General features: G+C 38.0%; 5 protein-coding genes, 1 long non-coding RNA gene and 1 pseudogene across 10 annotated transcripts; 1 reads left to right on the top strand and 6 right to left on the bottom strand.

Annotated features, from left to right (window-relative positions):
• Nucleotides 1-762: 762 nt before the first annotated feature.
• On the bottom strand, nt 763-4,027 carry LOC137963418 (cellulose synthase-like protein G3; annotated as a pseudogene).
• A 10,023-nt stretch (nt 4,028-14,050) lies between these two features.
• Nucleotides 14,051-18,828, top strand: LOC137963733 (auxin response factor 11-like). 3 transcript variants are annotated; one of them, XR_011115238.1, is made up of 15 exons: nt 14,051-14,503; nt 14,607-14,722; nt 15,003-15,098; nt 15,193-15,249; nt 15,355-15,507; nt 15,608-15,692; nt 15,906-15,996; nt 16,082-16,246; nt 16,357-16,470; nt 16,559-16,631; nt 16,744-16,897; nt 17,094-17,725; nt 17,814-18,001; nt 18,092-18,278; nt 18,355-18,828. XR_011115238.1 is itself a non-coding variant. In XM_068810908.1 (14 exons), the coding sequence occupies exons 1-14, from the start codon at nt 14,443-14,445 to the stop codon at nt 18,216-18,218; spliced, it is 2,112 nt and encodes a 703-aa protein (XP_068667009.1). In that variant the 5' UTR covers nt 14,051-14,442; the 3' UTR covers nt 18,219-18,826. The 3 variants fall into 3 exon arrangements, 2 of the variants coding, with proteins under 2 accessions (XP_068667009.1, XP_068667010.1); XM_068810908.1 differs by having other exon boundaries at nt 18,092-18,826; XM_068810909.1 differs by lacking the exons at nt 18,092-18,278; nt 18,355-18,828 and having other exon boundaries at nt 17,833-17,950.
• An 833-nt stretch (nt 18,829-19,661) lies between these two features.
• LOC137963732 (exportin-2-like) lies at nt 19,662-24,622 on the bottom strand. 3 transcript variants are annotated; one of them, XM_068810905.1, is made up of 2 exons: nt 21,452-24,622; nt 19,662-20,067 (listed from the first exon to the last, which is right to left on the bottom strand). In XM_068810905.1, exon 1 carries the CDS (start codon nt 24,348-24,350, stop codon nt 21,453-21,455), a length of 2,898 nt encoding a protein of 965 aa, XP_068667006.1. In that variant the 5' UTR covers nt 24,351-24,622; the 3' UTR covers nt 19,662-20,067; nt 21,452. The 3 variants fall into 3 exon arrangements, with proteins under 3 accessions (XP_068667006.1, XP_068667007.1, XP_068667008.1); XM_068810906.1 differs by having other exon boundaries at nt 19,662-19,928; XM_068810907.1 differs by lacking the exon at nt 19,662-20,067 and adding an exon at nt 20,085-20,107.
• A 370-nt stretch (nt 24,623-24,992) lies between these two features.
• On the bottom strand, nt 24,993-28,146 carry LOC137963630 (3-oxoacyl-[acyl-carrier-protein] synthase I, chloroplastic-like). Its single transcript, XM_068810775.1, has 8 exons — nt 27,886-28,146; nt 27,103-27,461; nt 26,485-26,916; nt 25,985-26,158; nt 25,767-25,880; nt 25,560-25,661; nt 25,394-25,460; nt 24,993-25,307 (listed from the first exon to the last, which is right to left on the bottom strand). The coding sequence occupies exons 1-8, from the start codon at nt 28,025-28,027 to the stop codon at nt 25,240-25,242; spliced, it is 1,458 nt and encodes a 485-aa protein (XP_068666876.1). The 5' UTR covers nt 28,028-28,146; the 3' UTR covers nt 24,993-25,239.
• Nucleotides 28,147-30,922: 2,776 nt separating this feature from the next.
• Nucleotides 30,923-32,600, bottom strand: LOC137962879 (phytolongin Phyl2.2-like). Its single transcript, XM_068809996.1, has one exon. The coding sequence runs from the start codon at nt 32,098-32,100 to the stop codon at nt 31,294-31,296; it is 807 nt and encodes a 268-aa protein (XP_068666097.1). The 5' UTR covers nt 32,101-32,600; the 3' UTR covers nt 30,923-31,293.
• Nucleotides 32,601-58,074: 25,474 nt separating this feature from the next.
• Nucleotides 58,075-58,732, bottom strand: LOC137963532 (uncharacterized). The gene is made up of 2 exons (XR_011115209.1): nt 58,589-58,732; nt 58,075-58,444 (listed from the first exon to the last, which is right to left on the bottom strand). It is a non-coding gene; the product is annotated as an uncharacterized lncRNA (long non-coding RNA).
• A 4-nt stretch (nt 58,733-58,736) lies between these two features.
• On the bottom strand, nt 58,737-59,393 carry LOC137963416 (ethylene-responsive transcription factor ERF023-like). The gene has a single exon (XM_068810540.1). The coding sequence runs from the start codon at nt 59,391-59,393 to the stop codon at nt 58,737-58,739; it is 657 nt and encodes a 218-aa protein (XP_068666641.1).
• Between the last annotated feature and the right edge of the window lie 1,121 nt (nt 59,394-60,514).

Below are 60,514 nucleotides of genomic sequence, written 5' to 3'. Positions count from 1 at the left end.
TACACAGATTTTGATTGGGCAAGTGATCAGACAACCAAAAGATCCACGTCGGGTTACTTTACTTTTGTGGAAGGGAATCTTGTCACTTAGAAAAGAAAAAACAGAAAGTAGTATCAAGATCAAGTGCTGAAGCTGAATTTCGAGGTATGACTCATGGTGTATACGAGTTGTTATAGATACAGAATATATTGAGGGACTTAAGGATTGAATACAACAAACCTATGAATCTTCACTGTGATAACAAGGCAGCCATCGCAATTGCACAAAATCCGGTTCAACATGATCACACTAAACATGTTGAAATTGATCCTCATTTCATCAAAGAGAACCTCGATGCAAATATTATACAATTCCCCTTTATTCAATCTGAGAGTCAGATGGCTGATATGCTCACGAAGGCAGTATCAGGGAAAACATTTCATGGTATAATTGACAAGTTGGGTTTGACTGATATCTATGCACCAATTTGAGGGGGAGTGTTGAACTGTATAGCTGTATAGCATGATCGGAGGAAACTGTATAGCGTGATTGTTTCCTCCGATCCCGTGATTGTATTCTTAATTTTATCCCTTGATTTTAGGATCTAAATTAATCCTAAAATCGACTTGTAATGTATTATAAATAGACTCCTAGACAGAGAAGAATATATCAACGAAAACTATTCTTTGAAGGTTCTATTTAACAGAAACTTAATCATTCACTTGGAACGCTAAGACACATATATTAACAGATTTTATTTTTATGTATTGAAGGAAAAAATGGCTAACTGGCTACAACAAAGTAAAGAATAGACGTTGTGAGGAGAGAAAACACCGTTATTTGAGGAGGCATCCTCCCTTTATCGCTTCTCAGTGTCATGGCCTCACAAACAGGCCAATATTTCAACGCCACAAAACCTGTTATCAACAATTATGCAAACACTTGGTCTACGTTTGTCATCAGCAAAGCTCGATCAAGCACCACCCAGAAGGAGACCATATTAACAATGGCAATCGTCCCAATGGGCACGAAGAGTGGCGATGCAGCTCCAAACTCGAACAACCCTTGTTCGTATCTCTTGTGTTTCTCCTCATCCATCACTTTTGTAGGCAAACTGAACCCAAGCCCCGAGATGCCAAGTAATTTGAAGGAGAATTAGACGAGTCCAGAGAGAAGGGACGAGACTCCTCTGATCATCCACATTTGCTGATCGCTCAACCAACGCTGAATCGTTCCTTCTTCTCTAAGGAAATCGATTAGATTTTGACCGTAAGCTCCCAAGAATAAATATGCGTGTAAGTAGAACCAAGGATCCGAGGCTTGCAAACACCTCTTCCCGATCTTTACACACTGGACATGATATAACAAGTAAAACATCAATAGAGAAGAAATAGTTGGATTAAGTACCTCGTGGAAGATGGGTGGAAGCTGAGTAAGGAGGAAGAGTTGCGAGAGGAGGCTATAGATAGTAATTGGAATAGCATAAAAGGGCAAGTGAGAGTGATACAAGAAAGTGACAATTTCTTGAAGCCATAGATGAGGGGGCTGTACTTGGAGACGACGACATCAAATAATCCCATAAACCACCTCTTATTCTGACTCAATGCATCCTTCAAATTGATGGGCACATCTCCCAAAAACGCGGCTCTCTGGGTTACAAAACAAAGATCTCCACCCCTCACAGACGAGCCTATACCCTGTAAAGAAATCCTCTACCAGACACCCATATCTGAAACCCACCTTTTGCATTGAAATTTTGATTAATTTCCAGAGTCGAATGTCAATTTGTATACAGAAAGAAACTTAATCCTCCGTAGGAGGTGACTGGAGATGCAATTGACTGAACAACAGGGAAGAGGGAACTTGAGATGAGATGAGATGAGGCTCACCACCTGATTGCCCCAAGTCGTCCCATCCTCGTAGGAGCAACTAACCAAGTAGTGGGAGTCCTCTTCGAAGCTTCTTTTGCTAGCAGTAAAATCGTGTTCTAGGGACAACTAAGGGGGTCCGTGGAGCGCTCGTCGCCTGAAGAAGCATCCGGTGCCGACGAAGTTAGGGCCTTGAAGGCCGTCGAACCCCATCAGATTAATGTGTAACAAGCGCTTGTACTCACTTGCATAGATGTCGTTTCTGTTCAATCCTCGATACCTCTGAGGGAATTGGACGTAGGCAACATCTTGCATTTCCTCATCAACAAGATAGCAGAAGAGCTGCCTGAGGGTCATCGCAGGACATGTCGCAGTCAAATGTGAGGATCAATGGTGCATCGGTCATCTTGCCCGATACTCATAGCTACAAAGCGAATAAAACACTTTCAGCACGTGTCGTCTATTATACCAGAGAATGCATGGTTCAAGTAAATCATCAACTGTGACCAAAGCATTGAGAGCTCCGGCTTTGAAGTGGCGGTGACGGCTTCTGCTTTCCTCTCTAGAACATACACCAGGTTGGTTACCCCCTGCCCTTCCACATCCGTATCTCGATCATTCTGCAACAAAGGCCGAATCACAGCGGGGTGATCTTATCGCGTAAACCCTTTGACCCTCCAGAGCTTGAATGCCTCTTCCTCACCTACGTTGATGTCGTCCTCCAATCCACCCTTGTCCATCGCACGTCCTACCTTGATCTTCATCCTCTCGTACATCACCTTCGAAACCAGAGGCTCTGTTATATCTTGATTAAGTAGGGTTGAGCATATTTGATTTGATTTTATTTAGATCACCATTGACCATCTCTTACACTTAGTAATTAAGCTGTTTATCTCGTACTGGTTATTTTAAAAAACTAAAAATGCGGTTTCAGAAATTTGTGAAAAGATGTTGTCACTCTTCAATATTTCATCTTGGTTTCCGCATAGAATTATAATGCTAAAAAATCTTTGTCTACTTCCATTTTTATTATTATGTGATGATAATGTCAATGCTAGTTACTAGCTATTATTTTTTAATTAAGCTAAATATTTTTAAAAAAAATTATATCTTAAAAATATTTTTAGAAGAAGTCCAACTATATTGGACCAAGAAAGGTGGTTGGGTTTAGTTCAATGGATTCAATTGCAAAAACCGGTTGGGTGTTATGGTTAAGGTTAAACTAAAACTACCAAACTTGGTGGTTTGACAGTTGAACCAAGTGAATCCGCAGCCCCCACTAGGCTCTTGGGTCGGTCTCTTGCCCTCCTCTCAAGTCTCAATTATCAAAAAAATTGTAAAAACGTAAAGACAAGTGACAGCTCACTGCTATCAAATCTTTCAGGTGCTTCTCCCCCCAAAATAGCTTCCAACAAGATTTGTCTGAGCAGAGATCAGCCTCAAACTTGCCAAAAGAATGGTGATCTCAAAAGTCACTATTCATCGGTATATATCCAGTTCTATTTAGCTGCTGATGAGAGAGCCGTCGCTACGTAGTTTCTTTTCTTTGTTTCATACTTAAAAAATCTGGACCTAGTCCTTTATCATGCTGAACTTTTTTACTTCCAGTGCTCAATTCTCGAATATAAGAGCTCAAAACAATGGGTGGATGTTACTGTTAATCAGCATTCAAATAGCGCGTACATTGGTTGGTGTATAAGGTAAGATTTCTGAATTTTTACGGTCGTGAATGTGTGAGCTTTATGGGTTAATTTGATTTAATAGAGAGTTGTTACCTTGAGCCCAGATGGGGGAACGTGAACGTGGGAACCTAAATATGCCTCAGGGCATCTATGTTCAATCTCTTTCTTTTTGCAGAAGGACAATCAGTATCTTGCAAACTTTTGCAGCTTCCATGAACGCAAACAGAGTCAGTTCCGATCCCCCATCGTCGAAAACGTAGACTGACAACTTCTCGACTGGATAATCTAAAGCCGGGACGGACAGAGCGGTGTTCACAACACTGATGGGCGGCTCTTGTAAGGGTCTGCAGTGCAGATGAACACGTCCAGCTTTGGAAATTCTGATTCGCTGATGACGCTGGAAAGGTTCTCAGGGAACACTTGACGCCGAACCGGACGCCATCGAAAAGCCTGTGCCAAGACTCACATGACGCCCAAGATAAGGTCTGATACTGGCATGCCGAGGAAGATGAAAAATATGAGGCGGGTTGGAGAGTTGAGGAGACGAACAAAGCAGAACTATTATGGAACAACTGTAAACTATGCCATGAATACAGTTGAGGATGATAAGAAGCAATGCCAATGAATCCCGAAAATGTTCAATAATAATAAGTCATCTAAAATCATGTGGGTAACTCCTCAACCCATGACGAACTTTTAGGTAAAACCTTCTACTTCTCTCAAAATAAGCAAGTCACATGGATCCTTGACTGTGAAGCAAATAATCATATTGTTTGCTTTCCTAAATTGCTTACATCTTGGAGAATTGTTACAAACAAAACAATGGATTTGTTAGATGGTTCTCATGCCAATGTTACACATGTTGGTAAAATAGTTTTCTCTTCTGTTTTGGTTCTTCATAATGTTTTATGTGTCCCAAATTTTCAATTAAACCTCATTTTCATAAGCAAACTTATTTATCATTCTCTCTGCATAATTATGTTCCTTACTCATTTATATGTCATACAAGACCTACGCTTCGAGAAGATGATTGGGACAAGAACTGAACGAAAGGTCTCTAATACTTTGATCACCCACAAAAATCATCTTGTATTTGGTATCAACGTCTCAGATATCCTTCAAATAAAGTATCTGTTTCATTTCTTTTTTTTAATAAAAACTTTGTAGTTCAAACAATTGTATGGTTTGCCCCTTAGCTAAATAGACTAGATTGTCATTTTCTTTGAGCATCATCTCTAGCAAATCATCTTTTAAAATGTAACATGTTGATATCTGGGGGGTTACTAAATTGCATCTATTTTTGGGGCTCAATATTTCCTCACCATAGTGGATGATTTTACTAGATGCACATTGATTTATTTGATGCGCCACAATCTAAAGTTCAGACTCACCTAACTAATTTCATTAGTATGGTAGAAACCTAATTTTCTTCCAAGGTGAAAGTTGTGCATACTGATAATGACTTTGAATTTACTCTTGCCACCTACTACTTATCCAAAGGCATTGTCCACCAAACAAGTTTTGTTTACACTCCGCAACAAAATGGGGTTGCAGAACACAAACATCGACACCTGTTAAACATGGTCCGAACCTTGTTTTTTCAAGTTCATCTTCCTAAACGATTTTGGGGGGATGTCGTTTTAACTGCTGCTTATCTCATAAATCGGATACCTACCTCAGTTGTGCAAGGTAACATACTTTATGAGCAGTTATTTAATACTGTACCCACTTACTTACATTTACGAGTATTTGAATGTTTATATTTTGTCTCCACTCATGCTCACAAACCATCCAATTTTGATACTCGTACAATCCGTTACATTTTTCTTGGGCACCCTTATGGACAAAAAAGATATATAGTATATGATCTTGAACTACATAGAGTGTTTTTCTCCCGAGATGTTACTTTCTTTGAAAATGAATTCCCTCTTAAACACATTTTCGTTACAAATAAGAGTCTCATGATTCTTCCTCCCATACCATCTACTTTCTATGATGACCCTCTACTAGACACACCTACTAAGTCAAAAAGTCAAGAAATTACAGATGTTGGCCCCACATACCTTCTCCCACTCCCATGCCAGCCCCTGCTTGTCGCCTATCTACCAGAACAATTAAGCGACCCAACTTCCTTCAAAAATTTCATGTGGAAGTGACCATACCGTCATGGCCTGAACAATCATCTGCCTCCATGGTGGTCACCACATCAAGTACACCAACTCTCTCAAGTTCTTTCTTATGCCCGATTATCCACCTCTCATAAAGCTTTTGCCAATTCATTAACCATTGCCAAAGAACCAACTAGTTTCTTACATGTCATGAGGGATCCCAAATGGCGTCAAACCATGCATGATGAAATTCAAGCACTACAAGCTAACCACTCATGGACAACCAGGCAAGAGACCCATTGAATGTAAATGGGTATACAAAATAAAAATAAAATCTGATGGCACTATCAAGCGTCACAAAACTCGCTTAGTCGCCAAAGGATGCAACCAAGTTGGAGGACTCGATTATCAAGATACGTTCACCCCAGTTGCCAAGCGAGTTACTATACGTGTTCTACTGAGTGTTTTCACTATTTAAGGATAACATCTTCACCAACTCGATGTTAACAACGTGTTCTTACATGTGATCTTGATGAAGATATATGCATGTCCCTACCTTCAGGTTTTGGACGAAAGGGGGAAGCTCGAGTGTGAAAACTCAATAAGTCATTATACGGCTTTAAACAAGTTTTTAGACAGTGGTTTTGAAGTTTTCCATAGCCTTAAAGATTATTGGGTTTTATCAGTCAAATACAAATTATTCATTATTCATCCAATCTCACAAGGAAAATTTTACGACAATACTCGTGTATGTTAATGATGTGGTTTTAGAAAGTAATAATTTGAAACAAATTGAAGACGTAAATCATTTATTATACAAGTATCTTCAAAGGGGAATTCTCTCTCCCAAAAGAAATATGCCTTGGAGATATTAGATGTTGGATTTCTAGGTGCAAAACCTACAAGGTTCCCAATGGGGCGGAATTTGGGGCTCTTACACAATCGATGGAGAACTCCTAAACAATCCTTAAGCATATAGGAAAACCACATACACCATACTTTAACGACATAGAGTCCTTAGATAATTGAAACAAACTCCGGGACATGGCATTCTATTATCCTCCACAAGTACACTATAATTAAATGTATTTTTTTATATAGATTAGGCTCGATGTAGGAACACAAAAAGGTCAGTAACAGGGTATTATACATTTCTTGGACAATCACCCATTTCTTGGAAAACAAAGAAGCAAACAATGGTGGCTCGATCAACTGACAAGGCAGAGTGTCGTTCTATGACTAATATATGTTGCGAAATTACATAGTTGGAGAATGTTTAGAAGGACATGGAAATCATACATACATAGCCGGTCATGTTGTATTGTGACAACCAAGTTGCTCTACACATCGCCTCAAACCCGATCTTTCATGAGTGAACCAAGCACATCGAAATTGATTGTCACTTAAGAAAATATTCAAGCAGGCATGATTAAGACAACATACTTACGAACCAACAACCAAACTACAAATTTATTCACTAAGGCGTTGAGTTTGTCCCAATTTGAAGCATTACTCAACAAGTTGGGTATCATTAACATAAAATCCAACTTGAGGGGGAGTGTTGAAGATAAGATACAAGGATAAAGAGATAAGATTGAAGATAAGATTTTTGTAATTTGAACCGGATAAACTCCCTTATTAATATGTAATTTGATTTGTACCCTTTCATCAAATATCATTAACGTCTTTCAAGACGTAATTTTTCTCGCATTATATAGGTATATATTTATTCACAAGTAAGTTTCTTTCTTGGTGATTAAGCATCATAGTTGGAATAGGGCCACTTTCACCTACAAATGGAAATAATTGTCTTTCATTGTAAAGGAAAAATTGGTAATAGCCATCGTGTAGCTACTGTCATCGACAACTTTCTGAAAGATGTTAAAATTTTGTTGGGTCTCTCTACACACAGGTAGATACCGTGATTTGGAACCGTGGGGAATGAGATCATTGACACAAAGTTAAGCAAATTGGTTCAGATATTGTATTTACGGATTCGGTCATTTATAAATATCCGATGAATTATTTAAGGTTGGGAGATTTGAATTTGATTCGTCGAATAATCCGTAGTGGATAATATCCGAATCAAAGAAATCAATAACAAAAATAATATTAAAATTTTGGAAAATTGAACAATAAAATACCAAATAAGATTTCCTGAAGGATTGCCTGCTTGAACTTGGTTTAATAGAAAAATAGTAAAAAGGAAAAAAATTCAAGTAAGCTTTCTTGGAGAATCACATACATGATAAAGTTTTCCCTCTTATATATTTGGTGGTGGCTTTTGATAACCAAAATTGTACATATACAACCCTTCTAATCCAAATGCTCTCAACAAACTAGGCATATTAAAAATTCAAATTGCAAAGGAAATTGTAAAAACCTGGAAAATTGAAGAAATGATAATATATCTATATATATTAAAGTAATGGGGTTGAGTTTTTCAACAAAACTTTCATCAATTGATTTCAATTGAAAATAATAGTGAAATATTGAAGGAAACAAAAAGAAATGTATGATTTCAATGACAAATAGTGAAATATCGAAGGAAATTTGAAAAAAGGGCCTATTGCTTATTCCCTATTGATATTCTGATATTTGCGTATAGATAAACGCTTTCACTAAGGAAGCCTGAAGCCTTAGTTAATCTAGTTATAGCAAGGAATTGGAATTCTATTTTTAGGGGACAAACTGTGCCTAAAAACAAAGGCCTTTCCATTTAGTAGCCCTGAATCCAGTTGGCACGTCTTCTCGTCGGCTTCAAAGTGTGTGGTCAGAGTTGTAAGCTATGAATTTGAATGTTTTCCGGCCAAACTCATTACAGAATGTGACATGAGCACTACGGAGCGCACCAAGAATAGCGTCACTGATCGCCCATGCAGATGATTACTGATCAAACCAGGTGAAGAGGTTTTAATCCTTACTTGTGCCGTTGACTGGAATCTGCAGATAGATTGATGAGGAACTTATTCCAAATCCACTACTTCAATTGTCTATGTTGTTACTGGATATTTCCTTGTTATTCCCTGATTCAGTGGAGAGACCACAATGTTTCCATCCAGCCACAGTTGAACTTAGAGGAAGGACGAAGCTTCCTGTAAGGTTCTGTCTATGAAACTTCTCAAACTTTTAGTTCCTGTAGAAACCCAGAAAACATGATTAAACCTGAACCTTATCATAATGCGGCCGGATGTTGCTTGTGTTTCATAATGATGCCTATGAAAGTTGTGTCTATTATGATGGCGATGAATGCCAAAGTGAGAAGAAACAAACCCAGAAACGCTTCAACCGGTGGTTCCCATTCCCACTTTTTTCCATTCTTCATTAATAACCGGCCATATTAAAATCCCATGTTGTCTTATATTATGCCGGTAACTGCTTAGTAGCCTCCTAACCTACTTATTTTAATATACGTTTTTGGGTTTCTTTTGCCCGCTTTCTGCTTCTCCCTCCTCTGGACGTCATGCGTATGAAGTTCTCACGTCGGGCCAAGGGATTCCCTGAAACCAGATTTCTGCCCACTACTGGAACTCATTCCTGAAACCAATCTTAGGACTCGTGTGAATCCAAGGATCAGGATCAGGATCAATCCGGTTAATAGTTCCAGTGACAGCTGAGAGTCTGGCTTGCGCATATCCATATCACCTAACTACTTCATGAAAAAAGTAGTTTGTGTGTGCAGGAGTTTGATATAGATACTGAAAACAGCAAAAGCCGATGCCTAATTTCAGTCGAATAAGCTAAAGGGAGGAAAGGAAACGAACCCACCATGTGTTGCATGTGTCTCAGCTGATATACTGGGCAATGAACAGCTAAACTCCACGGAATTGCGGTTTCTGAAATTGAACACACAAATGCAGGAATCTACCTCTAACCACGAACCAGATTTCCAGGATCCAGAGTCATTTATAGTCGAGGGAAGAAGCTGTTCATCCGTTCCCACTTGCAGATTTTCTTCAAAATGATGCAGAGACAGATTGGGCACTGGTAATAGTCTTTACCAATTGCAACAGAAAGCATGGAAAAGTAGGGGAGGAGTTGGTTCCCTGTTGTTGGGTTCGATAATTCCAATTGTCCTGACCTCATTAATATGACATTGGACCGGTGTTTCTTACCATAAATATAGTAAACTCCATTGTTTCATTCTTCTTTTAATCGGCTTTGTTTCTTTCCTGTTGAGAACCACTCGCTCTGAATCGTGTTTCTGGCATGTGGAGGCAGAACAATGAACAATGGGCGACGAATGCATAATTGCTGGTTAGAACATTCTTTTGGTTTTTCTTTGGTAGAGTTTCCATGGCTGTGAATTCGAATCATAATCGCAGAGATGAAGATGACATGAACCGATGCAGAAACCAGGTTGTTGCAACTGTTTGTTTGCTTCCTATTTATCAGATGTAACGAACGGACCAGTTTCCTTTTTTTATCTCTCTCTCTTCAGAGACTCAAATGAATTCACCTCACAGTAGTCAGAAACCAAATAGCAAAGGAAACAGAAAATTGATGGAACTCTTCGGACAAACACGGTTTTCTGGGGACGAAGTGAAGAACAGTGTATCACAGCAGAAAAAAAAAAAAAAGAGTTAAATTTTTTTCCAATCATCTCCTCCCCACATGGCTTACAGTCCGAGAAATACAGGAAGTTAGGATGATGACAACGATAATGATGGTGCTAAGTGGTAATCCATGAGGAATGTGGCCGAGTAAAACAAGCAAATGCATTCAAGTATGTGGGATTCCTCGTTCCAATTCTGATTGATTAACTGTTCAGTGTCTAATGGAGGAGATCAGTTCACTTCTCCCACAAGCATGACTGACTCGGACCTCAAAAGAAAAAGCTTTCGGCAGGATTAGTGCATCATTTCCGAGCTAATTAAAGACTAATAAAACACCCTTGACAAAAAAAAAAAACATTCCGTCCTATGTGTTACTTTGGATTATATTAAGCACAATGACATGATAATGAGGTGGATAGGGCCAAAGAGGTGTGGCAATGGTAAATTCCACATAGGCAGCAGGTGTCTTTTTCTTCCAATTTTCTTATAGAGGATGACATGGGTAATGTTTTGTCAACATGTCCTTTGGTCCAAAGCAAGAGAAAGGACGAACAGGGGAGGGCAGTGAGGGGGCCCTCCCCCTGTACAGAATCTCAATTCTCTTTCATCACATCTAATGCTTGATCCGAGGGATGATAGAAGATTTAAAGTAGATCAAAAATAAAGTCAGGAACGTTACTATCTATGGGGACCAAAATCCCACTTACCCACCTTAGTTTATGCCTTAAAAATACACAAACAAGGGCAGGAAGCATTAGAAAGGATCCCACATTCCCACTGAGTGTCCCAAGCTTCCAATTAACCCATGATTGTCTTCACATGTGTGTAGCCTAACATAGATTACAACCCAAGAAGCATCTCTTGAATAAATGATCCTGACAAGGGTCCACAAGAAATATACTAAAGAGTGATCCAGTACAAAGGGCATGAAAAAGGCAAGAAGAAGAGTGGCTAGAGCTTAGTGAGTGAGCATGCCTGTGATAAGATAAGGCCAGAGTGACCAAGGAGCACCAGCCAAATTGGTCTCCACATGGGGGTGTGCATTCAAAAACATTACTTGAGCCAATCATGAATTTAACCAATATAAGATAGCTAAAGAGTATGAGACATTATTTAAGATGGAGGTCAATTCTCATTTGCTTCAACCTTTATATGAGGACAAGGGAGAGAAATCATTATAATATGATCTGAAGTGATTAGAAGAAGTCAGAAGAATCTCTAAATACCAAAGCATTGAACATAAATTACTTAGGAAAAAAGAAAAAGTAGCTTGACAAAATAGTTAGGAGAGCAAAAACTCACAGCCCCAAATGCCAGGTTGAATGCATAGTGTTTTTGTTCTATGAGAAGATGCAAAGTTAATAAAAAAAAACTATTTTTTTTCTATTAACTTAAACAATGCCTAAACCAGTCAAAAGAAATGACTAATTAATCTTGATTTAACTAGGATCAAAGATGCCTCAAGTTATTCTCTGTCTTTCCAAGTGTCTAAATTCTGATCAGGTAAAATCTTACCACTTCCATCAATTTGAGAACTGAGAGAACTCGAGCAATCAAGAAGATGGGTTAAAAATAATGAAGTAAACCTCACAAAAACGCTATCTAAAAGGAATCTTTGAAATACTCCCTCCTTCCTAATGTGCAAAAAGGAGCAAAAGAAGAAGCAAAACCTTCTTGTCTCGAGTAAAGTTGCACTCTCTGCTCGTATTATTCCTAGCTTTAGGGACTAAACAAACCTTTTTCCTTCCGCTAAAAGTGAACCAACCAGAAAGCAAGAAAAATGAGAAAAAACACAAAAAGTGCCGTTGATTCCATATAAGATTCACTTGGCATTATTCCGTCTCCTCCTCCTCTCTGAACAGTCCTCCTCCTCCTCCTCTCTGAACAGTCAAGATTCATTACTGACCTCATTCGAGTGGGGGAGGGGGGGGTGCCCTAAATAGTGGGTCTACTGGATTTCGGGAGATTCTCACTGGAATCCCACTCGGGTAATATTTAACTCGCTAAAATATTCGTCCTCTTACGAGAAAAAGAAGGAAAAACGTTAATTTAATTGAGTGATTTATATTCCGTAATGCGACCGTCCCCTGGCTTTCGAGAGCGCCAAGGAACGAGTATCGAAAAGAGGAAGGCGAAATCCCGTAACTGCCCCTCGGCTCCTGTCCTGTCTCCCTGTCTGGCTTGACTACAGCAACGACTACAACGGGCGGCGTCTTTGGTGTCGAATGTTATGTTCCGTTATGACTTGAGACCATTACTTCTTTATTATTATTATTCTGATCTCGTTCGCTTCCAATTATTTCAGTACCGAGGGTCACAAATCCCGACTTTCCCCTGGACCACCAATTCCGCTCGCCTGCCCTATTACCACCGATGTTGTCTTCTATTGCGGTAGGGGGACCGGACCGGCTTGCAGGCTCTGCAGCAACAAGCAGCGCCACAAGTATAAAATATTTTTAAAAATTTTAAATAATTATAAATATTTCTTCCACAAATTGTAATTCCAAAACTGTGACAGGATAACTGCGGATGCAAGAGAAGACAAAAAAACGTGCGTGGCAATAGAAGGGAGGTGGCCCACCAGGTGGACATTGACCTGCTAATGCCGGTGAGTCGGTGACATCATCCACATATTTGTTTCCCTATTGGACAAACAATAAATATGACTTTAATACGGGGTTATTCTCGTACTTTGACGTCAGTCTGCTATCTTAAATCTTGTCTACGGACCTGATTTTTAATAAATAAAAATAAAAGCTGTCGGTCCCTTCCTGTGGGCCTGCTGCCATCACACATCCAGTGCTTTTCTTTTCTTCCAACATCGATTTCATGACCAGAAATTGCAGTGGTGGCCCACACCTGTGGACCCACCATGACATAGTACATAATTTACTAATCTCTGCCTTTCACATATAAAGTGATTAAATAAATCCACTTCCATTACGTTGGTACGCTCGACAACACGCTTTCCCCCTTCTTCGAACTTCACTTCCATCAGGGCCCCACAATGGAACCAAGCAGAAAATAATCAAGATGAGATACTATTTTGGCAAAAGATCGGAGCAGTTGTCTATTTCAGTCATTTTTGTCTGAAAAGATTGAAATTCCAAAATGAATTGATGGCTGACTGCTTCGGAAAGATGGGGAATCATTTACTCGTGCCACGGATGTACAAGATCCACGTGACCGGTCCCACATATGCAGTGACACGTCCTGTTTGTTCTGATGACGTGTAATTGGGCCCCCGCAAGCAGTATGGAAAGCGTTCGGGAATGATGATGGCTCTCCTGTAATTACGAACAAAAATGGTGTCAGTGACGAAAACGAAGAAAAAACACAGGGCAGGGAAGATGGAGTGGTCATTCCGCCTGCCTGCTTCTCGGTAGACATAGTACATACACTCGTTGACGGAAACCGTCTCTACCGTAACGGCTTATCGAGTTTCCCCAGGCACCGTCGGCTACTCGGCGCGCATACAGAAGCGGCAGCGGCAGAAACGGCGCTGCGGCGCTGGTTTCTCATCTCCAATTGGCGGACGGTTCGCTTTCTGGGCGGCAGTCCCTCTGGTCGAGTTAGCATCTGACCTCGGTTAGTCGCCTATAACGCTTCTGAGGTCTGTCGTTGGGTACGCAGCTGCAGGCACTTACACACCTGCAAATGGAACAGCTGACAGCTTTAAACCGTACGATCCCGGACCCGCATATGATGACCGGTGTGGATCGTTTGTGAGTGGTCCCCACAGTTTATTTATAATTTAGGCACGAGTGCTGGATACTGTAGAAACTGGAATTGTGGAAGGTGGTGGTGGGGGGGTATAAAAACGCAAGAAAGGAATGGCGGTTTTGGGGATTCGGTAACGGCGTTTGTCTGGTTTTGAGCAGAGCGGAAGAGAGCGACGGGGAGTGTGAGAGAGAGAGAGAGAGGCTTCAAGCAAGAGCGGTTTTTAGCTCCCGAAACGCGGTTTTGTAACCGAGAGCAGAGCGCACTCCACCACATCTTGGGGGTTTCTCGAGCTCTAAATCCGCATTTATACGGCATGCTTCGATCGATTAAACGTTTCTATGTTTTTCACCTGATGAAGTCCTAAGGTCGTCGCGCGAATATGGGAACCAAAACTGTTGGTTTTCTCTCTCACTTATATGCAGAAATGGGGTAGATTTGATTGCTACGACGCCGGCTGCTCGACGTTCTTAAGTGGTTTCGTGTGTTGTTTTTTTTTGTTGCTACTTGAGCTTTAATCAGTACTTTCATGGCGTATGCGGAGAGTTTTAGAAGCTCGTCCGGTTTCTCTAACCAGCGGACGGACACAGGTGAATGAGTTGCATTTGCTTGTTATCTGTAGAGAGATTACGTTTTCTCTGGTAGTTATTCTTTTAGGAGGGTTTGGTTTTGATAACTCCGGTTGTTGAAAAGGTTTTGGAAGTGATGATCTGTATGAAGAACTATGGCGAGCTTGTGCTGGTCCCTTGGTGGATGTTCCGAGACAAGGGGAGAGGGTTTTTTACTTTCCGCAAGGTCACATGGAGCAGGTAAACAGCAAAGGCTTTTCAGATTTCCGGTCTTTTCTTTTTCTTTCTTTCGTTTTTTTTTTTTTTGGGAAATCGAAAATTCTGTGGTATTGACTTTTGATATTTTGTTACTAAACCTATTTTTCCTGCATGAATTTGATATTTCCCAGTTGGCCTCGAGAAACTGAAAACTTATACAATCTCTGAGTGTTTTCAGGAAAGAAAATTATGCATTCTCTTCTTTCTCTCTTCAGATTTATGTGTGTTTCCGTTCTCACTAGCTGTTTTTGTTCGTATACAGTTACAGGCATCGACAAATCAGGAACTAGATCAGCAAATCCCTTTGTTTAATCTTCCCAGCAAGATCCTTTGTCGCGTTGTTCACATTCAGCTGCGGGTTAGTCACCTCCAAGATCGTTTCAGTCTCCCTTTTATTTTCATTTCTTCTTTTCGTGTGTTTGTAAATTTGTAATGCTCTTGTCAACCTTTAGGCTGAGGCGGAGACCGATGAAGTATATGCACAGATTACCTTGCAGCCCGAGCTGGATGTATGCACTTTGTAGCTCTTGTTATTCTCTACGGGTTTACTTGGATAATTTTCACTTCGTTCCTTTTTCATTAACGGCAAGTTACTTTTTCTTTGTTTTACATAGCAAAACGAGCCAAGAGGTCCTGATAAGATTCTTCCCGACTCTTCGAGACCAATGGTTCGCTCTTTCTGTAAGATATTGACAGCTTCTGATACTAGCACCCATGGTGGCTTCTCTGTTCTTAGAAGACACGCTAATGAATGCTTACCACCATTAGTAAGCTCCCATTTCAATGTTTCGGTCTACTCTTATGCTCCTCTGTTTTAGACTTTTAGTTTTGTTTTTTTATATTTATTTAATTATCTTTTCCAACTAGGACATGTCACAACCAACCCCAACACAAGAGCTTGCAGCAAAGGATCTTCATGGATTTGAGTGGAGATTTAAGCACATATTTAGGGGTATCTCCTTTACGCTTGCATTTTTTTCATCTGTATTCACTTAAAAAAAAAAACAGAGGATGTCACATCTCCTCTCTTCATTTTTTTGTTAAATTTCTTCCTACCTGGGTGTTGAATCCTCGATCGTCTATCTCTAAGTCTGAACTTGTAAATGTTACTCATCATCAATTCAAAGTTAACAGTGGTAGATATAATCCTTGATTCAATGGACAGGGCAACCCCGCAGGCATCTGCTGACCACTGGTTGGAGCACATTCGTGACTTCCAAAAGACTTGTTGCTGGTGATGCTTTTGTCTTCTTAAGGTATATGTGAATGATAGGATCTGCTTTTATTTCATTCTTAGTTATTTCAGTTTTTTAGTAAAGAAAGAATTTGATCAACTTGCAGAGGAGAGAGTGGAGAGCTGAGAGTAGGAGTTTGGCGCCTTGCTAGGCAGCAGAGTACCATGCCATCTTCTGTGATATCAAGCCAGAGCATGCATTTGGGGGTGCTTGCTACAGCATCTCATGCAGTCACGACCCAAAGTTTGTTTACTGTGTACTACAAACCAAGGTTGGAACTGTGGCTGCGGCGCAACTGTCGGATTAGTTTGTATTGCTTCATTTTATTTTTTCTGATACTCTATTGTCTGAGTTTGATTTTATTGTCAAACACTTCATCAGGACAAGCCAATTCATTATAAGTTTGAACAAGTATTTAGAGGCTATGGAAAATGGTTTTTCAGTTGGAATGAGGTTCAAGATGAGATTTGAATGTGAAGATTCACCAGAGAGAAGGTATTTTTCTCCTTGATAGCTGGATGATTACTTCTGATGGTAGATCATTTGTTTGATGTAGTTGATTTACTTTTGATTGCTTAATCAGGTTTTCAGGTACTATTGTTGGAGTGGGAGACCTCGCTCCAAACTGGGCTGATTCCAAGTGGAGATCATTGAAGGTTGAGTTTTATCTGATTCTGGGGCCTCTTCGTAGTATTTTTCTCTTTTTCAGTATATCACATGCGTTTCTGTTCTCTATAGCTGCATCTAATTTAATATTTCAATTTTCAGATTCAATGGGATGAAGCTGCTGCTATTCAACGACCAGATAGGGTTTCTCCTTGGGAGATAGAGTCTTTTGGTGGGTCCACATCCCTAAACACTTCTCCACTTCCAATTGTTAAGAGCAAAAGGCCTCGGCCATCTATTGAGCTCCCTGTCTTTGGTAAGTTGAATGTTTTTCTTTGCTATCTGACATTGTTCATTCTCCCCTATTATTTAGAACCTAGTCGAGTCATGCGTGGTATCCCAGTTCAGCTTTTTCTTTTACTTGTTCTTTTACTTTTTCTTTTTCATACGGGTGGTTTATCTTCTAATTTTTCTTTACTAGCTGACATTGTTCATTCTCTCCTATTATTTAGAACCTACTCGAGCCATGTGGTATCCCAGTTCAACACAGTCCCCTGATTTGAGTGCATTTAGTAGCACGGAAGCTCAAGGCTGTGAAGCACAGATTGGCTGGCAGCTGAAGCAGAAAGAAAATAATGGAAATACCAGTAAAAATACCACTGGTTTGCGAAATGCAATTCCTCCAAGGGAGGATTGGTGTAAGGATGCCCATGTTTCATACAGTAATTGGACAGAGCTATCTTCTCCTTGCAAAAATATTTCTCTTAAGCTGTTTGATGCTGTGGAAGAAGAAAGTAAAGTTGTTGCTAAGTTTCCGATTCCGACCTGTCACACTCCCAAGTTTGGTGATAACTCTACCATCATAGATTCAGCAGAGAAGGAGAAGAAACCTGAAAATTATCGATTATTTGGTTTTGACTTGATCAGTAATGTTAGTATTGCTCCATTGGAGAAGCCACCAACAGGTCAAATTAGTGCCTCTGCTACCACTAAAGATGAGCAGGATGTTGTTACATTGTCAGCCACAGATTCAGGTCAACTGTCTGGGCTTTCTAAGAGTTCAAAAGAGCAGAAGCAAAATTTGCTAGTATCTCCAAAGGAGGTCCAGTGTAAGCAGGCCTGCTCTACAAGAAGCCGAACCAAGGTAAATGTGGTTTGATTTAGTAATGCTTTGTGTTTGAAGCTTTTGAATTGCATTTCAAAAGTTTTCAATGTTGGCATGATTATAATAGGTTCTTATGCAAGGAATAGCTGTTGGGCGTGCTGTGGACCTGACTGTGATGAATTGTTATGATGAGCTGATTGCTGAGTTGGAGCAGATGTTTGATATTAAGGGTGAACTTAGCCCTCGAAACAAGTGGAAAGTTGTTTTTACAGATGATGAAGGTGATATGATGCTTGTGGGTGATGACCCTTGGCTGTAAGTCTCAGCGTGTTGCTTTTTTTCTTGCAGTACTTGGTTATGTATGATCTGTGTTGGATGATAATGATGGGGTAATTGTCACCACAGGGAATTCTGCAAGATGGCAAGAAAGATTTATATCTACACCTGCGAGGAAGTGACAAAGATGAACTCAATGAGAAATAAGCTTAATTTGCCTTTGGAGGAAGAAGGGGCTGGGAGCTTAGAGACCTAATAAGCATCCTTTGCCTTTGGAAGAAGAAGAGGGCGAGGAGCTTAGAGACCTGAATTGATGGTTGGTTTAAATTTGTTGTTGTTCATTCATTTTTTACATATCTTTTTCTAATGTTTCCGTTTTTCTGTTTGGGAAGACGAGGTATTGATTTGGTGACAGCAGCAAGAAACCGATACTAATTGTAGCTCAATTTTTAGAGCGCTTAACTGTGGATGGAAAAAGGGGGCAAAGGTGTAGGAAACTTGTGAATAGGTAGATCATTTTGCGTGAGATTTGGGATCGATTACTGTTTTTGGTTTGGACATTCATGTAAATATAATGTCTTGCTTAATTGTTGGATACCACTCTTGTTTTCAGGCTTAATTGTAAATAGCTGTCTTGTTTTCGGTTAATAGAGATGGGCTACATGAGTGGCAAAAGAGCTGGCAATTGTAATTAATGGATGGGTGGAGGCGGAGCTCCTTTGCTGACTAGCCGAACAAAGTTATCTAATTTGTAGCTAGCCGGATCTTTGTAGACTAGTTGGAGTAGCGGTTCATGAATGTCGCAATTACGCCTGATACATTTATATGATTGTATGTATAAGTATAGGTTTTTAGAAGTATTTTGTATTTTCCTCTTATGTTTCGTGTTTCTGGACTCTGGCCGTTTACATATGAAAAACGGAATGTCGTGCGAATGATAAACTGTCTTTTCAATAAATACGACCTTATGATTAGTTGCCATAAATTAGCCCCATAAATTATATTCAGTAAGAAAATTTAAATAATACGACCTTATGATTAGTTTTATTTTTGTGTCTTTTTTAGATAATAAAGTTTAAAATATTGTTCAAATGCCAAAATAAACCCTATAACTATATAAAAATATATTTTATAACAAATTAAAAAGGCAACGATTTGTAAAACATAAAGCGTATAAATTATGTAGACATTTTTAATGAAAGAAATTATTTAAATTTTCTTACTGAATAGAATTTTTCTGATCCACACAAGGCAATGCTACCTCACAATTCGTGACCCTAAGCCCATTCGACTCATCGACAAGTCTGCCTCAGGTCTCATCCACATCCCCTCCCTCATCTTATCTTTCTTTATTCATTTTTTTTTTAAATAAAATATTAAATATCGATAACAAACTTGCCCTTTTTACCCTCGGCCCAGTACCCAAGATCAGGCAGACTGGACCAGGTCATTCAACCGGTCTACAGACTTGAAAAACTTTTGAAAAATTCCAACCAACCCGGCAGATTTCAACAGTTGAACAGCACAACCAGTTGACCCATGTCGCACTGGGAGCATCCCCGTCCCCATGCAACACTGTTAACGACTCCGGCATAGGAGGTCTTTTTATCGACAGGGGAGGAAATTTCACCCAGGTCTATTGAGGAAGCCATTAGATCTTTCACGAGAGACAGAGAAACATGTTCAAACAGAGGTCGAGTTTGCAAAAGGACGCCTCCTTACATTCCAAAATGAAGGGTGTAGTTCACAACAGATTGTTACATCCAAACAAGCACCTCCATGACTAGAGAGGCTCGCATAAGAATTAAGTATTACCATAAAACAAAAATTGAAGAAAACCACCTCAGACCTGACACCAGGTTGCATCTCCAATGATTGCAAAAGACTTCCAACTCAGTTGCTCTCAGTTTACAAAATCCCGACTTGGAAATGCATCGAGGGAAAACTATCGCCGTCCTCCGCCACACTAAAAAATGTCATATGAGTAATGGTTAGAGGAGCTCTACAACATTTGTTTTGAGTTCCAAGAAGATTTCCACGGAGACCATGATCAGCCATCAATATACCAGCGACTTTTGCAGCTAAGATCTTGGGAGTACAAATCTCTGGAAGAACACATAACTAATGATCTTATAAAGATTTTTCCTGGAGGATAAGATGTGCAACTTAATGATAACAGCTGTCCTAACAGCAATAAAATCTGCATAGGTTCAAGCAATGCTCATCCACCCCACAACAGGTTTAGCAGCCTTAAAACAGCAGGAATAGCTAAAATAGATAACAAGGCAGGAGAAAACAAGGAGAACTTCGACAAAGCTGGATCAATAGCAGTAATTTTGCAATCAAGAAACTGAAATTTTGTTGGCTTTAATTATCAGAGAAGAGTTGATGATTGTCAGACATATAAATAAGAAAGACAAACAATTGAAATTTGAAGAACAAAATACTATCCATTCACGATAATCAACAACCTGAGGCTCATTACCAACTGAAGCAACAAAGGTGGAATGCAGCAATAGCCAGCCACTGGCATAAATATAAAGAGGATAAGCCATTTCAAACAATACAGTGAGTTTAACTAGCTAAATTACCATTCCAACTGTGAAGACCTGTTTATTTTTCAGGAGAGAGACAGTTGCATAATAAAGCTGAATAAATGTTAAACATTCAAAAGAGATCAACCATAAAAGGAATACAAGCACATATAAAAGAACATGTCGATACCTACTCCTAATGCTATTACATCACAAAGAAGTAACTTGATACGATTTGTAGCTGGGGAGAGTTGCACTACTGCGGTATAGAGAAGCATGTCTTAGTCTACATTCAAACATGTTTCAAGCAATGCTTTTAGAGAGAAAGCCAAGCAAAAAAATAATCATTTGGAGTTCTACTTTGATTACGTTGTTGTCTTTTTGTTATGTACGACCTGGATTTTGATGTTTAAATTGCTCATTGACTTCTTTACTGCCTTCTGCCAACCATTAACATATTAATTTCCCCACCAATAGGTTCAAAATCCTTCTTTGTTTCAGAAATCAAGTTTCTATAATGCTCACAACACAAGCCAAACTCGAAATTTTAGCCATCAGAACTCATTTATTGCTTGTTATGAAAGAGGATCCAGTCACAAGACGCACAGTTAGCAACAAAAATTGCAAGTTCTGTTTTGGGACATGGCACAAAGTTTACAAGTGAAAGTTCCATCAAATACTCCTTAAGATACTTATAGAAGGATAGAGGCAAAGAAAGGGTCATCTAAACAGAAGAAACCGAGAGAGGAAATACATATCTCCTTCCTGAATACCAAGCAAAAGTTGGAAGTGTGTTCATGCAACTTACTTTGAGAATGAGAGTAGCACAAAGTACACTTCAGTCTAAAAGCCAATGTGTGTATCAGTAACTAAATCAACAGCATCAAGAAGCACTAGAAAAAATTTTCACCAGAACGTGAATAAGAAAAAGAAATGAAATGTTATGGTTACGTACTTTAAACAATGGGGCAGCGATATGCACTTGAAAGCTGAAGAAGTGCTGCTTGATTGTCAGGTTCCACAGTTTTTTGTATGATTGCAGGATACTTTCCAGGAGAAAGAGCTGTGAGTCTGGCTAAAGAAGTGACTAAGAACTCCCTTGGATCCCTAACTTCCTTAAGTGGATCTTCCTCTTTTTTCCCAGCATTATAGAGATGTACAAATGTTGCAGAGTAACCAACAGTTTCCCCGATATCAGGCACTTCAGGTTCTTCCTGAACCCTGTCTTGCTCTGGTCGTGAAAGAAGAGTGACTATACTATCCAGCATTTTTCCCCACATGACAGCTGCTGAATCATCCAAAAGGGCCGCAGATTCACAAATAAACCTAGTTGAAGCAACTGAAGTCAACTTCATCTCAACAAACCCAGTTATCAGTTTAAGATTTGGTATCCAAAACTGCTCCAAGATCACACCAAATATATTGGGTTGTACATTATTGATTGTCTCCACTAATTTCCCATGACCATACTTGATTAAAAAAAGCGACATAAAAATCACAAGTGATTTCACATATTTGACAGTTCTTAGATTTTGCAAACGCATAAAAAGAATGCTCCAGATATGGCAAATGTAAGGTTCAATGACTTCATAGCTGACATTCTCAATAATCGTGTTAAGCACATAAAAGCCAAGCTCATCAGTACTGGGAGCTGAGACCAATCTCTGGAATATCTCCAACACGTCCTTCAGCCTCCCTTCTTGCTTCAGCTCAAGTGGAGCCTTCTGGAGGTAGGCCTGCAACAATCTGACAAGAGCTGGCACATTCCCAGATCTTTTCCAAGTTTCTGGTGCAAGAAGAACCTGAAAGAGTTGCATATAGCTCACTGGGAGAGGGGATTTGTTGATCTCCACAAGCTGGGCAAATATCTGAAATGTGTAGGGCCAAAATTCACTAACATCATTAACCAAAATGGTCTGCAAAAATGGGAAGAGGCTTGTCTCAAATGAGGAAACAAGAGATGGGTCCCGCTCACAGGACCTCCTTATTAGAGCTGCCAGTGCTTCAAACAAGAAGTGGTTGAACACAGGATTCTTTGGGTTTTTACAAATCTCCCCCAAAATGGCTGTGAGACTGGCAATACAGGCCCCTGCAACCTCTCCACCTATATCAGCCACTCCCAATACCCGCATTATGCACTTCATAACATACTGATTCTCTAGTGATTCAGGGAACTTGAGGGCATTAAAGAGATTAGTCATCAGTACTGGCAAAAACGAGCCAATATCTGAGGAATTGAAACGTGGCTGCCCCTCATCTTTAACAAGTAGAAGCTTCTCAACACAGTTTGCTGCATAAGAATGAACAACATTTGACTCAGACCCAAGAAAACGAATCACATCAGGAATTAAAGCCAATGATACTGGCTTTGAGATTTGGGCCCGGAAAGTTGTAAAGAACTTAAGAGCATCAGCTTTTAGCATCGGAAGCGCATTTACATCTGGACTCTGAAGCTCTGGGACAATCACTGACGTGAAAAAGTTCTCAACATTAACAAGGTCAGTTGAAGCAGAGCCTCCCCCTGCCTTTTTGGTTGCAAGAGATACGACCAAATAAATAGCACAATCCTTCTGTTTCCAGTTTGCTGCCTGATTCTGGCCATATAAACTTAACATTGCTTCTATCTGCCCGGAGACAATTTGTCTGACTTGCTCTTTGTAATTTGTTGCAACCCCTTTTAAAAGCTCGCAGGCAATTCTCCTTCTTGTATCAAGATCACTGCCTTCAATGTCACGCCTAATATACTCAACATAGTTAAATTCAAAAAGCTCTTCATCCTCATCCCTGAGCTGGATATTTGGAATTATGATTTTCTCACATATCTGCTGCAAGGTTTGCTGGGCACTGAAGATTGAATGATGAACACTGGTACTTACCGTCGTTAAAAATTTGATGGCAGTTATGACTAACTGGTCACGTGCAGGTCCAACTGACACGCTAAGCAAAAGGTTCCAAACAGCAGTAGCAAAACCATTTAAGTAGTCCTTGAATTCCTCTTCATTCTTTTCCATGTAGAGGCTGATGTTATCGCAGATGGCAGCACGGAGGCCATCAACCACCTTCATACCATTCTGATCGTTCTCTAGAGCGGGATAAGGCGTGGTTAGATAGTTTTGGAACTCGGTCATCCACTCCTTCATGTGGTCCTCAAAGAATTCCGGAAGCTCAAGGAAGTTGAGAGAGTAGAAAATCCGGCAACAAAGTCGTTGTGATTCGAATAGTGGGCGAAGGGCATCAGCAGAGTGGAGATTGGCGGAGATGAGCTTGGAGGTTTTAAGAAAGATGTCGAGAAGAGGGGCAGCAAAGCCGTCAAGACAGTATTTAAGGTCGAGGCGAAGATCATTAGTTTCGTATTGGTATCGGAACTTTTTAAATATAGAGTTGGCAGTGCCAAGGATGCCGTTGATTGTGACATAATCGGAGGCCTGCTGGAGACTGGAAACGAGCTCGGGGAGGAGAGACGGCCACGATTTAGGGAAATCGTACTTACTGATAACGGCTAGGGCTTCACTAAGTTGGCTCTGGATGTGGGAGGAGGCGGCGAGCATGAGCCGGACGATCAGGCTTTTGATTTGATCCTTCTCTTGATCGGGGATGGGGGGGATCTCAAGGGGAGCAGAGCGGTCGTTCTTGGGAGCCCAGCGGGAGCGGAGATGGTTCTTGAAGTTAACAGCAGCCGCGTGGCGGATGTCTTCGGAAACTGCGGGTTCGGCAAGAAGACGTAGAACGGCAAGGGCAAAACCAGGGCGGTCGGCAGCGTCAGCCAGGTACTTCTCGGCCTCGCGGCGAGGTTCCGGCAAGGGGGAGAGGGTATGGAGGAAGCACTGGGAAAGGGTCTCGAGATTGAAATCCATGGGCAGCTATTCACAAGTATACAAGTATACCCTAGTATTTGATTTGAAAAAAAAGAAAGGTAAGTTCTACAGAGATGGAAACAAAGACATGATAGGAGTAGGGTTTTCTGCACATGGAAACGAAGAACAAAGAGCTGAGAAGTAGAGAAAGAGAAAATGCTGAATGTGGATGGTTCTTTATCTTACGCGGCGATCGGTTCGGAGGACGATGGAGCCAGCTAGCTCACTCTCTCGTGTTATCTTGCGCGGCGCACTGCCTCCAAACGAGAGATTTGAAAGAGGAAACAGGGGAGAAGAGGGGTTCAGCAATTAGAAATTTATAACTTCTAGCCCTTCTAACGTTAGTCCACTTTGTGGGCCAACACTACATGGGCCTGAAACACAAAGTCTTACATTGAACAGTCTAGGGTTTTAGGCCAGTGAACAAAGCTCGGAGACCATAAAATAGGCAATAAAATAAAATTGGGGTAATCAATAGATAAAGGGCTAGTTATTGTTAGCCATAAACCAATATACTCTTAATTTTAAAATTTTTGCTTCAATTTATTTTCTATAGATATTTCATATTTCAGAGAGGAATAAATTGAGTAGTTGGACGATCACCGAACCCCTCATAGAGCAATGGCTCCTTCCCGAGGCCGCTTTTCTGCTCTTTCTGCTCTTCTGTTACGAAGATGAACAACAGAGGATTGTTTTATTCGTTTAGAAGTCACTGAAACAATGAGTCCGACTCCCACCCCCACTTCAGAATGGAAATGAAGAAGCTGAAACAATTTTCAATAAAACATATCAATAATGTCTACCAAGTCTCTCCTCATTTCGCCTTCACAAAAAATGGCAGCGTCCGATTGAAGCAGAGAGGGGAAAAGAGCTACTGAATTTTTGTTCCTCAGGGGTTGAAGGGAGCAAATACAACCACCGAGTTGTGGCCACCGAAGCCAAATGAGTTAGATATAGCTGCCATGCAGCACCAACTTGTTAGTCTGTGAGTGAACTGGATAATCCCTACTGACCAGAAACGAAGATGAACAACCTTCACTTACCAACGTTTACTTCATGCTTCTTTTTCACGTTTGGTACTGTGTCAATGGTGACTTCAGGCTCCAGATCCTATAAGAAAGAGTAAAGATTGATGCAAAAGTGAGAACTGGAATCGATGATTGTTCCTAAAAGGATAATGGGAGAAATGGGCTTGAGAGGAAACATTACATCTTGGTTAATGGTGGGGTGTAACCAGCCAGTAGTGATTGCTTTGATGGTTGCAATAGCTTCCAGTCCACCAGCAGCCCCAAGGCAATGTCCAATCATAGACTGCAATGCAAGAAATGGTAGCAACTGATAAGTAAATTCATCTACAGTCCACACGTTTTGCAATTTCTTTCTGAGATACTCTGGAAGGTTCCAAGAATTGCTTGCCTTAGTTCCGTTCATTTTCATCTCTGATGTGTTCTTGAAAACCTTCTTGACTGCATTAACCTCAGCCAAGTCTCCTGCTAGTGTTGATGTGGCGTGAGCAGTCACATAATTCACCTGCACTTCTCCAAATTCATGTTTCCATAATAGTTTGAAGCAAATTTTTTACAAGGCAAAGTGACTACTGCATATGGTTGGAGAACTGAGTTAAGGATTCTCACCTCTTCTGGGGAAACTCCCGCATCCTCTAAACTATTTTTTATGCAAGAGGATACACCAAGCCCATCAGACCGAGGATCAGTCATGTGGTGAGCATCACAGGTTATGGATCCACCCAAGTATTCAGCAATTATATTTGCACCTCTTTTCATAGCATGCTCCAGGCTCTCCATGATCTTAAACCAAATGGAACATAAACTAGTCAAGATTAAGCTCAACATTCTACTAAATCAAAACTTCCCAATTGAATAAAAACACACGTATCTAATCTTCTAATTTTACACAATTCCTCTGATTAGAACATGAAATGTTGTTTGAGTTGTAAAAATCACCAGAGTATAATTGTTTGCGTTCCACAGAGAGAACCCACCAACTAATCATAAAAGTCTCTATCCCTATTGTAACAATGTGGTTTTTCAGGTCAAAGAAACTAAACAGACAAGAGTCAAATGGCAAAAAGAAGTAATGATAATTGTGATTTATCAGTGAGATGATAATATACCAAGACACCAGAGCCTTCCCCCATAACAAAACCATCACGATTTTTATCCCAGGGTCTTGAAGCTCTTTGAGGTTCGTTGTTCCTCTGACAAAGAGCTCTGCAAGCTATGAACCCCCCAACTCCAGTGGGCAGGATAGCTGCCTCTGTTCCTCCAACTACCACAAGTTCTGCTTCTCCCCTTCTAATGTGATTTGCTGCAGCATAGAAGCAATAATTTGCAGTTGCACAAGCTGTAGAGATGGAGTAATTGGGTCCCATTAAGCCTGTGTCAATGGCTAACAGGGCTGAACCCATATTGGTGATGGAGTAGGGGATGAAAAATGAAGTAATCTTCTTGTAACCCTTTTGGATTAGAGCCTCAACTCCATTGCTAAATGCTGTAAGTCCTCCCATGCCGGTGCCTACCAGCACTCCTATTCTTGATTTGTCCATCTGTAAACATTCAAACAGCAAATAACTGCTGTTAAAAGCACATCATATGTTCAATTATTCTTAGTACTTGAACCTACTTTCATTAGTTTCCAAGAGATTATAAGTTCCAGGGGACATGGTTTTATGACAATGAAAGACGAACCATGAAAGTAAACCAACTAACAAAAGGCAGAATTTTTTACTCACTTTATCCAAGACTTCAGGTCCAAGGTTTGCATCTTCAAGGGCTCTTTTGCCAGCAACTAGACAATATCTCCAGCAGTCATCAAGCCGGCGATCATTCTTCCCATCTATATACCCTTTGGAAGAGAAATCATGAATTTGACCACCAAATCTTACAGAGAAAGTGGATGCATCAAAGCGATCAATTGGGCCTATTCCACTTTCTCCTTCCAAGAGTTTATCATAGAACGTGTCAATGTTGTTTCCAAACACAGAAACAACACCCATTCCTGTAATCACAACTCGTTTCTTGGGATCCTTTTCACGTTTTGGAGCTGCGACAGTGGACGCTGCCATTGCTTTAATTCGTTGAATTCTTGGAGCTGATGAAACAAAGCCACATACAATTGATCAAAGAAATTAGCAAACCAGTATAACAATTGGTTACAACTTGACATGCTTCAGAAATCCTTTACTGGAACAGTAGATAGAGATAACAACCAGTTAAAATAACTACAGCTCATTTTCCTCTGAAAAAAGTATAATCAGAACGAGATCTCAGGCATACTTCTTATGCATGCATCCAGTCAAACTCTTGTTATGTATAAGACTGATAGTCTTGCGTGGAAGGGTGGAATCAATTTTTGTATACATCCCAACTCTGTATAAAATCTTTAAAGGTTGAATTTCGAGAAGCAAGATGACACCTATAACTAACATATAGAGGCTCAGTAACGGAGTTCATGAGGGTAGAGATTACATAAACGAAAAACTTAAAATGACATCTGACACTTTTGAAATACTAACCAGTTTTTCGAACGGCTGGTGCGATTTGCACGTTTTCCACAGGCCTGAGGCCATTGAAATGACGCAAAGACGCACCATTGCATCCCAATTCTCTGTTTCCGATAACCAAGCTAGAAGAACAAGGACCAACAGCGACCACCATCTCTCCTTCTCACAATCAATGTCACGAATATTTAAAAGACGAGAAGAGAAGACAGACAGTGTGTCTTTGTGTTTTCAGCGAATGATATAAAACGGAGTGGAGTTCACAATGAGAGATGGTTCTTCTTCTTTGCTCCAGTTGTTATTGGAGAATCCGTCGAGAGGAGAAGAAGGACTAAAATAGGCGACAATATCGATGCTCCTTGGGTTAATGAGTCGTCTCCTGAGAGACTCCACACACACCTCGCGTTCTTCCTTTGCAGCTTAACAACCCAAAACAACGTCCATGGCCCATCTTACCAATTTACCCTCGTTTTCAATTTTCACCTTATGGTTTGGAATTTAATAAGGCCAGCAACATGACGCCGAAGTGAAACTCTCAAGGTGAACGACTTGCTCTGTATCTTTCTGACGCAGTAACCAGCCATCATTTTCATCCGAGTTTTCAGTTCTCAATGTTTTTTCCAAATCAATACTATCTTAATTCAATCACCATGTTAAAATCTACGTCGTTCTGCAGAATACCTTATACAATCCCATCTTGTTCCGTTAACCGAGTCTCTTAAGAATGATTTCAGGAACAGAAACCATTGCTCTTCAGAAGCATTGTCATGCCCATCTGGTCTTTCAGTTGTATTTACCGTTGGGTAGTTGAGAAGGACCTAAAAGAAACTCCGTGAAGAAACTTCCCGAAAGAAAAGATTGAGCAAGATAAAAACGGATGTGTGAACTAGTAAAAGTCGTAGCCTAAAGAAATCTATACAAGACAGTGAGAAAGAATGTAGCTTTATGAACGTTACCATCGATGGAAGAGGACGTGGAACTTATTAATTGCATCTGTCTCATTTAATGTGCAATGACTGTACCATCGGCTCTGATAGCACTTCGTCTTTCGGGAAAGGCCTCACGTTTCATTTTACAGAGAAGAAGGCTGGACCGGACTCACTCTTAAGTTTAACATCGGTTCTACTCACTTTTTTTTTTTTTTAAATTAAATTATTTTCTTTATAAAAATATTATTTATTTTATAATAAGGGCAATGATTACCAAGGGAACATCGAGAAAAAAAAATTATTTTGTGTTCTTTGTAGTTTTAATTATGTTCTTTTCATAAATGGACTCTAGTTTCTTCCATTGTTTTCTGACTCGTTGAGTTGACTCGTGATTTGGGTAAGTTAAAATTTTGGATTAAGAGATACTTGACTTTTCAGTCCTGGTCAAATCACTTCAGTCTAGTCATTGCAGAAGGCGAAGGAGCCCCTACATGAGAAAGTTCCACTCGCAAAAGGGGTGAGAGAAAATGTAATAAAACAATAAAAAGCGAAGAGAGTAAATCATAAAAATCTTCTTCTTCTCGAAAGCTTCTGTACCAATTGTATTGTGCCGGTTACATGAATCAATCCTTCTATATTCCATTCCACCATTTGTTAACTCCATTTTTATGCTAACCTTCTTCAAGTATTTTCGATCACTTCCATTTAAAGAAAAAATGCCCTGGTGCTGGTCCTGTGAATAACAACGGACAGAGCAGGACCACAAAAATGGCAGGCACACAAATATCAGCAAAAACCTATATGAAAGAAACAAGTAAAAATCTATAGTGAGGTATGGTTGCATATGCCTCTTCCATCTCCAACATTTTCAGGTTTTCCTCCAATTCCTGCAAAGGCCATCATCAAGACAGAAAAAGTTTTCTCATAATACCTCTTGTACAAGGGAATCCACTAGGTTCAACAAAGGATTTTCTTTTTTTCTTTTTTTCTCTTTTTTGGAACTTGGAACCAAGGATTTCATAGTAAAAGAAAGCAGAAGATGGCTAGCTTAGGTAGAGACTGCTATACAACTAACAGACTGAAATAAAAACACTACAGTTTGCAAGTTGCACCAGACTAGGTGAGGTAAACTTGTTACTTCCAGACCAAATACTTCCAAAGCCAATGGTTCACTGGAATTTCACCCTCACTAAAGCATGTCAGTACAGCTGAATAGGGACACAAAGCATATAAATAGCTTCTCAATCTCAATTTGTTTAACTTCAAAATTCCTCAATACTTCATATCTCTGTCCACAAATCCATATGAAAGGGTTTCTAATCAGAATATATTTATATACATATTCCGGTGTGCAGCACCAGATGAGGTACACAGAACCATTCCGACCAACAATGCTGGAAAAATTAGAATATGAGTACAACAAAGGTCCACTGGAAAGGACATCTCGGCAGCTATTGACATATGAGAAACAAAATTGGTTCTAGTTGGCGTCTCGAGATAGAATGTCTGGTAAGCCTTTAACCCACAAGAGGAAAACTGTTTTTTTTTTTTTTTGACAAAAGAACAACAGAAGCTACACAAAACAAGATTGCATATATTCTCAGAGGCTGCTGGACCACCATATTTTTATTGTCATCTAAGTTGGTCAGGAGATGCATCCAAACAAGTATGAACAGATTTGACTACTTCTAAACCTTAGACCTATACTTCTTACATGGATATGAACTTATGCTCGTAGTCAGCATAAGAGAGAGAGAGAGAGAGAGAGAACATGAAAGAGGCTATGAAGGTGAGAATTTTGATATTTAAAATGAAATAAAAGCTGACACAACATAATGAACAAGTAAGATTTATAGGTGAAACAATTTTGTTTACTCGCAAAGATTTGGACTTATTTGATGAATAAAAGAAAATGCAAGCACGTTTTAAACTCCCTTAACACTCGTTTGGTCCACTGATGTTACATAACAGTTATTACCCTCCATTAGTTGAGAATATCCACTCAACTACCCTTGACAAGCATTGTAATAGGCAATAAGCCAAGTAAGAAGCACAAAAATCATCTAACAACCATAATAATTGATGATATGTAGTTCCCCTGAAACCAAAAGAGACAAAATCCAGAGACATTTCATTGAAACTTTAGATTGAGCAAGGTATATAAATATATATCTCTCAACAAGAAGGATCAAAAAAATTAAACAACGATTTGATTTTCACAGTCTCCACAAATCACTCCAAACTATACAAAGTTACATGTAACAACACCAGCATTCTCGATTTAACACTGTATACAAGTACTCATGTATCAAATCATCCTTATAATGCACTGAGAGCGCCGAGGAAGACTATACTACTCAAGTGAAGTGGTAAAGATGGAAGACAAAAGATAAACAAGTAAATCAATTACCCTCTTCTTCAGAGAGAATCCATCCAATCCACTGCTAACTGCGAGTGCAAACCTCACAAATTTAATCTTTCAATTTCCATATTTTTAACGAGAGATGCAATGAAATCCCTTACAGATTGACAGCCATATAGCAAACAGCACGCAGCAAACCACAAAATCTATAAGCAGTACTATACGGACATGTTGCCTCCATACTTTTCGAGCTCGGTTTTGCCTTCCAATTCTCCCACAACAACCATTCTTTTGCAGCGGCAACCCATATTCTCTGTTTGCGTCGCTCTCGATAGTTGCATCAACCTTATTGTCCACCGGGAATCCGGCAGGTCCGCCATTCTCCTCTTCGCTTAACGATCTAGAGATTTTTTCATACTTCTTAGGCCTCCCTAATAGTGGCGCCTCTGTAAAGGAAACATTGACATTCTCAACGGTGGTACTTCCATCCAAACTGCCGATTTGATCCTCTGTCAATAAGAAGTTCCTGGGAGACGTTCGTGGGGTTTCTCCTTCCGAAGGTTGCATCTGCATCAAATATCGGAACATCGGAGCGAAATCTTCCCGAATGGAATTGCAAGTCAAGTCATTTGAAATATTGATACCCCGGTTTTTCAACAATTTCAAGAATGCATGCTTTACTCGGTGGAGGAAGCTAAGACCTTGGGGTTTTCCAAGGCTTTCGTCGTAGATCGTGAAATAAACGAACAGATCCTCGATCAAGAAGCTGTAGATTCGATTCCCAGAGGTGTGCGAATAAATCCGGTGGAACGGTGGCGTGTGCTCCAGACATTGCAAAGCTAGGGATGCCACATTCTCGTCCCCAGAGCTGAGCTCGGCAAGAACCGTAGTTCCTTTCGAAACACAGGCGTAGAGGATATGAGTCGCTTCGGAAGCCATAGGGTATAGAAGGATAGAAATGATGAAAGATAACAGAAAATAAGGAAAATAAAGAAAAAACCACCCAAAGAAAACAGGAAAGACAAATCGACAAAAATTAGCAGGAATGCTCTATTTGCAGCCAAAGCAGAGACATTTTCGATTTCCTTCAAAATTTGCCAGCAACAGGTAGAGGGCGAGTGATCCGAGCCATCTTTCTGAGAGAGAGGATCATTTGCGAGCTAAGAAGGAAGGACATTTGGAAGGTTAAATGACAACAGCGACAGAGGAATCCACCTGCCTTTAAAAATCAGAATTTGATCCAGGCCCACAGATAATCGTGGAGAATCGACGGAAAACAAGCATAGGAGCGACGCCAAGCGCCAAAGCAAGATCTAGAATCGGTTTCCTTCGATAATCACGATTTTCTTTCGAAGCACAGAACCGAATAAACGAGTTGGTCTTCCCGACTATCCCTTCCGTCCTTGACTCGTTTGGGAAGAAGCACTCGCAGCAGCGACTCCATCGGGAGACGTCTGGGGCATGTGAGGAGCCCCAATATTAATATTAACTACGATAACACCATTCCGTCGATCACGTTCATTGTTCCCTCGAACGTCGTCCTCACGCACTTCCTCACTGTTCATCTCCATGATCAGTCTAAATCGTGCGGTCCACAGACTCGTTATCCGGATCAAAACCGTCGATAAGGGGATTTACTGATCCTTCCCGTCAGCTCCGGCATTCATTAATTTTATTTAGATTATTTTTACAGAATTTAGTATAACGATTAAAAAATATATTATATTTAATATATTTCTACTTTGCTGTTTAATATTTTATTAGCATATTTGTTTTAATTTACTGTTTTACAGTTTTGTAACAGAATAACAAATGAATAGTACAAATCCTTTTCTATTTTACTTAATATTTAATAAATTATATAATTAACTATTAAATTTACTATCTTAATTAAATTTCTTATTTAAGCCTTAATTTTCTGTTTTAATGTGTTGTTTTGACAAAATAAAATAGTACTTATCTTTTTACTCTGATTTTAAATTTATTATTTAATTATATTTTTAGTTTAATAATACTTTTATCTATTGTTTGTACTATATATTTAATATGCAAAAGTTCTTACCATAAGTTGTTGTACTATTTTAATGCTCTTATATTTATATTTATATTTATTTTTATATATTTAAGTATATTTATTTAATAAGTTTTATTATGTTTAATATATTATCATATTAAATATTTATAACCATTTAATTTTTTTTCCATTTGCTTAACAATGTCTATAGAATATAAATTAGTAAAACCATAAGATGAATTAGTTGTCTCTCAAAAATTGGATGAAAAAGTTAAGAAATATGGATATCGATTGGATTTTTCCACTCAAAAAATCTTGCGAAAAAGAAAGATGAGTTAGGACATGTGGGTAACCCCAACCTTGAACAAAAAAAAATTCAGATTATTTTTACTTTTATGTTTCACAAGTAATAATTAAAATAATTATAATTGAAAGTTATTTAAACAATAAAATAAATAGATACTAATAAATAAAATAAAATATTTAAAAATAAATAAATAGAATTAAAATTTAAAAATAACTAGATATGAAATAAAGGAATATAAAATTTTAAACATAACAAAGCATTGAGAACATTGAAGTCATTATACAATTATAGACAGTAAATTGACATTAAATAAAGTAATTATATACATTAAAGTTATATTTTTTTAAATGTTTCAATCAATATTATAAATTAATAAAAAATAAATATAAATATATAATAATATGTAATCAAAACAATTAAACAATAAAAGTAAATTATGATTGAGCATTTCGTAAGTAAAAATATTTTATAAATAAATAACATAAATATATAAATAAATAAATTTTATATTTTTGTGTTTAAATTTAATGTATTTTTAAAAGGTTTTTAAGCTACTTCTTATAGTTCTTAACTTTTTAACACTATGCATAAAAAAAACTATAACATATAAAAAAATAAGAAAAGAATGACAATGTATATAATAGACACTAGTTCATGCCATGCATTTTCCCAGAATTTTAATTAAAATTTGAAGTTTATTATTTTTAATATATTTGAATAAAAATATGGAGGATTGTGGATGGAGATTTAATTAAGCTTGTGAAGAAAAATTTTACTTTCAATTTTTAAAAAAAATTAAAAAGAGGTAAATTTTCATAATAAATAGAATTAGTTTGTTCGTAGAGAATATTAATAATTTCTATTGAACTAAAAAATCCACAATCCCACATGAGAGGTTGACTTCACCTCATTACAATCATAGTTTCTATAAAATTTTAATATACTTATTAACTTAAATAAATACTTACATATTTATCCACATCTCATGTGCATAAACCCTTTGATCTTTGAAAAATAAAACAGAGGGAAGTAAATTTTAAATTGTACTAATGAATCAGGTAATGAAGAGATAAATGAAATTGGACTTCTTTGACACTACACATAATAAGATTTGATGTTATTTGTGTTCGATCATTTGATTTTGATGATTGATCAAGTCTATGGATTTTCTAACAAAGTACTTTAGGAGATCCCATCTCCAAGGTTGGGTGTGATGAAATTTGGACTCTATAAGACTCGTTTCAACTCCATTATTTACTCTCCTTATTACTTATTACTTTTATATACTAATTCATTTGAAAAAAAAATTAATCGCGTCAACAATTGTCACCAGAAACAAATTTTTTGGCATACTTCAATGTCATCAAACAATTAATCACTTTTGAACATCCATTTGTAGGGGAACCATTGGGAATATAACTCATAAGAAGTTCACTCTATTAACGAGACTAAATAAATTAACCCAAATTAGATTTCTAGAAATTGGAAGCCAATGGTCGTATGTGGCACATCTAGCCATGTCAAAAATAGTTGTGACTCCAATTTCCATGGGACTATTCACACCCATTTAACTAAATGAGCCCAAGGATTTCCTAGACTAAGTTGTCCAAGAGATCTCATCTCTTGCCAAATTTTCTTTTGCTTGATTTAGGTTGAACCTTACTGAAATGATATATAAAAGTAAAATGTTTGTTTTTTCATTTCTTTTATACTTTATATATCACTTTCTAATAGGATAATATCACCAATATACAACAATAAAACAATAATATATGTTCTCTGTTTCAAAACAAACACTACGTTATGAGAATGACTTCTTAAAAGCAAGCCAAACTCTATGATCACTCAACTAAATTTCTTCAACCATGCCTTATAACTTTGTTTTAAACTATGAAAGGTTCTCCTAAGTTGACAAACTTTATTTGTTTCCCCCTTCTCAACATATCTCGACAATTTCTCTATGTACGCCTCCTCACATAAATAACCATATAAGGTATTATTTTTACATCAATTTAACATAAAGGTCAATTCTAATTAACAATAATAAAGATTAAATCCAAAGTGAGTTAAGGCATGCCACGTGAGAGAAAGCCTTGACATAATCAACACCATATATCTATATATAACTCTTTGCAATGAGTCGAACTTTCTACACATCCATAGTGCCATAAAATTATTTTTCATTGTATAAATTCATTTATAACAAACCATTGTATTGCCAATAAGTAACTCGCATAACTTTCAAGTACCTCGAGAAAGTAAGACATACACTTTTCATCCATTGCATGGTTTTACTCACTGCAAACCAATGTTTTTTGCACAGACTTAAGTATAAATAAACACAAAAGTCAAAGTAAATATAAAAACTTGAAGTCCGGTACTAGGCTTAGATTGTGTAGGTTTAAGTGAGACAACAAGAATATCATATCATTAAAGACATGTAAAACTTGTCAAAGGCATAACTGAAGTAATTGACGCTAACACAAGTTGAGAAGAAGAGTTAGAAATACTTGACAAAGGATCCACTTACAAATTAGCATGTGAAGCATCAACACCCCTAACTAAAAAACTTTATCCAAGGAAATAGGAATTGAAGAGACATAATGGGCTGACCAAGACCGAACCAAAATTAGAAGATAAAACAAAATATGGAGTATTCTAAAAAAAGTAACATCAATAAATATAATATATTTCCAGTAAGGAGGATCATAACACATAATCTTTCTAAGTTCTATAATATCCAAAAAGAACACATGTAACTATATGTAATAGAAATACCAATAGTTTGATAAACTGTGTGCATACTATAATGGAATGTATATTAGCGTAATTGTAGGAAACTAATCGTTTCCATTAATAAGTGATTTTGCACCTTGATTTTAGGATCTAAATTGGACCTAAAATAAGGATATAATTAGTTATAAATTGCCTCCTAAACGGAGAAGAATACATCGAAAAACATTCTTTGAAATCCTTCGTGTTTTACATGGTATAAGAGCTGGAGAATTATCTTCTCTTTTTCGTCGCCGAAAATCGGACCTAAGTGCTCCCGTAGTCGCTGAAGGAGGAAGCCAAAAAAAATTCATCATGAAGTTGCAGAACTCTATTTTTTTTCTGCAACTCCGTATCTCGGTCGTCCGGTAGCAAAAGATCGTCGCTGACAACTGACGACGATCAACGAAGACCGAAGATGACCGCCGATGACCTTACCATCAGTCTGTTATTGTTGTTGATCATCGTTGTCGTTGAAAGAAGCCGATCTACAGAACTTTATTCTCTCTCTGCAACGATGTTCTCTTTCTACAACGAAGGTTCCGTAGCCAAAACCTCGTCGCCGATTACTGGCGACCGCTGAAGACCGTACAACCGGCCCCACTACCGTTGCTGATCACTCCTGTCGCCGAAGGAAGTCAGCGAACTATTTCTTTTCTACGACTGCCAACGGTCCCGTAGCTGAAACCTCGTCGTCTACGACCGCCGACGAATGCCTACGACCGCACCACCGCCGCCGCCAAAGGAAGCCGAAGCTCTGTCGCCAATGCCGAAGAAGAAAGGTGATTTCTTTTAAACTTAGGAACCACTGTTCCTTTATTTTTCTACCAACCGAACCAACCCAAACCGGGGGGTCAACTCAAGCGGATCCGAATTGGGCCGAACATAACCAAAATTGGACCGGACCAGATCGCTCCAAACCAGACCGAATCGGACCAAACCGAACTGAACCGGACCAGATAAGACAAGACCGGACCAAATTTCCCAATTGAGGGCCACCACTACAGGCACATCAACCGAACTTATCCTATCACCACAGATTATAATCCACCAAGACAATTCTGTATTTTCAACTGGAATCATCCTCTATGAGACCAATTATTTATTATGGTCCCAACTCATGGAGATACGAATTGACGCGCGCAAAAGCTGGATATCTCACCGGCGAAACGAGAAAACCAGCATCTAGCGATCCCAATCTTGGAGCATGGCTTACTGAAAATCAAAGAGTCAAAAGTTGGCTTTTGATTCCATGAGTCCATTGCTAATGCAACGATTTTTTGGCCTCTCCATTGCTAAGGAGATAAGGGAAGCTGTATAAAAAAAGTTCAATGATGGATCCGATGAAACCTGTATATTTGAGCTAAACTAGAGATCTTTTTCTACCAAACAAAATGGTAGACCATTATCCACGTACTACAATGAACTGGTTGCTATTTTCTAGGAGATTGATCATAGAACTATATCTCAGGAAGGAACAGTCGAAGGGCTAATCCAGTTGCACTCTGCAATGGCTAGGCTTCGAGTTCATATTTTTCTCAGTGGGTTTGACTCTTAATTTGATCAAGTTCGTGAAGAAATCTTGCGAAAAGACCCCAAACTTGATTTGGAGAGTACATACGCATATGTCAGACGAGAATATCAACAGAGACAGACAATGGGGAGCTATCGTCCAGTCTCAGAGAACTCAACGATGTTGGTCAACCAAAACCGTCAAGGATCATCAAACAGTCTGAACACTCAATCCTCTGGAAAATGTAATAACCGGGTATGTACTCACTGCGGAGAAAAAAGACATTCACAACAACGGTGTTATGAGATTATTGGCTATCCGGAGTGGTGGGATTTCTCCAAAAAACCCCGTAAAAATATTACTGGGAAAACTATGGTGACATCCACGGAAAGTAACCAACAGCTACCTACGACAAATGTTGCCCATCCAGGTATTCTCGATAAAGCATCAATATTCTCTATAAATTCTAAGAATAAACCTTAGATTATTGATACAGGTGCATCCGATCATATGACAAGGGATCCCAGTCAATTACAATCTATCCTACCTTCTCCACAATCTGTTATTTCAACAGCCAATGGTAGTACCTCTCCTATTACTAGGGAATAATCTGTTATATTATCCAAAAATCTTACATTAGAAACTATCCTTGTGGTTCCATCTCATGAATAGAATCTTTTGTCTGTTAGCCAAATTACTTCCACTATTGCTTGTACTGTAACTTTTTGGCCCTCATTTTGTGTCTTTCAGGACATTCTAACCCGGAAGATTCTTGGTTATGGTGATAGACGGGGCAAAATCTACTATTTGGATTTGACAGAGAATGGGGGATCGAAAATCAGTCGAACAAATCAAGCTAGCAGTGAAGATAATGCTCAAACAACTGTATAATTATGGCACCGACAATTAGGTCATTTTTCCTTTGGTTATCTTAAGAAATTGTGACCACAACTTTTTTTCAGGTTTGAATGTTGTGCATTTTCATTGTGACACATGTGAACTGGCTAAGAGCCATCGTATTGCTTATTTATCGAGTTTGAATAAAAATTTTGAACATTTTGAGGTTATTCATTCCGATGTTTGGGGTCCAGCCAAAGTTCCCTCTATTTCTAGAGCTCGTTATTTTGTGACATTTATTAATGAATGCACTAGAATGACTTGGGTATCTCTGCTTATAAACAAGAGTGATGTGTGTCTAGCTTTTCAGAAATTCCACACAATGATACATACTCAATACCAAAAGCAGATTCGTGTTTTGCAACTGACAATGGTACTGAGTTTGTCAATGCTTCTCTTGAAATATTTTTGGCCAATTATGGAATTCGTCATCAGACCTCTTGCACCTATACTCCCCAACAGAATGGATTGGTAGAAAGAAATAATAGACAACTTTTGGAAGTAGTACGTGCCTCTCTTTAGCATGAACATGCCTCGATTTTATTGGGGCGAAGCTGTTAAATCTGTTGCCTACTTCATCAATCGAACACCTTCTAAAGTACTAGATTTTCAAACTCCTCAAAACAAGTTGCAATTCATGATTTCAATTCCCCATCTTTCGAACCTTGAACCCCGGATTTTTGGGTGTTCTGCATATGCTCATATCCCAAAGATCTTGTGAAATAAACTTGATCCATGTGCAAAGCAATGTGTATTTGTTGGCTACTCTGAATTTCAAAAAGGATATCAGTGTTATGATCCACACACCCAAAAGCTCCATGTGACTCTAGATGTCTCCTGCCATGAATCAGTACCTTATTATTTAGGGGAAATTTCTTGAAAATCTCTTCAGGGGGAGAGTTTAAGTAAGATAATGTTCCATAAGAAAATAGCGGAGGTGCTGAGTTTATTGAGTTAGAAGTGGTAAATGAATTTTTCAAGTGTCATGATGTGCAACAAGACTATGATTCAGTAATTTCTCCTGAAGAACCATCAGAGTTGCCCCCGTCTGCACCAACAACTGAAGAATCAACCCAGAATGTTCCTCCTCAGGTAAATACGAATCTTATGTTTGATGAGTCTAATGAAACATGTTTTCCTACAAAAAATATACCCCCTAGATATCCACAAAGATTGAATAGGGGAGTTCCAAAAAAACAGTATGAACCTGATCTTTAAGCCAAGACCAAATACTCAATCAATAACTATGTGTCCTCCCATAGGTTGACTAAATCGTATGCATTTATTATTGATAAATTATCCAGGGTTTCTATTCTTAGTAATGTGCAGGATGCATTAGCTGATCCAAAATGGAAAAAGGCGATGAACGAAGAGATGGAGGCTCTACAAAATAATGCCACTTGGGAACTTTTTCCCAACCTAAAGAAGTAAAAACAATTGGATGTCGATGGGTGTTCACATTGAAACTCAAACCGGATGGAAGTATTGACAGATCTAAAGTTCGGCTAGTTGCAAAGGGATATACGCAGAGGTATGGGATAGACTATCAGGATACTTTTGCACCAATAGCTAAGATCAATACAATTCACATTCTTATATCTATAGTAGTAAAGCGAGACTGGCCTCTGCAATAATTTGACGTTAAAAATGTCTTCCTCAATGGAGACTTAGAAAAAGAAGTCTACATGGAGCTACCACCTGGAGTTAAAAATGGTTCTTTGTGTCAAGGTAAAGTCTGTAAATTGAAGAAGTCATTGTACGGGCTGAAACAGTCACCTAGAGCATGGTTTGGGAGATTCTCGGTTACAATGAAGGAGTTTGGCTATAAGCAAAGTAACTCAGATCACACTTTGTTTATCAAATAGAAAGAAGGAAAAGTAATAGTTTTAATTGTATATGTTGATGATATGATCATGACAGGAGATGACCCATGTGAAATGCAAGTTTTACAGGAATATTTAGCCACTAAATTGCCGAAACTGGAATGCTTGACTGTAAACCAATAGAGACACCCATGGAAATGAATTATAAGCTCAGAATTCTTCCAAATCAAATCCCAGCAGACAAAGAGCGTTATGAGCGATTAGTTGGAAGATTAATCTACCTATCACACACAAGGCTCGATGTAGCAATGTGAGCGTGGTGAGTCAGTTCATGCATGCACCAAGTGAAGAACATATGGAAGCAGTTTATCGTATCTTGAGATACTTAAATAGTGCCCCAGGAAAAAGGTTTGTTATTCTCAAAAAATGGTATCTCCAATATTGAAGGATATACAGATTCTGATTGGGCAGGTGATCAAACAACCAGAAGATCCACGTTGGGTTACTTTACTTTTGTGAAAAGGAATCTTGTCACTTGGAAAAGCAAAAAACATAAGGTAGTATCAAGATCAAGAGCTGAAGCTGAATTTCGAGGCATGACTCATGGTGTGTGCGAGTTTGTTATGGATAAAGAATATGCTGAGACACTTAGGGATTGAGTACACCAAAACCTATAAATCTCCATTGTGATAACAGGGCAGCCATCGCAATTCCACAAAATCCAGTTCAACATGATCGTACTAAACATGTTGATGTTGATCGTCATTTTATCAAAGAGAACCTCGATACAAAGATTATCCAAATCCCTTTTATTCAATCTGAGAGTCAGCCGACTGATATGCTCACGAAGGTAGTATCAGGGAAGGCATTTCATGGTATAATTGACAAGTTAGGCATGACCGATATCTATGCACCAATTTGAGGCAGAGTGTATGCAGACTGTAATGGAATGTACTGTAATGGAATGTATATTAGCGTAATTTTAGGAAACTAATCGTTTCCATTATTATGTGATTTTGTACCTTGATTTTAGGATCTAAATTGGACCTAAAATAAGGATATAATGTTTTATAAATTGCCTCCTAAACGGACAAGAATACATCGAAAAATATTCTTTGAAATCCTTCGTGTTTTACATAAACACATATACTATAAAAATTCTTGGATAAAGATCAAACAAATGAGAATGAGGTTTCAAAATCTTAAATGGAAACTGATTAAGTAACACATAGATAGGAGTCAGCTAATCTAGTAACATATGTACGTTTAGTTTCTCCCTAATATAACTTTAAAATATTCACATGGAAAAGAAGTGTACAAACAACATTAGAGAAATACCTATTTTTCTCATCTACCACCCAATTTGTATGATGTAAATATATACAAGATGTTCGATGTTTAATCTCACGTAAGGGCCTTTAACTAATAAAATGAAATTTTATAAAGTCTAAACTGTTATCTGTGTGAAAAATTAGAATACATCAATAAACTAAATTTTTATATCTTGATAAAATTTAACAAAAATGCATCAAACACTTATGACTTGTCTTTCAACAAATACACACAAAACACTTTACTAAAAGTATAAACAATTGTAACAAAATAATAACAACAACAAAAATATGGAATCCAACATAGACCTCATACATACAAATAATAGCAAAAATATTTTTTTAAAAATCAGAATGTGATGGAGGCGCACATATAATCGTGGAGAATTGACGGAAAAGAAGCATAGGAGTGATGCTACGCGCAAAAGCAAGATCTAGAATTGGTTTCCTTCGATAATCACGATTTTCTTCCGAAGCACATAACCGAATAAAAGAGTTGGTCTTCCTAACTATCCCTTCCGTCCTTGGATTCATTTGGGAAGAAGCACTCGCAACAGAGACGCCATCGGGAGATGTCTGTGGCATGTGAGAGAGAGAGAGAGAGAGAGACGAAACGAATAACAAAAGCATTCTTCCCAAATAAAGGAGCCCCAATTTTAATATTAACTACAATAACACCATTACGTCGATCACGCTCATTGTTCCCTCGAACGTTGTCCTCCCACACTTCCTCACTGTTTATCTCCATGATCGGTCTTAACCGTGCGGCCCACAAACTCGTTCCCGTCAGTTCCAACATTAGTTAATTTTATTTAGATTATTTTTACTGAATTTAGTATAAAGGTTAAATAATATATTATATTTAATATATTTCTACTTTGCTGTTTAATATTTAATTAGCATATTTATCTTAATTTACTGTTTTATAGTTTTGTAACAGAATAACAAATGAAAAGTACAAATCCTTTTTATTTTACTTACAGTTTAATAAATTATATAATTTACTTTTAAATTTACCATCTTAATTAATTTTCTTATTTGAGCCTTAATTTTCTATTTTAATGTGTTTTTTTTGACAACATAAAATAGTACTTATCTTTTTACTCTGATTTTAAATTTATTATTTAATTATATTTTTAGTTTAATAATACTTTTATCTATAGTTTGTACTATATATTTAATATGCAAAAGTTCTTATCATAAGTTGTTGTACTATTTTAATGCTATTATATTTATATTTAGTTTTAAATATTTAAGTATATTTATTTAATAAGTTTTACTATGTTTAATATATTATAATATTAAATATTTATAACCATTTAATATTTTATTTTATTTTTTCCATTTTATTCACAATGTCTATAGAATATAAATTAGTAAAACCATAAGATGAATTAGTTGTCTCTCAAAAATTGGATGAAATAGTTAAGAAATATGGATATCGGCTAGATTTTTCCACTCAAAAAATCTCGCGAGAAAAAAAGATGAGTTAGGACATGTGCTTAACCCCAACCTTGAACAAAAACAAATTCAGATTATTTTTAATTTTATGTTTCACAAGTAATAATTAAAATAATTATAATTTAAAGTTATTTAAACAGTAAAATAAATAGATACTAATAAATAAATAAATAAATAAAATTTTAAAAATAAATAAATAGAATTAACATTTAAAAATAACTAGATATGAAATAAAGGAATATAAAAATTTAAACATAACAAAGCATTGAGAACATTGAAGTCATTATACAATTATAGACAGTTAATTGACATTAAATAAATTAATTATAGACATTAAAGTAACATTTTTAAAAATGTTTCAATCAATATTATAAATTAATAAAAATAAATATAAATATAAAATAATATACAATAAAAAATTAGAAAATAAAATTTAATTATGATTGAGCATTTCGTTAGTAAAAAATATTTATAAATAAATAAGATAAGTATATAAATAAATAAAAAATTAAATTTAATGTATTTTAAAAAGTTTTTTAAGTTATTTCTTATAGTTCTTAATTTTTAACACTATGCATGAAAAATAGTATAACAAATAAAAAAATTAGAAAAGAATGACAATGTATAGAGTAGACACTAATTCATGCCATGCATTTTCCCAAATTTTAATTAAATTTTGAAGTTTATTATTTTTAATATATTTGAATAAAAATATGGAGGATTGTGGATGGAGACTTAATTAAGCATGTGAAGAAAATTTTTAGCTTCAATTTTTTTTAAAAAAAATTATAAGAGGTAAATTTTCGTAATAAATAGAATTAGTTTGTTCATAGAGAATATTAATAATTTCTATTGAACTAAAAAATCCACAATCCCACATGAGAGGTTGACTTCACCTCATTACAATAATAATTTCTATAAAATCTTAATATACTTATTAACTTAAATAAATACATACATATTTATCCACATCTCATGTGCATCAACCCTTTGATCTTTGAAAAATAAAACAGAGGGAGGTAAATTTTAAATTGTACTAATGTATCAGGTAATGAAGAGATAAATGAAATTGGACTTCCTTGACACTACACATAATAAGGTTTGATGTTATTTGTGTTCGATCATTTGATTTTGATGATTGATCAAGTCTATGGATTTTCTATAACAAAGTACTTTAGGAGATCCCATCTCTGAGGTTGGGCCTGATGAAATTTGGACTCTATAAGACTCGTTACAACTCCATTATTTAGTCTCCTTATTACTTATTACTTTCATATACTAATTTATTTGATAAAAAAATTAATTGCATCAACAATTGTCACCACAAACAAATTTTGGCATACTTCAATGTCAAACAATTAATCACTTTTGAACATCCATTTGTATGGGAACCATTGGGAATGTAACTCATAAGAAGTTTACTCTATTAACGAGACCAAATGAATTAACCCAAATTAGATTTCTAGAAATTGGAGCCAATGGTCGTATGTGGCACATCTAACCATGTCAAAAATAGTTGTGACTCCAATTTCCATGGGGCTATTCACATCCATTTAACTTAATGAGCCCAAGGATTTCCTAGACTAAGTTGTCCAAGAGATCTCATCTCTTGCCAAATTTTCTTTTGTTTGATTTAGGTTGAACCTTACTGAATTGATATATAAAAGCAAAATGTTTGTTTTTTCATTTCTTTTATACTTTATATATCACTTTCTAATAGGATAATATCACCAATATACAACAATAAAACAATAATATATGTTCTCTGTTTCAAAACAAACACTACATGATGAGAGTGACTTCTCAAAAGCAAGCCAAACTCTATGACCACTCTACTAAATTTCTTCATCCATGCCTTAGAACTTTGTTTTAAACTATGAAAGATTCTCTTAAGTTGACAAAACTTATTTGTTTCTCCCTGATCAATATATCTCGACAATTGCTCTATATACACCTCCTCACATAAATAACCACATAAGGTATTATTTTTACATCAAGTTAACATAAAGGTCAATTCTAATTAACAATAATAAAGATTAAATCCAAAGTGAGTGAAAGCATTCCACATGAGAGAAAGCCTTACATAATCAACACGATATATCTATATATAACTCTTTACAATGAGTCAAACTTTCTACACATCCATAGTGCCATAAAATTATATTTCATTGTATAAATTCATCTATAACAAACCATTGTACTGCCAATAAGTAATTCACATAACTTTCAAGTACCTCGAGAAAGTAAGACGTAAACTTTTCATCCATTGCATGGTTTTACTCACTGTAAACCAATGTTTTTTGCACAGACTTATGTATAGATAGACACAAAAGACAAAGTAAATATAGAAACATGAAGTCGGGTACTTGGCTTAGATTGTGTAGGTTTAAGTGAGACAACAGGAATATCATATCATCAAAGACATGTAAAACTTTTCAAAGGCATAACTGAAGTAACCGACGCTGACACAAGTTGAGAAGAAGAGGTATAAATACTTGACAAAGGATCCACTTACAAATTAGCATGAGAAGCATCAACACCCCTAACTAAAAAACTTTATCCAAGGAAATAGGAACACAAGTTGAGAAGAAGAGGTAGAAATACTTGACAAAGGATCCACTTACAAATTAGCATGTGAAGCATCAACACCCCTAACTAAAAAACTTTATCCAAGGAAATAGGAACTGAAGAGACACAATGGGCTAACCAAGACCGGACCAAAATTAGAAGATGAAACAAAATATGGAGTATTCTAAAAAATGTAACATCAATAAATATAATATATTTCTAGTAAGTACGATCATAACACATAATCTTTCTAAGTTCTATAATATCCAAAAAGAACACATTTAACTCTATGTGATAGAAATACCAAGAGTTTGATAAACACATATACTATAAAAATTCTTGGATAAAGATCAAACAAATGAGAATGAGGTTTTAAAATCTTAAATGGAAACTGATTAAGTAACACAGAGATAGGAGTCAGCTAATCTAGTAACATATGTACGTATAATTTCTCCCTAATATAACTTTAAAATATTCACATGAAAAAGAAGTGTACAAACAACATCAAACAAATACCTATTTTTCTCATCTACCACCCAATTTGTATGATGTAAATATATACAAGATGTTCGATGTTTAATCTCATGTAAGGGGCTATAACTAACAAAATAAAATTTTATAAACTCTAAACTATTATCTGTGTGAAAAATTAGAATAGGAACACCAAACTGAGTTTTTATATCTTGATAAAATTTAACAAAAATATATCAAACATTTATGACTTGTCTTTCAACAAATACATGCAAAACACTTTACTAAAAGTATTAACAATTGTAACAAAATAATAACAACCACAAAAATAAGGAATCCAACATTGACCTCATACATCAAAATGTACCAAGTAGAAGAAGGACATCTCTATTTTTCAACTATACCAAAATAAGAAGAACGATAATATTTCTCCAACTAAAATGACTCACACTCAAATATTAGACAAGATGGAACTGATGAAAAATGCTAATGAAGCTTCTCTGCGGATGGTTGCCCCAATTGAAAATGTTAATCACATGTTGAAGTTGAATTGATTAACATAGTCTGGTTGCTACCGCATTTGTATAAATGTCGTAAATACTACTGATCTCACAATCCTTACTAATGATCCTCTTTGATTGCAGATTTTGAAATACACAATACAACATAAACAAAGTGACATAACAATTTAATTGAGAAATATTTTTACTAATATATAACATTTTATAAGAAATTTAGGGACATAATACACAAAAAATATTAAAAAGATGGTGATGTTCGAACTATGTCATTAGCATAAGGATTGTAACTCATGAGTAAAAATAACAAAAGTAGCAAAATAAAAACAACCAAAAATAAAAAACACAAATTTGATACTTTTCATTTGTATTGAGATACCAAAATAAAAAACTAAATTATTAATCAAAATAACCTTAAAGCAATTGTATTTAAATGTGCAAATATTGTATTTGTAGTGACAGAAGTGCTCAATTGATTTTAAGTGCTTACTCCAGTTAAGCCAATTGACCCATTGTTCCACTTCTCTACTAGCTTCAACAACTCATTAGTAAAATTATTATCATGATCTGAACTCTTTGGAGCTTCAGCTATATTGTTGTTAGATCAAACCGACTTAATAAAAATGACGAACTTTACCACAATGATAACAAGTCTTATCTCGATATTTACCTCAACCACTACCTTTACCTCTTCCTCAAGATGTCTCTTTTGTCCAGTTGGTGAGGAAGAAAATAAAGCAGAATTGTCCTTGGATTGAGACTCAGGTGTTAGACCTTAAACCTCAGTCACTATAGTCTTAACCCGGATAACATGTGTGTAAGCACTAGGGAGCATGGGTATATTTGTACTAGATAACATCTATCCATGAACACTCTCATATTCTGGTCCAAGTCCATGTAAAATTGTGTCAACTCGAGTTTAAATTGTTGTTTCCATTGTTAGTGTTATTATAGGGCAACTCTACTCAAAACACTTTGCATGTGTTCATTATATTTTTATAATAATATTTAAATATTTCATTGAATTCATGCATTTGGTGGTTATCATTCGAGATGTATGTCATATTAACACCATGTCCTAGATCCTAGTTCTCAAAATTTCATCTCGATCGATATTATTAGTTAAAATTGGGATAGTTGACTTAGATTTTTGTTTGGTAGACACTCGTGTAAGACCATACACTAAAGAGATGTCATATCACCATAATATATTATATTTTTATAGCTCTTAGAACGGGTTACCGCATGATTAGGTAATTCGACCTCAAACTCATGATCTTGATCACCTTTGTGTCCCACTTCCTTTAATATTAGATTTTGACTAACTTTTGAGTGAGATATGATATTCTTTTAGAGTGACAATGATCAACAAATATATTATTTGATAAAAATTCATATTTTATAAAAATTGTATATTTTATAAAAATTTAAGATATTTTTAGTTCAGATGTTTTTATTACAAGAGATTTTTTTCCAAAAAGGAAAAATTATAATTTTGAGAGAAATCAATAACCCATGAAATTACTGATATTCTAATTTCCATAAATAAATTTATAAATAAATATTCAAAACTATTCTATAAAAAATATTTTTATTTAAAACTTTACGGAATTAGACCCTAGGAATCTCATATGTTTAAAGTGTCATGTTTGGGATCACACTCAGTTGTTAAGGGATATCTTAACTAGCTAGATTTTGAGTAGGAGATGGAGATATAGAAGGAATCTTCATTAGAGTCAAATAGGTAGATAAACTACCAGACTCCATATCAGCACATATTGAGGAAGCCACACCAATCATCTACTTGACTCTACCCGGTCTTATAAAAGAAGGATTTGCCATCGAAGAGCGGCCATAAAAGAAGATTGGTAGAGTTTTAGCAAAGAGGTAAATATTATAATTTGTTTCAAAATTAGACACTTATAAAGTTCGTAATTAATTTTTGAGACAACATTCACAACTATGGGGGGGTTAGTCAACTTGACGAAGGAGATGAACTTCAACTGTATTACTTAGTTAATCTTCTGATGTTGTTAGTGAGCACTAGCACCTGATTCATGTTGATGAATCAGATGAATCCAAAAATCATCTCCACAGTTTAATTTTGGGAATCCGGATTCCACAGTATATTGCGAATCATCCGAATGAAGAGGGCGGAATGCGTCGAACCCTCATCGCAATTTCTTTTAGTCTCTCTTTCGCATTCTTCCCACTCTCGGTCTCCTTCTTCTCTCGTCTCTTCTTCCTCCAAATTTTTTTGCTCCCTCTTGTCGCCGTTGCCCCTGCTGCCGCCGCCGCAGCTAATCCTTCCTCCATGCATCACCTTCTCTGTCGCCAGTCGCCGTTGAATCCCTTAGCCTCGCCCTTGCCTCATCGTACCCCAGCCAGAACTGCTGTTCTGAACCCTCTCTTGTCGTCCTACCACTACCTGCCGCCTACTGCCACTGTCAGATCAGCCGGCCAAACCGCTCCCACTGCCACTGTCAGATCAACCAGCCAAACCGCCCTCACCGCCCCCCCCCCCCCCCGCACAGACTTTCTCTCAAAAAAAAATTTAACGCTCTCGAACAGTAAGCTCTCTGAATTTTTCTTTTCTTTCTGGATGATTGATTACATAGTTTATAGCCCTATTTATAGACATCAAGACATAATCAACACCACATACACCTCTATTACATGGCATAATCTTTGCCACACACATTACTGGTTTGCTGGCTTCTTCTCCAAGCTTCTTGTCGACTTCATTTGCCAGCACACTGTAAATTCGAAGCTTCCTTTCGTTGGGCTTCGTTGATGGTTCTTTGATCAAGGTTATGATCCAACACTCCCCCTTAAACTTGATCCTGTAACTCCAAGTAGATTCCTTAATCTTGTGAAGTCTTCGCTTGTCAGTGGCTTGTAAAAATATCAGTAGCTTGATCTTGTGACTTCACATATTCAACTTGCACATCCTTTCTTGCAATGCACTCCCTTATATAGTGGTAGCGAATATCGATGTGCTTGCTTCGATCATGGAATATTGGATTCTTTGCTAGAGCAATGGCTTTTCAATAGATTTCTGAGCCAAATTGCATGACAAATGCATGAAGTAGTTGCAACATATTTTGCTTCACAGGTGGACAATGTGACAATCTATTGTTTCTTTGACATCCATGTGAAGGCAATATTTCCCATGAAAATAGGAATCTAGTAGTACTCCTTCGGTTGTCAATGTCTCCACCCCAATTACTATCGCTATATCCAATAAGTTTGTAATTGTTAGAAACTAAATAGAACAAGCCTTACTCAATAGTACCTTTCAAATAGCAAATAATTCTCTTTGCGGCCTTGAAATGGGTGGTTGTTAGAGATTTCATGTAACGGCTGACCAATCCAACTGCATAAAGGATATTCGACCTTGTACGGGTTAGATAACATAGACTTCATACCAAACTTTTGGAAAAAGTTGGATCTACGTTATCTCCTTCTTCGTGCTTGGACATCTTGATTCTGTATTCCATCGGTGTGTTTGTTGGCTTGCAATTTTCTATCTTGAGTTTTTTCAAGATTTCTTTTGCATAGCCTTCCTGTAAAATAAAAAATTTCATCTTCTTGTTGCTTAACTTCGATGCCAAGATAATACACCATGAGCCCGATATCTGTCATCTCAAATTTTTTGGTCATTGCCTTCTTGAAGTCATCAAACAGGTTTGGATTATTACCTATAAAGATCAAATCATCCACGTATAAGCATACGATCAGCACATCTTCCTTTTTTATCTTGATATAGAGGGCATGCTCGTATGGACATTTTGTAAACTGTGCTCTTGAAAATATTTGTCAATCTGGCTATTTCATGCTCTTGGTGTTTGTTTTAACCCGCAAAGAGCATTCTTTAACTTCAAAACTTGGTATTCATTTATCTTCTCTTTATAACCTAAAGGTTGCTCGATGTAAACTTCTTCTTCGAGGACTCCATTTAGGAATGCGGACTTTACATCCATTTGATGTATTTTCCATTTATTTTGAGCTACAAGAGAAATGATTAGTCTTATAGTTTCTAAACAGGCAATAGAAGCAAATACCTCAACATAGTCAATGTCAACTCTTTGATTGTATCCTTTTGCAACTAATTTTGCCTTGTGTTTTTTGATTTCTCCCTTGGCATTTTTCTATGTCTTGTACACTCATTTAACACCAAAGGGTTTGTGCCCTTTAGGAAGTGGAACGAGTTCCCAATTATTGTTCTTTTCGATGGCCTTGATTTCTTCATCCATGACATTTTTCCACTTCTTCTCTTGAGCGGCTTCTTGGAAACTTACTGGTTCACAATCAGTAAAAAGACAGAAAAGTGTGAGATTATCATATGGCTCGATTTTCTCATATATTTCTTGAAGACTTTGTATCTATGGCGCGAATCTTTGGTTCCCACTTGAATGTGACGAAGGTGACTCATTGTAGTGCACCTAGCCAATACTACCCAAAAGACCGGCCTGTTAGGAGCGGAAAACATAGGTACATAACCCAAGACCCTAACAGTACACCCCTCGCCACGAGCCGACGCCCACGACAGCTCAAGACTAAGCAACAAAACATCCGGGTGGTGTCTACAGCCTGCACCGTAGCTGAAACACGCAGCGACACAGGCCCAACTCGGGTTACGTTACCTGGTGTTTCCCCCGGACCTACCTGTATTTAAATCCAGCCTCTACGCTCGCCTGCGCCCGAGGGAAATAGAACTCGCAACACAGTGCCTGCTCTGATACCAAATGTAGTGCACCTAGCCAATACTACCCAAAAGACCGGTCTATTAGGAGCAGAAAACATAGGTACATAACCCAGGACCCTAACAGTACACCCTCGCCATGAACTTACGCCCACGGCGGCTCAAGACTAAGCAACGAAACGTCTAGGTGGTGTCTACGGCCTGCACCGTGGCTGAAAGGCGTAGCGACATAGGCCCAACCTGGGTTACGTTACCTGGTGTTTCCCCCGGACCTACCTGTATTTAAATTTAACCTCTACGCGCGCCCGTGACCGAGAGGAATCGAACTCGCGACACTACGCCTGCTCTAATACCAAATGTAGTGCACCTAGCCAATACTACCCAAAAGACTGGGCTAAAAGACCGACCTATTAGGAGTGGAAGATATAGGTACATAACCAAGGACCCTAACACTCATCTTCATGTATAATTGAAGTAGATGGAGTTGTTGTTTCTAGTTGCATTTTTCCATTTTATTCAATCGATATTGGCTTATCTTCATATGGAAGGAAGACATTGAAGTCATTTTTATGAGATCCAAAATCTCATAATCCTTCTTCATCAAACACCATGTCTTGAAGGATTACAATCTTCTTACTGTCCGAATTGTATAACTTGTAGCCTGTGGAATTTGCATCATAACTAATGAAGATAAAATTTTCGTTTTTATTATCAAGTTTGATTCTTCTTTCATATGGTATATGTGTATGAGCTATAGTCCCAAAAACTCTTAAGTGGGAGATGCCAGAATTTTTTCCATTTTATGCTTCTTGTGGTGTTTTTCCCCAAACACTTCTTGTTGGAGATCGGTTAGATAAATAAACCGCACACACCACAACTTCAGCCCAAAACTCTTTAAGCAATTTCTTGCTTTCAAGCATACTCCGAACTATATTAAGGATAGTTCGGTTCTTTCTTTCTGCCACTCCATTTTATTGGGGGGATATAGGAACCATCACCAGTCGACGAATTCCATTTACTTTGCAGAATTCTTGAAATTTTCTCGAAGTAAATTTTCCTCCTCGATCAGATCTCATGGCTTTAATTTCTCTACCACTTTCCTTCTCTACTGTAGCTTTGAATTTCTTGAAAACTTCAAACACTTTTGATTTTTGTTTCAAAAAATATACCCATGATTTCCTTGAAAAATCATCAATAAAGAGAAGAAAATAGTTGCTTATACCTAAAGAGTTTGGCTTTATTGGTCCGCATACATCTATGTGGATTAGCTCAAGTGGTTTCTTGGCTCTTGACTTTGATATTTTTGGAAAACTTTTTCTGAATTGCTTCCCTGATAAACACCCTTCACACACTTGATTCGGGTGATTAATTCAAGGTAGGCCTCTCACCATTTCTTTCTTGGACAATAGCTTTAAAGCTTCAAAATTGAGATGCCCAAAGTGAAGATGCCATAGCCATGATGGGTCTTTATAACAAGCCTGTAAACACTTTGCAATATCATTTTGAATATTTAAAAGAAACATTCTATTCTTTGATATTTGTACATTTGCTATTAAATCTCCTTTGTCATCTCTTATAAAAAGGCTATAATTTTCATGTGAATGTCATTAGCCCTTTTTCTAAGAGTTGACCTACGCTCAAGATGTTATTTTTCATATTCGGTACATAGTAGACATTTGAAATTAATTGATGACTACCATCTTTTGCACGAATAAGAATGTTACCTTTTCCTTGTACCACCATGGTGGAATCATTTCCCCGAGAGACATTACCACTTATTGATTCATTGAGGTCTACGAACAGGCTTCGTCTTACACATATATGGTTGCTTGCCCCTGTGTCAAGATACCAGGTAATCTCCTACGCTTCATTATTGTTTCTGTATGCCAATAACATCGTTTCTTTTTCTTTTGTCTTTGCTTCAACATAATTAGTCTATTCAACGATCTTGTTCTTGGGAGTTCTACAATATGAAGTATAATGCCCAAATTTCTAGCAATTATAGCATAGAATATGAGATTTTTCATACTGGGATTCATGTTTCCTCTTCCACGACCTCGTGTTGACTTTTTACCTCTCTCATAGTTGTTGTTGGAATTGTTATTCCAACCTCGTCCATAGTCGCGATGTCTTCCTCATCCACGGCCTCGACCTCTTCTTTGACCACATTCGTTTCTTGTGTAGCCTTGTTCTTCGTCATTTTCTTTGATTTATGTCTTGAGAAGTTGTTCAAAGAGATCTTGCTTCTTTTTGTGTTTTTCTTCGTAGGCTTACAGAGATCCTTGAAGTTGCTCTATCGTCATTTCTTTCAAGTCCTTGGTTTCTTCAATCATCACGATGATGTGCTCGAATTTGGGATCCAACGAACGGAGTATCTTTTCTATTATTCTCACATCTTCTAGTTTTTCATCGTTTCTTTTCAATTGATTAGAAACAACTACTACTCTTAAGAAATAATCTGAAACAGACTCGGATGCTTTCATATGTAAGGATTCAAATTCACCTCTTAGTGGTTGGTGACATACCTTTTTCACCTTCTCGACTCCTTTATAAGAGGTTTGCAACTTCTTCCATGCCTCTCTGGCGGAGGTTGCACTCAAAATATTTTCGAAACCATCATCATCTAATGCTTGATAAATGAGGTAGAGAACTTTCTTGTCTCTCTTTCTTGAATCCTTTAAAGTTGTCTTTTACTCTTGTGTAAGAGCATCTTCTCTTTCTGGCTCACTAAAGCCTTTTTCAACGATGTCCCAGACATCGTGTGCTCCAAGAAGAGATTTCATCTTGATACTCCAGTTATCATAAATATTATTTTTGAGAATTGGAACTTGGAAAGATGTTACACTATTTGTCATTTTTCAAAAAGAAAAATCTTTGGAAATTTTTTCAAAGGTTCTACCTTATCAAATCGAATCTTTTGACGATACGAATCCAACGCCTCCAAAATCACCCTGATCGGACGTCTGATGAGCTTCTACAAACCTCCAGAATATTGTTGGGTCAACTCAGCGAGTTGAACTGGCCGACTTGAGCAAGCGTGCGAACGAGTTTGTGGGAATCAACACTTTTGGACGAGTCAACCCGAAAATTAAAATCGGGACCGGACACTGTTCATCTACTTCCTTCTGTCGAAAAAACAGAGACGTCTCGTCTCTGTTTCTGAAATCCTTCCACCGGAGACGTCGTTTTGCCGGAAGCTTGGCATCAGAAACTTCGTATAGAATTTCCGACTTGCTCTGATTCCACTGTTGGAAATTTTAACGACGCTCCTTCTCTAAAAAAAAAGCTCTCGGACAGGAAGCTCTTTGAATTTTATTTTATTTTTTGGATGATTGATTACATAGTTTACATTCCTATTTATAGATATTAAGAGTTAATCAACACCACATACACCTCTATTACATGACATAATCTTTGCCACACACGTTACTGGTTTGCTGGCTTTTTCTCCAAACTTCTTGCACGCACCATCCATGTCGGACATGACAAACCAGTGTAGCTCTCTGAAATTGGAATGTCCATGGATTCTTCTTAATCGTGATTCACTCGTTAACCTTATCAATCCCAGAGTCTAGTTTTTCCAGCAGCCCGGCTTAGACATTCAAGTGAACAGCATTTGCTTGCTCTCAAACGCGCCCCTGTCGTGGACAAAATCTTTTATGAAGTGCGTCGAGTTTCAGAAGCTGACGATCTGTTGTTTGTTTTTTTTTCTTTTAATTTCTTCAGATCATGGAATTATCCAAGCTACACATGATTTTATACGATCCTCCGTATATTCCAGGACCGCCGGTCCCCAGAGAAATGATTCCACCAAGTTTGTATGATTGCTTTGTTCTTCAACGTGGAGGAAGGAGATAAAAATATGGAATGCGGAAACTCCAACTGAAGGATCCACCATTGATGGTGCATGGATGAGTTTAAAGTCTTTCTCTTAATGTTTAAGGTTACCCGTATTGCAATCTTGGCTCACCAAAAGTATGATTCTTCACTTTTGGAAGTCGGAAGCTCAAGATACATACCTCCGATCATAACATTTAGATTCCGATAATTTCCAGAAAGTTGTCTAATTTAACAGAAGCGGCTTCTATCTTACTTCTCAATAAGTTGAACTTATGGCTAGTTACAATTATTCCACTATTCTACATCCATCGAAAAACTACTTAATAATCGAACTAAAAAATAACAGTCAGAAATAGGATCAAAATGTCAATTTAGTAAAGAACGAAGACGATATTGCTAGCTTCTTGTCATCCCTCCACTCCCAGAACCGTGCAGTTATTAGCCGCAATAAAGACAATACCAGTTCGGAAGAAAACAATTACAGGTCCATTGACAGAAAGGTTAACTCACCTTTCTTCCAGCTTCTGCTGCTTTTACAAGCATGGTTGAGAGACATTCCAGAAAATGGGTTAATTGGTTGCACCATGTTGTGTGTAGTTGAAGGGTCAGCTTTCCCTTAATGCCCACAATCAATCGACCTCTTTCTCTTGCAATGAAGGTGAGAGCAGCCAGTCCAGGGACGAAGGACCATGGACCAGGGACCATCCTAGTGGGAATCTCGGCACTTCCGTTTATGTGATGAACACAAGGACCACCTGATGTGTTCTTCTCATGGACCAGGCATGTGAGCATGATCTTATTTTTCTTACCTTTTCTATGTTTACAACAGAAGCAAGATACCCGTGCTGTACACTCGGCCGAAAAAGCACAAAAAGAGGGAGAACGACGAGATGGAACTGCAATACAAGAACAACGGAGAAGAACCTCAAGCTCTGGTTGTCCATTCATGGTCGGCTGGCGTGCTCTTTCCGAGAACCTACGAAGAAATCATCATTGCTCTTCCAACGCTGCAGCAATCATCGAATCGTGAATACGAGGAGAAAGGAATCATTATATTTCAATAGATGCATATTAGGATTTGCGCCTCGTACATCCAGCACAGGTTGGACTCATGAACTTGCAGAAACCAAGTAAAATTAACAAGCAACAGTTTCAGTATCTGAAACCATTTCTGCTATTGGAAGATCCTCTACTGGCTCAGTTGTTTTACAAGCAAAAAAAAAAAAAAAAAAAACAAAGCCTATTAATTGGGTACCGACATAACTGTAAAATTCAGAGTTGCAAAGATAAAATGGAAACGCTTTCAGCAGGGGAAAAAAAAAGGACAAGGACTCTATTAATTGTCTCAATTAGATCGTGTCATTTTATGAACAATTCGACCGGTTTTTTGGAGTAAGTTTCAGAGCTGTGCCGAGATGGAGTCAAATCTGAAAACTGGCATAAAATGATCTCGTGAACCCTGTATAAGGCTTACTGCTGATTGCGATATGTTGCTTCCTTGGCTGTAAGCAGGCATCGCGGCGGTGCAGCTCGCCTAGGATAATGTTGGAAAAAAGGAAGACCTCACAAAGGCGCCTCTTTCGACTTTCTACAAACATCTTGCATGCGTGTTTGATGCGTAGTGAGCTCGAATCCAAGTCATGCACCCATGATAAAAAACCAAACAAACAAACAAAACAATACAAGAAAGGAAAAGCAGAGATGGAATAGTTTTGTTTTGCTCTACCCTTTTACTCTAATCATCCTCATTAATTCGACGGGCTTGCCTTTCAGTTGCCACATGCCGAATGGTCCCCTTTGGGACCGTTTTGGCTCCCCTTGTTCGATCGATGTTCTCTCCGTGAATTTAAGAAGGATAGTCTCCATAAGGGCTACTCAAGATCGCCAGTTACCTGAAACTTCTCGGTATTTTGGGTCGAGAAAATCGATCGCCTGGCGCCTGGTTAGAGAAGAAGCAAGCTAAGTACGTACAGAAATGTCTCCGTAATCATACCCTGCAGGATGATTTTTTCTTGGGAACAGCCTGAGGATGTCGCGACCCTCTGCATCTGTATCCCTGTTAATGAATAAGATGACAGATTGACTTGTGTGAATGAAGATTCTTGGACAACTGATGCAGAGGAGCCAGGACCTGCATGAAATTGACTCTTCACTTCAACAATGTCGGAAACTTCTCATGTTACTCGGTCTGTTTTTCTTCGGATAGACCGAAGGACATGTTCATAAATCAGAACTGTCTGGATTGAGATGGTTATGTTCATGCTTATTTATTTCCATCTGGTTTGGCAAACTCTTGATGATATAATTAAGTTCAATTTTGTGATAGGACAAGGGTAAAATTTTAGTTTTGCATGAAAGTAAGGGTTTAACAGTTCGTTATTTGTTTTCATGCATAGCCATCTTCTACATCAGATAGTAATGCGTCCTGTGGTTTAAGTTGTCTGCGACAACTAATTAATGAATTATATTATGCTGAATATCAAGCAGAAACAGACGGCGTTGATCTTATTATCCACAGGTAAAAACAAAATTTAACTTAATTCGCACTCAGGTCCTCCTCAGGCGAAAATGTCAAATTGAATTTAATGCTGATAGCAAGCTCTGGCTGGTTTTGCCTGCTCTGAATACCGGTAAGAAAAAGGCGTACCAGGAAACCCGAGTGAGCAGAAGAGGGAAGTCGAGAATCGAAATCGTAAAAAAAGTTCCTGAGCACAGACTTTTTATTTCTTGATCTGTTTCTGGAATTGGCATAGGAAAACGTTCATTCAGAAACTAATGTTGAACGCAGGGAATGACAGAAGAAACGGAAACTGCCCATCTTCTTCCCTACGCTCTTCTTCACTGTGATTGAACTGAATTTTCTTACCCTATGTGACTTCAAATGAATTCAATACTGACAAGCGATGCTCCCCCACCATGAATTATGCCCTCTGTGTGAGGCCCACCTCACTGGAAGAGTACTGAGGACTGTGCACGCAGAGCCTTCCTCCCCCGATTGGCCCAACATCACCGCCATTTCTCTCCGACTTGTTACAGGACCAAAAACAGCGGCAGACTTTGTTGCTGCGAGCAAGCGACAACCATTTATTTCTTCTTCTTTTTCCTAAGTGACCTTGATATGTAAAAGCTATAATCTATTATATATATATATATATATATATAAAACAAAAACAAAAAGAAACAATTGTAACGGGTTCTATACAATACTTCTAATAGGATGGCCAATGGACGGCCTCCCCTTCTGTCTCGTATGCGGTGAAGAGCCCGAGACTGCGACTGTGGAGGAGGGGAGGAGAGGAAGAAGGGGATGCCTAGAAGGAACCTCCAAATTAGGGGAACTGGGAAACTTTGCAGGTTAACAAACATCTCTCCACGAGCCATCCTCGTCGTAGTATGTCGAGAGTTGCCAGAACTCAGGGAAAAGCTCGGCGTCTGGGAGAATCTCCGCCCGAAAGTCGGCCGATAGCGGAATGGCACCGTCCTCATTCATCAAAGCCGGCAATTCAATGTCCGCCCAGAAGTCCTCGTTACTTTCTCCTCTCGGCTTATCACCGTCCTGAGCCGATACGACGACGGTAGCGGCCGCTGCAGCCGCCGCCGCCGCCTGGATATCGCGAGCCGTACAAGAGGAGGGCCGAGGTAGAGTGTCAGCCTCGTCGGGGAAATTAAGCAGGGCCTTCCGTCCCTTGAGGCTGTATGCCGCGACGTCGTAGGCTCTGGCTGCCATTTCCGGCGTCGGAAAAGAACCCAACCAAATCCTCGATTTCTTTCTGGGTTCCCGAATTTCGGATACCCATTTCCCCCAGCGCCTCTTTCTGACGCCCCGGTAGACAGGGTGACGGGTTCCAACACCTTTGACGTCGACCTTCTGGCCACCGTCCATTATAACCTCCGGCGATGTCGCTGGATCATCGAGGGGAAAGGACTCCATTGCAGGAAACAGTTGAGAGAGCCGATAGCTCTTTATACTAGCACACATACATCCGAAAGACGTAATGACTATAACACCCATTCCCGACTTTCTCTGAAACCAATACCAGGGCTAGACACGACTACCCGAATACGACGTAGAGGCCCCATGCAAGAAAAAAAAATTGACTGGCAAACGAAGCTCATTAATTTAGGAAAACCATTGAGAAGAGAAATCACCGAAGAGCCCCATTTTTTTATTTTTTTATTTTTTATTTTTTATTTTCACGCATCGACGTGGAAACTGGAAAGGTCCGGCAAAAGTAGCAGTTTGGTTGTGATTTACCGACGCGACAGCGACAAGATTACCCGGCCAAAGGATTGCAGAGGTAACGGGATCTGGCTGAGCTTCTTTAATCTTTTTAGCCTTTTCGTTGTTGGAATCTTTCAAGGGATATGTAATACAAACTTTGTTAAGTTCCCGGGAAAGAGATCTTTTTAAGGGATTTTCTCGGGATTCATCGCCCGTCACTCATCACGCATCCTCACCTCGGCATACTTAGCAATGAAGATGCAGACGGCGAGTCCGTCTGAAAGAGAGAAGAGATAAGTCGTTTTCTCCGTTGTTAAACACGCAGCAAGTAACAGAGCACCTGTCTGGAAGACAAACAGAGAAATATGCACGTTTTGGAATCACAGAGAACATCGTGGGATCCACAGGAAGCATCAACTGGGCCGCCATTATTCTCGTCGCGTTGCTATCATCCTAATCAAGCCCCGTAACAGCAGTTGTTATTCCATAACTATCCCAGTTCGTATTCCTCCCCCCCCCCCCCCCCTCCCGAGTACGGGACTTCTCAGTCGCCTTCTGAATTAGACGGATGCATCGCCATTTATACTCATTTTAGGACCACTTTGCCGGTATGAAGTTAACGTATAAATACTATTTTTTTCAGGATTGACCCATTATCTCCTTACATGTAGGAGAAGTGGTAGTTATAATAATTACCTTTTAAGTGAAAAAATATTTGCTTTACGGAATTTACATCGAAAAGGTTTCCTAAGTGGCTAGTGGCCCAAAATTATCCACGTGAGGGGGAGTATAAAATGATAGTCCCACATACATTAATTAGTACAAAGTTTAGCCGGGGAAAAAGTTTCCTAAGTGGCTAGTCATTTTGGAATAGGGCCTACGACTCAAATTTAATATGGTATCAGAGCAAG

Source organism: Aristolochia californica, unplaced genomic scaffold (assembly GCF_029961685.1).
Source record: "Aristolochia californica isolate CCGP_79_NKW_82.1479 unplaced genomic scaffold, dmAriCali1.0.hap1 SCAF_4, whole genome shotgun sequence".
NCBI lineage: Eukaryota > Viridiplantae > Streptophyta > Magnoliopsida > Piperales > Aristolochiaceae > Aristolochia > Aristolochia californica.
Note: the sequence above shows the minus strand (reverse complement) of the source record. Positions and strands in the feature narration are given on the sequence as shown.

Coding starts and splice junctions, on each gene's coding strand:
- LOC137963733 (XM_068810908.1), top strand. CDS start 14,443: ATGGCGTATGCGGAGAGTTTTAGAAGCTCGTCCGGTTTCTCTAACCAG. Junction 14,504..14,606: donor TAACCAGCGGACGGACACAG/GTGAATGAGTTG, acceptor GTTGTTGAAAAG/GTTTTGGAAGTGATGATCTG. Junction 18,002..18,091: donor GTGGGTGATGACCCTTGGCT/GTAAGTCTCAGC, acceptor TTGTCACCACAG/GGAATTCTGCAAGATGGCAA.
- LOC137963732 (XM_068810905.1), bottom strand. CDS start 24,350: ATGGATTTCAATCTCGAGACCCTTTCCCAGTGCTTCCTCCATACCCTC.
- LOC137963630 (XM_068810775.1), bottom strand. CDS start 28,027: ATGGTGGTCGCTGTTGGTCCTTGTTCTTCTAGCTTGGTTATCGGAAAC. Junction 25,662..25,766: donor TGAAAATGAACGGAACTAAG/GCAAGCAATTCT, acceptor CTTGCATTGCAG/TCTATGATTGGACATTGCCT. Junction 25,461..25,559: donor ACCCCACCATTAACCAAGAT/GTAATGTTTCCT, acceptor TCTTTCTTATAG/GATCTGGAGCCTGAAGTCAC.
- LOC137962879 (XM_068809996.1), bottom strand. CDS start 32,100: ATGGCTTCCGAAGCGACTCATATCCTCTACGCCTGTGTTTCGAAAGGA.
- LOC137963416 (XM_068810540.1), bottom strand. CDS start 59,393: ATGGGTGTTATAGTCATTACGTCTTTCGGATGTATGTGTGCTAGTATA.